General features: G+C 43.3%; 2 protein-coding genes and 1 pseudogene across 8 annotated transcripts; 1 reads left to right on the forward strand and 2 right to left on the reverse strand.

Moving 5' to 3' along the window:
- Positions 1 to 3,156: 3,156 nt before the first annotated feature.
- Positions 3,157 to 55,615, reverse strand: stxbp5b (syntaxin binding protein 5b (tomosyn)). 6 transcript variants are annotated; one of them, XM_021585327.2, is made up of 29 exons: positions 54,906 to 55,615; positions 54,060 to 54,157; positions 40,970 to 41,051; positions 40,256 to 40,356; positions 39,770 to 39,904; positions 38,299 to 38,362; positions 38,073 to 38,156; positions 31,435 to 31,558; positions 31,143 to 31,221; positions 30,888 to 31,042; positions 29,908 to 29,980; positions 29,547 to 29,694; positions 29,360 to 29,427; positions 27,741 to 27,781; positions 27,146 to 27,372; positions 25,854 to 26,041; positions 25,461 to 25,586; positions 17,191 to 17,342; positions 12,280 to 12,369; positions 11,665 to 11,730; positions 11,439 to 11,498; positions 11,269 to 11,316; positions 9,980 to 10,030; positions 8,615 to 8,854; positions 7,769 to 8,120; positions 7,394 to 7,559; positions 4,235 to 4,346; positions 3,766 to 3,986; positions 3,157 to 3,516 (listed from the first exon to the last, which is right to left on the reverse strand). In XM_021585327.2, the coding sequence occupies exons 1-29, from the start codon at positions 55,041 to 55,043 to the stop codon at positions 3,475 to 3,477; spliced, it is 3,531 nt and encodes a 1,176-aa protein (XP_021441002.2). In that variant the 5' UTR covers positions 55,044 to 55,615; the 3' UTR covers positions 3,157 to 3,474. The 6 variants fall into 6 exon arrangements, with proteins under 6 accessions (XP_021441002.2, XP_021441003.2, XP_021441004.2 ...); XM_021585328.2 differs by lacking the exon at positions 12,280 to 12,369 and having other exon boundaries at positions 54,906 to 55,614; XM_021585329.2 differs by lacking the exons at positions 11,269 to 11,316; positions 11,439 to 11,498 and having other exon boundaries at positions 54,906 to 55,614.
- On the forward strand, positions 14,622 to 16,352 carry LOC118944353. Of its 2 annotated transcripts, none has more exons than XM_036962988.1 (3): positions 14,622 to 15,585; positions 15,660 to 15,753; positions 15,828 to 16,352. In XM_036962988.1, the coding sequence occupies exons 1-3, from the start codon at positions 14,627 to 14,629 to the stop codon at positions 15,870 to 15,872; spliced, it is 1,098 nt and encodes a 365-aa protein (XP_036818883.1). In that variant the 5' UTR covers positions 14,622 to 14,626; the 3' UTR covers positions 15,873 to 16,352. The 2 variants fall into 2 exon arrangements, with proteins under 2 accessions (XP_036818883.1, XP_036818884.1); XM_036962989.1 differs by having other exon boundaries at positions 14,622 to 15,249; positions 15,381 to 15,585; positions 15,660 to 16,352.
- A 13,206-nt stretch (positions 55,616 to 68,821) lies between the features above and the next one.
- On the reverse strand, positions 68,822 to 70,549 carry LOC110504239 (annotated as a pseudogene).
- Positions 70,550 to 72,089: the final 1,540 nt, after the last annotated feature.

Raw genomic sequence — 72,089 nt, forward strand, 5'->3', positions numbered from 1 at the left:
CTGTTCAAACTGACCATATGAATGATATGTGATAATAGTGTCTAGCCAGGCCTACTGTTCAAACTGACCATATGAATGATATGTGATAGTGTCTAGCCAGGCCTACTGTTCAAACTGACCGTATGAATGATATGTGATAATAGTGTATAGCCAGGCCTACTGTTCAAACTGACCGTATGAATGATATGTGATAATAGTGTATAGCCAGGCCTACTGTTCAAACTGACCGTATGAATGATATGTGATAATAGTGTCTAGCCAGGCCTACTGTTCAAACTGACCGTATGAATGATATGTGATAATAGTGTCTAGCCAGGCCTACTGTTCAAACTGACCATATGAATGATACGTGATAATAGTGTATAGCCAGGCCTACTATTCAAACTGACCATATGAATGATATGTGATAATAGTGTATAGCCAGGCCTACTGTTCAAACTGACCGTATGGATATGTGATAGTGTATAGCCAGGCCTACTGTTCAAACTGACCGTATGAATGATATGTGATAATAGTGTCTAGCCAGGCCTACTGTTCAAACTGACTGTATGAATGATATGTGATAATAGTGTATAGCCAGGCCTACTATTCAAACTGACCATATGAATGATATGTGATAATAGTGTCTAGCCAGGCCTACTGTTCAAACTGACCGTATGAATGATATGTGATAATAGTGTCTAGCCAGGCCTACTATTCAAACTGACCGTATGAATGATATGTGATAATAGTGTCTAGCCAGGCCTACTGTTCAAACTGACCGTATGAATGATATGTGATACGTGTATAGCCAGGCCTACTGTTCAAACTGACCGTATGAATGATATGTGATAATAGTGTATAGCCAGGCCTACTGTTCAAACGGACCATATGAATGATATGTGATAGTGTATAGCCAGGCCTACTGTTCAAACTGACCGTATGAATGATGTGATAATAGTGTATAGCCAGGCCTACTATTCAAACTGACCGTATGAATGATATGTGATAATAGTGTCTAGCCAGGCCTACTGTTCAAACTGACTGTATGAATGATATGTGATAATAGTGTCTAGCCAGGCCTACTGTTCAAACTGACCATATGAATGATATGTGATAATAGTGTATAGCCAGGCCTACTGTTCAAACTGACCGTATGAATGATATGTGATAATAGTGTCTAGCCAGGCCTACTGTTCAAACTGACTGTATGAATGATATGTGATAATAGTGTCTAGCCAGGCCTACTGTTCAAACTGACCGTATGAATGATATGTGATAATAGTGTATAGCCAGGCCTACTGTTCAAACTGACCGTATGAATGATATGTGATAATAGTGTCTAGCCAGGCCTACTGTTCAAACTGACCATATGAATGATATGTAATAGTGTCTAGCCAGGCCTACTATTCAAACTGACCGTATGAATGATATGTGATAATAGTATCTAGCCAGGCCTACAGTAGCAGTAGTAAAAAATATGGAAAAAAGTTATCACACCATCAATGACTCATCAATAAACTTATGTTTAATTAATTAAGTGCTTGGATGGAATTTCTTGAAAAACAAAAAACAGCAAATAAAGATGACAAATATAGATGTAAATCAAACATAAGAAAGAAAGAAATGGAGAAACCAGAGATAAAACACAGAGGGGATGAATCAATCGTTGATACATTATAACCATTGCTATAGATATTAGGACTTCAGGAGCAGAGATGGTTCCACTGGCTGGTTTACATGGAGTTTTCCTCCACACACAGGAGACTCCCCTTAGAGATCCATTGTGATTGGTTGACACTGTGAAGAGCAGACAACCCCTCACCTGGCCCCTGCACAGGTAACCTCACAGGTAACCTCCAACAGTACTCATTGTGTATAGTTATCTTACCTCTTGGAGAACCAAACAGCTGAACAGATAAGAGCATGACTGATGAAACACAGGATCAGTCCCCTTAACCCAGAGGAGAGGGACTAAGGGAATGAGCATCATCTCCTCAGCTGACATAGAAAGAAAGATCCAGAATAACTCTTCCTCCTCCTCCGTCCGAGTCGGCCTGTCTGTCAGTCAATTTGTTTGTCAATCTGTCAGTGTCAGTCGGTCGGTCGGTCTGTGTCAGTCGGTCGGTCGGTCTGTGTCAGTCGGTCGGTCGGTCTGTGTCAGTCGGTCGGTCTGTGTCAGTCGGTCGGTCTGTGTCAGTCGGTCGGTCGGTCTGTGTCAGTCGGTCGGTCGGTCTGTGTCAGTCGGTCGGTCGGTCTGTGTCAGTCGGTCGGTCGGTCTGTGTCAGTCGGTCGGTCGGTCTGTGTCAGTCGGTCGGTCGGTCTGTGTCAGTCGGTCGGTCGGTCTGTGTCAGTCGGTCGGTCGGTCTGTGTCAGTCGGTCGGTCGGTCTGTGTCAGTCGGTCGGTCGGTCTGTGTCAGTCGGTCGGTCGGTCGGTGTCAGTCGGTCTGTGTCAGTCAGTCTGTGTCAGTCAGTCTGTGTCAGTCAGTCGGTCGGTCTGTGTCAGTCAGTCGGTCAGTCAGTCGGTCGGTCTGTGTCAGTCAGTCGGTCTCAGTCAGTCGGTCTGTCTCAGTCAGTCGGTCTGTGTCAGTCAGTCAGTCGGTCTGTGTCAGTCAGTCAGTCAGTCTGTGTCAGTCAGTCGGTCGGTCTGTGTCAGTCAGTCGGTCGGTCTGTGTCAGTCAGTCGGTCTCAGTCAGTCGGTCTGTCTCAGTCAGTCGGTCTGTGTCAGTCAGTCAGTCGGTCTGTGTCAGTCAGTCAGTCGGTCTGTGTCAGTCGGTCTGTGTCAGTCAGTCAGTCGGTCTGTGTCAGTCGGTCGGTTTGTGTCAGTCAGTCGGTCTGTGTCAGTCAGTCGGTCCTTATCAGTCAGTCGGTCCTTATCAGTCAGTCGGTCTGTGTCAGTCAGTCGGTCTGTATCAGTCAGTCGGTCTGTGTCAGTCAGTCGGTCTGTGTCAGTCAGTCGGTCTGTGTCAGTCAGTCGGTCTGTGTCAGTCAGTCGGTCTGTGTCAGTCAGTCGGTCTGTGTCAGTCAGTCGGTCTGTGTCAGTCAGTCGGTCTGTGTCAGTCAGTCGGTCTGTGTCAGTCAGTCGGTCTGTGTCAGTCAGTCGGTCTGTGTCAGTCAGTCGGTCTGTGTCAGTCAGTCGGTCTGTGTCAGTCAGTCTGTGTCAGTCAGTCCTTATCAGTCAGTCCTTATCAGTCAGTCCGTCTGTGTCAGTCAGTCCTTATCAGTCAGTCAGTCCTTACCAGTCATGCAGTCAGTCTGCTTCAGTTAGTCAGTCAGTCCGCTTCAGTCAGTCAGTGGTAACCAGGTGACTGAGGTAATGCAGTGTTGTATTGTGCTGCTAGGAAGAAAGCCTCTCAGTCTGTCATACAACACCTCTTCCTCCTGCAGAGAGATGGAGAGGAGGAGGAGGAGGAGGAAGAGGAGGAGCTGCATCTTCTGTAGATAATGAAGTGGTGCAACAAAACAACTGCGTCCCACTGTCTCCCCTCGCTGCCATCAGAGCTGGTACCACTTCTTATCTTTGTACTTCAGCATCATCTGAGAAAGGGAAGGAAGTGAGAGAAGAGGATGAGACAGTACACGACTCATAGACAACACCTGGGTTCAGGTACTATTCATTTTCTTTCAAATACTTGAGTCGTGCTCGATTTAGCCCAAAAGTGCAAACCCTGTCCATCATGCACTCGAGGCAGGCTCAATCAAACAATGAAAGTATTTGGGGGAAACGAATACTAGTTGAACCCAGGTTTGCACCTCACAGATGACCTGGTAGAGCATTGGCCTTACATCATGAGCGTGTTTAGAGAAGGAGTCAGCGCTGGCCATCATGGCTGCGGTTCTGTCCTCCAGCTCACCCAGTTTCTGCCCCCTCTCATCCAGGGCTATCCTGGCACGGGCCAGGTCCCCCACCACCCCAGAGGCTGCTCCCTTCATACCCTCCATGCCCTGGGGCCCGGGGATGTGCTGCGCCAGGCTACGAGATGCCTTACCCGCCGCAGTCTCACCAACTATAGAGGACAGAGGGAGAGAAACCAAGATGTGCCACAAAAACAGGTTTTATAACTGCAACGCCATTATCGCTGTGTCCAATAACACTGCGTCATTAGCAATCATATGCCAAGCATATTGTACGGCATTATCTATGTCCAAATAAATCAGATGTGTCCTCAAAATGCACTAGAATGTCAGTCACAGTTAAATAGAACACGGTTCTATAGCTACTGAAGGAGAGGTGTATTGTGGGAATGATACTCACACAGGTCTTCTCTATCCAGCGACTGAGCTCCTCCCCCAAACAGGCCCTTGAAGAAGCCTCTATTAGGAGCTTCAGGTGTCTCTAACGGTGTAAACAGCTCTCCCATCATCTCCTAAAGATTCAGATGTAGCACCATATGTCAAAAATAACTTCAGTATTTATCATACCCACAAACACAAAATGTGATATCTCTCTCTCTCACACATACACGGGCTGGGCGATATGGCCAAGATACCATATCACAATATTTGTTCCTTTTAAAAAAAAAAATTGTACAGTAACACTACTGTATTTGACTGTATTTTATTATTTTTAATAATACAAGCTTTATGAATAGTGTGTGACTAAGGTGGCAACATACATTCGAAGTGATTTCAATGGGTCTTTCTCTATTTTGATTGTTTTTTATACTGTTCAATTCAACTTCAACCCAAAATCATTTTCTGCATTTTCATCAATTTCTGCACTCATTTGTTATCATTTCTACACTGTGCTACATAGGGCAGCATGATTATGGAAAAAAAATAATAATCTAGGCTCAATTGCGATTTCTTTTTGACCAAATATTGCGATTGGGCTTGAGATCAAAACACTTGGAATCATGGAAATACAGACATGCTCAAATGTGTTGGTACACTTCCTGAAAAGAGATGACATTAAAAGCTATTTTATCATGTATACTTGCATGCCTTTGGTTTGTCATAGAATAAAGCAAAGAAGCTGTGAAAATAGATATTCTAAAATGGCCTGGAAACATTTCTTGGTACCCCTATAATAAATACTATAATAAATACTATAATAAATACCTATAATAAATACTTGGATTATAGTGATATTTCAAACTAATAGTTTATTGAATTAGTATCACACGTCTCTAATCTTGTAATTAGTCATTCAGCCTATTTAAATGGAGAAAAGTAGTCACTGAGCTGTTTGGTATCATTGTGTGCACCACCCTGAACATGGACCAGAGAAATCAAAGGAGAGATTTGTCTGAGGAGATCAGAAAGACAATAACAGACAAGCATGGTAAAGGTCAAGGCTACAAGACCATCTCCAAGCAGCTCGATGTTCCTGTGACAACAGTTGTAAATATTATTAAGAAGTTTAAGGTCCATGGAACTGTAGCCAACCTCCCTGGGCGCAGCCGCAACAGGAAAATCAACCCCAGATTGAACAGAAGGAGAGTGTGAATGGTAGAAAAAGAACACAGGATTCAAGCTGAACTCCAAGGTGAAGGTACGCCAGTTTCTGATCGCACCATCCATCGCTTTTTGAGCGGAAGTGGGCTCCATGGAAGAGGACCCAGGAGGACTTCACTTTTGAAAACATAAAAAAGCCAGACTGGAATTTGCTAAAATGCATATTGACAAGACACAATCTTTCTGGGGAATGTCCTTTGGACAGATGAGTCAAAACTGGAGCTTTTTGGCATGAGCTCTATGTCCACAGATGAAATCCCTGCGAGGACGGGGGATTCAAAATAAAAATAAATCAAATATAGCACAAAACACACATCACGACAAGAGAGACAACACGACATAAAGAGAGGCCTAAGACAACAACATAGCAAGGCAGCAACACATGACAACGCTCCATGGTAGCAACACAACATGACAGCAGCACAAAACATGGTACAAACTTTATCGGGCACAGACAACAGCACAAAGGGCAAGAAGGTAGAGACAACAATACATCACGCAGAGCAGCCACAACTGTCAGTAAGAGTCCACCCACACAGACAGCGTGGTGAAGAAGGCGCAGCAGCGCCTCTTCAACCTCAGGAGGCTGAAGAAACTCGGCTTGTCACCAAAAACACTCAAACTTTTACAGATGCACAATCGAGAGCATCCTGTCGGGCTGTATCACCGCCTGGTACGGCAACTGCACCGCCCACAACCGTAAGGCTCTCCAGAGGGTAGTGAGGTCTACACAACGCATCACCGGAGGCAAACTACCTGCCCTCCAGGACACCTACACCACCCGATGTTAGAGGAAGGCCATAAAGATCATCAAGGACAACAACCACCCGAGCCACTGCCTGTTCACCCCGCTATCATCCAGAAGGTGAGGTCTGTACAGGTGCATCAAAGCTGGGACCGAGAGACTGAAAAACAGCTTCTATCTCAAGGCCATCAGACTGTTAAAACAGCCATCACTAACATTGAGTGGCTGCTGCCAACATACTGACTCAAATCTCTAGCCACTTTAATAATTCAATATTGGATGTAATAAATGTATCACTAGCCACTTTAAACAATGCCACTTTATATAATGTTTACATACCCTACATTAATCATCTCATATGTATATACTGTACCATCTACTGCATCTTGCCTATGCCGTTCGGCCATTGCTCATCCATATATTCATATGTACATATTCTTATTCATTCCTTTACACTTGTGTGTATAAGGTAGTTGTTGTGAAATTGTTAGATGACTTGTTAGAAATTACTGCATGGTCGGAACTAGAAGCACAAGCATTTCGCTACACTCGCATTAACATCTGCTAACCATGTGTATGTGACAAATACAATTTGATTTGAGTGTCCATGATTGAGTCTTTGAATGAAGAGATTGAGATAAAACTGTCCAGTTTGAGTGTTTGTCGCAGCTCGTTCCAGTCGCTACTGAAAAGACGAGCGACCCAAGGATGTGTGTGCTTTGGGGACCTTTAACAGAATGTGACTGGCAGAACGGGTGTTGTATGTGGAGGATGAGGGCTGCAGAAAATATCTCAGATAGGGGGGAGTGAGGACTAAGAGGGTTTAGCTAGCGAGCCAGCTAACTAGCGATTAGCATTAACACGTTTTATTTTAGCCACAACTTGCTAAGACACGGTCAGCAAACAGCTACTGTAAGATACAAACTAATATTGTAACTATAGAACGCTTGTGGATTTATATTAAGAAGCAAAGTGGCATCGTTGTCACCAACATGTAGACAGAGTGAACAGCAAGTGTTCGTGACTCCGGAGGCGGAGGGAGGAAAATGACTAGCAAGTAGCAAAAAATAGATGTTACATGTGGCGGAGTGGCGTATCACATGTAACAAACCATACATTGAAATACCGTTATAGAAGTTCAAGTTTAAAAAACTAAGTGGTATATAGTAAAATACAGTATACCGCCCAGCCCTAACAGAGACACGCGCACACCTGCAGATTGTCGCAGGTCTCCTGGCTGTATGTGATCCTCTGTATCTCGGTGGGGGAGGTGAGGTACATGGCCTGGCCCAGGTTGGAGAAGCAGAAGGTCCGGGCTATCCTCATGTCTGTCAGGGGAAGGTAGTTCACATCCAGGAGTGGTCTGAGACTGGGTAGACTGGGAGAGGGGAGAGAGACACAAACAGTATGAATGAAGTAGGCACTGTGTAGTATTTCAGACTGGGCCTTTCAGAGTATCTCAGAGTAACTACAGTACCACAGACTGGACCTTTCAGAGTATCTCAGCATATCTACAGTACCACAGACTGGACCTTTCAGAGTATCTCAGCGTATCTACAGTACCACAGACTGGACCTTTCAGAGTACCTCAGAGTCATGATGTGTCCATTAGCACAGAAGCAGGCGAGGCAGAGTCCAGCGGCCATCTGCACCACGTCAGCTCTCAGCACGAAGGAGCTCTCTGTGATGTTGTGTTTGAAGAAGCAGGACTGGGAGGGCAGACCCACCACCTTGGCCTGTTTCTCTGAGCACACCACAGCGTACTGGCTGTCCTGACCCTCCTGGGTGGGGGGTGGGGAGGCCGGCCTGCGCCTCCTCGTCTTCTCCTCGTCTGGAGCGTTGGGCTCGGACCACGGCTCGTAGGAAGGGGGTAGGACCGCCCCAAGGGAGTCCAGGAAGGCCATAGTCAGGATACCTCCTTTTAGTCTGACCAGAGTACCTGGAGGACATAGAAAGAGACATGTTAGACCTCTTGCGTCATTATAAACACATTTATAAGGCCTTATACTGGATCTCTCTCTCTCTCTCTCTGATTAATAATATATAGGTTTGCTGACAACCTTCAGTAAACATGCAGACGACTAGTGCTACCCGAACCACAGTTTGGGAACCACTGCTTTAATGCAAAGAAACTAATACATATTTGGAACATTTGTGAGATTATATGTCGTCGCAAACTATTCCTTTCAGTTCCATCCAGATTCAGCCACCACAGTCAAGGTGGTTGTAATGCTTCTGCTGTCACAGAGATGGGTCAGTGAACCGGCTAACCTTGTCCGAGACCTGAAATGTTGAATGGGCTCCACTGTGTCATTTATTGTTATTAAGGTTACCATGGCTGCCCTACGGGCCCTGGTCAAAAGTAGTACACTACATAAGGAATAGGGTTCAGTTTGGGACGCAAACCTAACTCATATCAGCAATCACACTTACCACAGGAAGAGACTCCGACAGGTTGCTGCAGCCTCTGGTCCCCTGTAGGTGGCAGGCTGAGGGAGAGGACCAGGACAGTGCCCTGGGTAGTACCCAACCACAGGCTGGGGCTGGGGCTGCTGTCCGTCTTCCTGGGGAAACTCTCACTGAAGTGGAAGGAGGAGATTGCTTCGCGGGACTCCCGCTCTATACTGGTCACACTGGAACTCCTCGAGCGGCTAAACGAACTGTCCTTGGCATCTGGATGGTATGGAGAGAGGACAAATAGAGAGAGAGGAGAAGTGAGGGATAATATGAAAGTGGATGCTTTGATATAGTTGGAATAGGAAAGGAAAATAGGATTGGTTAATAACCCAACGGAAGGTTAGACCCTGTGTAATGTCATGTAGACACTCTAAAATTCAGGAGAAGTCCTGCATCGTCTCATGAGCAAGTTAGTTATGCAGAGGTATATCCAAGCTAGAGAAAAAAGCATCACATTTCTTCACAATGCACACAAGGAGCAGCACATGACACACCCATCTTAAGTACCACAGTAGCACCAAATAAAGGTAATTCCAGAAGAACCACACAGTGTTTCATCATTGAGAGATCACATGAGATCTAGTGTTAATTTTGTTTTCAAAACGACAAATAAGTTTAGCACCTAATTCACCTACAGTAGGACCATGGGCATTTGGCCAAAGATGAAGGTGTGTTCTCAATGTGAAACATCTAGAAAAAGCCATACCTTCCTTATGCAGTATAACTTAAGGAGACAGGAGGGGGCAATACTTTACCACATGTTTAGCAGTTTGAATAGCATGGTAAACAAAACAAGGGAAAGGGAGATATCTAGTCAGTTGTACAACTGAATGCATTCAACTGAAATGTGTCTTCCGCATTTAACCCAACCCCTCTGAAACAGAGAGGTGCAGAGGCTGGAACCAACAAGTCTGTCAGTCAGTCAGTGTCAAAAGTCAAAGGTCAAAGTTCTGGACTCCTTGCCCTCCTTCATACAACAAAAGCACCTCTTATATGGGAGAGAGCGCTGCTGTCGCACCCTCTCCTCTGCTTATGGAGAGGACGAGGCCAAACAGAGAGTACATGTGTCTCAGTTTACAAGATAACAGAATTTGAATTTCACACATTCAGTGACACGTCTTTCTTACAGGTGGAACCAGCCTGATCGTGAGATAGCACACAATTCTGATGCACAATGGAGAACGCAGCTATTAGGCTGGTACCACCAGGCTAGGGCTACACTCTCACAAACAAACATTGAAACTGTAAGGAAAGTTAGGTTTATTTAGGAAGTGGGAACAGCACCTGAAAGGTAAAAGGGCTACTATGGAATGTAATCAACACAAAGTTATAAGGGCTTACCCAGGCCTGTCTTTTGCTCTGTAGGTGAGCTAATTTTCTTTGACATCTTGGCTGCAAGGAAAATAAATACAAATAAATAAATTAAATAAAACATGCCCTCTTTACAAATTAATACTTTGAAATCAAGCAAAATGAATGTCAAATACAATGATCTCCATTAAAACACTACTTGTTTTGATCACTTTCAGCAATTTGTGTCATCCATCATTCATTGGCAAAAAGTTTGAGGAGACTGTAGAATTAGAATGTAGAATTAGACTGTAGAATTAGAATGTAGAATTAGCATTAGAATGTAGAATTAGCATTAGAATGTAGAATTAGCATTGAGACTCAGAGGCAGCCGGTCATTGAGTGCATCACGCACGCACAAAGCAAGAGGTAGACAAGAAAAAGACATTGATTATTGGTTATTTTTTCAAAAAATTACTGGGGAGGAATGGGAGGGAAAATCATTAAAGTGAATAATCAAGGATCAAAGCTCTGTAATAAAAATGACTTTTTTTAGTTGGTCAAACCAAATCTTGCGTTATTCTACTGATGAACATTCCCAATACCTCAATTAGTTAAGAGATTAATGGTCAGAGTTAGTATACCTTTGAACCAGTGAAAACATACACCACTTTTAGATGAGTGATAAAATGTTTTTAGTGTCTTTATTTGACATTATATTCCCTCTAGAGAGAACAGGTACAACAATGATTTTACTTTAGTGCAAAAAAACATAATACATTTGGTCCTAAGAGATACAAGTGGATACCCCTCTATCAATCATGCATTTGACAAAGTGCAGAGGATCACTTTAATAGACATCAGCAACCTTGTGATTGACAAAAACAACCCACAGATTGAGTACGTTTCTTCTCCATCACCTTCATTAGCACATGATGCATAGGCTGCCATGTTGGATTGGGGCACAACCTCTTGTTTAGAAACCCAGTGAGGTCGGCCATCTTGGATTAGGGCATAGCCTTGGATAGAAGCCCAGTGAAGTCGGTAAGAGACCATGTTGGATTAGGGCACAGCCTTGTTTAGAAACCCAGTGAGGTCGGCCATGTTGGATTAGGGCATAGCCTTGGTTAGAAGCCCAGTGAGGTTGGCCATGTTGGATTAGGGCATAGCCTTGGTTAGAAGCCCAGCGAGATCGGCCATGTTGGATTAGGGCACAGCCTGGTTTAGAAACCCAGTGAGGTCAGCCATGTTGGATTAGGGCATAGCCTTGGTTTGAAGCCCAGTGAAGTCGGTGAGAGAAAGAAAGCAGTAGAGTTTATAACACAGGGATCATACACTACCAAAGTCATTGGCAACCGTCTTGGAAAAGCGCCTGCTTTTGGACTTCACTGCAAATGTGTTTTAAAAAGACAAAGGCAAATGTAAAATTGCATTGCATTTCCGACAGCCAGAACGTTTGGGAAGAATGAAGCTCTGTAGATGTTGTTGATTTATCAGTGTTATACAGTACCCATTTCTATAAACCTTTTCTGTTTGTGTTCATCGTCTGAATTGGTGGGTGTCGTAGAGCCTGGTAACAAGAACACTTCAGTGGACATCAACTCATTCAACACTCCTTGATACTGAAAAGCAGCTAAATGGATAAACATGTATATCGAACATGTCCTTTTCGTACTTTCTCAAGAAAAAGGTAGATTGCGTTTTGTATTATGCCGTAATGGAGAATTAAATGTTACCTGACGTTGGTGATTTGCTGCTTTTCTCCTCTGAAATGTTGTTTCCATCGCTGTTATCACTGAGAGCTGTGGAGAACAGACATGTCTTAGACCAATGTGATATTATCACAGAGCTGTGAAGGACAGACATGTCTTAGACCAATGTGATATTATCACAGAGATGTGGAGAACAGAAATGTCTTAGACCAATGTGATATTATCACAGAGCTGTGAAGGACAGACATGTCTTAGACCAATGTGATATTATCACAGAGCTGTGGAGAACAGAAATGTCTTAGACCAATGTGATATTATCACAGAGCTGTGAAGGACAGACATGTCTTAGACCAATGTGATATTATCACAGAGATGTGGAGAACAGACATGTCTTAGACCAATGTGATATTATCACAGAGATGTGGAGAACAGACATGTCTTAGACCAATGTGATATTATCACAGAGATGTGGAGAACAGACATGTCTTAGACCAATGTGATATTATCACAGAGATGTGGAGAACAGGCACGAAATAGACAGTGAGAGGAATCTGCCTTGACAGAAAAGGCAGATTGAAGAGAAAGGTGGAGAGAGAAAGAGAAGACAACAAAGATTGTGATAAACATGAGATGACTTACGGGAGTTAGAAGAATGATAGGTCTTTTTCATAGACGTATAAAATATAGAAAGGCGGGACATGCAAGATGTCACAGGCGGAATGTCTTTGTCTTTACAAGGCCATAGAGAGAGATCAACAGAGGAAAATAGGTGAGACAAAACAATGATAGTGAATCAGAACAGAAAAACAGCTAACTCACAGAGGCTAGCAACTGCATTCACTCCAACAGTACTGCAGATCAGTATGTATGGGTTTAAAAACAATACCACCGTTTTTTAAACTAATTACTTAAATATAAATTAACTCTCATACATTTTTACGGTAAATCAAATTATGACAAGATGACTCGATTTGTGAGTGAATTGAAATTGTAGGCTTAGTTATCCACATTTGAGTCAAGGCATGACTGAAGAGCACTATTGAACCCAGTCCTGCTGAGCCCCTGGAGGCTCACTAAGCCAAGGATGACATGACCACAATGAGAAACATGAGTGGTAGGATGACAAGATAAAGAAAGAGCATAAGAGGAAGTATGGCAAGACAGAGAGAGATAGCATGTATTGGTGACAGAAATGATACGGCAGTCAGAAGCAACAACAAGCGTGAAGCCCTACTCTAATGTGTTTGTGTACAGTGCTCCAAAATGTACATTTACTTTCGACCAGCGGAAGCAAAAAGCAGGCCACTCCCAACACGGCACAGACAGAGTCCAGTCATGATGAGCATGTTTCTCTGTGGCTTCTATAGTGTCACTGAACAGATGGACAGTCCACCAGGGATGCCTCCTGTTGAGAGACAAATGCTACTGCAGGGGGTGGCGCACTCAGGGGTGTGAAGCCAAACTGGCTGCCAAGTGTGTGAGGTAGGCTTGGGTGGTATACTGTATATAGAGTACACCGGGGGAATTTTGAAAAAACGTTTTTCAATAAGTTTGAATATTTGTAGCTACTTTTTAAGTTAATACGGGCAGTCAACTTGTGCAATACCTTAGGAGATAAAGCAGATTGTGTTCTTCATTACACCTAGGAAATTATTTTGCATTATGAAGTTTACTGTAGTTCCCCAGAACAGTTGAGCCAGTCACGTGTATGTTTATAAATTGCCCAATGGAGAAAGCAGAAGCTGCTGAGTCCATAGCATTCTATATCTATGAGCGACTCTGTTGTGTGGTCATGAAGTTACACTTGTATGCAAATCACTACTAAATGATTGCTATCAAATATCTTATAATGGCTTACCGTTGGAAGTCAAAGAGCTCTGAATGAGATCTGTACAGCTGCCATTTTTTCCCTGTGCTTCCTACTGTCCCTTTTCTTCCTTCTCTATTCTTCTCCCCTATGCTCTGTGTACACATGCTGCTCTTCCTTCTCCCCTATGCTCTGTGTACACATGCTGCTCTTCCTTCTCTATTCTTCTCCCCTATGCTCCATGTACACATGCTGCTCTTCCTTCTCCCCTATGCTCTGTGTACACATGCTGCTCTTCCTTCTCCCCTATGCTCTGTGTACACATGCTGCTCTTCCTTCTCTATTCTTCTCCCCTATGCTCCATGTACACATGCTGCTCTTCCTTCTCCCCTATGCTCCGTGTACACATGCTGCTCTTCCTTCTCTATTCTTCTCCCCTATGCTGTGTACACATGCTGCTCTTCCTTCTCTATTCTTCTCCCCTATGCTCCGTGTACACATGCTGCTCTTCCTTCTCCCCTATGCTCCGTGTACACATGCTGCTCTTCCTTCTCTATTCTTCTCCCCTATGCTCTGTGTACACATGCTGCTCTTCCTTCTCTATTCTTCTCCCCTATGCTCCGTGTACACATGCTGCTCTTCCTTCTCTATTCTTCTCCCCTATGCTCCGTGTACACATGCTGCTCTTCCTTCTCTATTCTTCTCCCCTATGCTGTGTACACATGCTGCTCTTCCTTCTCTATTCTTCTCCCCTATGCTCCGTGTACACATGCTGCTCTTCCTTCTCTATTCTTCTCCCCTATGCTCCATGTACACATGCTGCTCTTCCTTCTCCCCTATGCTCCGTGTAGACATGCTGCTCTTCCTTCTCTATTCTTCTCCCCTATGCTCTGTGTACACATGCTGCTCTTCCTTCTCCCCTATGCTCCGTGTACACATGCTGCTCTTCCTTCTCTATTCTTCTCCCCTATGCTCCGTGTACACATGCTGCTCTTCCTTCTCTATTCTTCTCCCCTATGCTCTGTGTACACATGCTGCTCTTCCTTCTCCCCTATGCTCTGTGTACACATGCTGCTCTTCCTTCTCCCCTATGCTCCATGTACACATGCTGCTCTTCCTTCTCCCCTATGCTCCGTGTACACATGCTGCTCTTCCTTCTCCCCTATGCTCCATGTACACATGCTGCTCTTCCTTCTCCCCTATGCTCCGTGTACACATGCTGCTCTTCCTTCTCCCCTATGCTCTGTGTACACATGCTGCTCTTCCTTCTCTATTCTTCTCCCCTATGCTCTGTGTACACATGCTGCTCTTCCTTCTCCCCTATGCTCTGTGTACACATGCTGCTCTTCCTTCTCTATTCTTCTCCCCTATGCTCCGTGTACACATGCTGCTCTTCCTTCTCCCCTATGCTCCGTGTACACATGCTGCTCTTCCTTCTCCCCTATGCTCCGTGTACACATGCTGCTCTTCCTTCTCCCCTATGCTCCGTGTACACATGCTGCTCTTCCTTCTCCCCTATGCTCCGTGTACACATGCTGCTCTTCCTTCTCTATTCTTCTCCCCTATGCTCCGTGTACACATGCTGCTCTTCCTTCTCTATTCTTCTCCCCTATGCTGTGTACACATGCTGCTCTTCCTTCTCTATTCTTCTCCCCTATGCTCCGTGTACACATGCTGCTCTTCCTTCTCTATTCTTCTCCCCTATGCTCCGTGTACACATGCTGCTCTTCCTTCTCTATTCTTCTCCCCTATGCTCCGTGTAGACATGCTGCTCTTCCTTCTCCCCTATGCTCCGTGTACACATGCTGCTCTTCCTTCTCTATTCTTCTCCCCTATGCTCTGTGTACACATGCTGCTCTTCCTTCTCTATTCTTCTCCCCTATGCTCCGTGTACACATGCTGCTCTTCCTTCTCCCCTATGCTCCATGTACACATGCTGCTCTTCCTTCTCCCCTATGCTCCGTGTACACATGCTGCTCTTCCTTCTCCCCTATGCTCTGTGTACACATGCTGCTCTTCCTTCTCTATTCTTCTCCCCTATGCTCTGTGTACACATGCTGCTCTTCCTTCTCCCCTATGCTCTGTGTACACATGCTGCTCTTCCTTCTCTATTCTTCTCCCCTATGCTCCGTGTACACATGCTGATCTTCCTTCTCCCCTATGCTCTGTGTACACATGCTGCTCTTCCTTCTCCCCTATGCTCTGTGTACACATGCTGCTCTTCCTTCTCTATTCTTCTCCCCTATGCTCCGTGTACACATGCTGCTCTTCCTTCTCTATTCTTCTCCCCTATGCTCCGTGTACACATGCTGCTCTTCCTTCTCCCCTATGCTCCGTGTACACATGCTGCTCTTCCTTCTCCCCTATGCTCTGTGTACACATGCTGCTCTTCCTTCTCTATTCTTCTCCCCTATGCTCCGTGTAGACATGCTGCTCTTCCTTCTCTATTCTTCTCCCCTATGCTCCGTGTACACATGCTGCTCTTCCTTCTCTATTCTTCTCCCCTATGCTCTGTGTACACATGCTGCTCTTCCTTCTCCCCTATGCTCCGTGTACACATGCTGCTCTTCCTTCTCTATTCTTCTCCCCTATGCTCCATGTACACATGCTGCTCTTCCTTCTCCCCTATGCTCTGTGTACACATGCTGCTCTTCCTTCTCCCCTATGCTCCGTGTACACATGCTGCTCTTCCTTCTCTATTCTTCTCCCCTATGCTCCATGTACACATGCTGCTCTTCCTTCTCCCCTATGCTCTGTGTACACATGCTGCTCTTCCTTCTCCCCTATGCTCCGTGTACACATGCTGCTCTTCCTTCTCTATTCTTCTCCCCTATGCTCCATGTACACATGCTGCTCTTCCTTCTCTATTCTTCTCCCCTATGCTCCATGTACACATGCTGCTCTTCCTTCTCTATTCTTCTCCCCTATGCTCCGTGTACACATGCTGCTCTTCCTTCTCTATTCTTCTCCCCTATGCTCCGTGTAGACATGCTGATCTTCCTTCAACAAAGTATGCATCACATCTTCGTTCATTTGCACCGTTTATCTCGTTCACTTTCGCTTGTAAATGTCAACAGTCAATGAAAATGACATTTGGTAGTGCTACTAGCTATGCTTGTATAACTTTATGAGCTGAATTTGCCTGTCTTTAAAATTAGTTTGCTTGTTTTCGTTAGCATTTATGCGATTTCTCTATTAGTTTGTGCTAATTTTGTCAGCATTCTGGTAATAGAGGACCAATGGGCTTTTCTTGCGTTTTTATCACCCCCTTGTGTGTGCTATGTTGGTAATATTGTAAATCCCGGGATGAGAGAAGGACTGTATGACGAAATGAAAATCTGGTTACCACCCAAGCCTAGTGTGAGGCCTGCTCCTCTAGCTAGCTTACTGGCTTTAATAGGTCAGGCATATACTGGACCACAGAGATCTCCGTTATATACAGTAGTTGTGTTCTCATTCTATACTCTGGACTATCAATACCTTTCAGTCCAAACTACAACTCACTTGACAACACACTACTATACTAATCACTTTCATGACACTATCAGGTAGGGGTTCTAGAGAACATACTTAAGTTGTTTTCCCCTGGGGGGGGGGGACATTTAAAAAAACACAAGGAAGATATTGTAGTCTTTTTGACATGACATTCTGTGTGAACATACTTCCTTTAATTTCTGTGAACATAGCTACATGCCGTAGCCTACTCATCTGAACATTAAGATGTGAACGCATGCTCCCTTCACCTCCAGATGGCTGGCGTGTCTTGCGAGGCGACCGAGGCTGTCTCTGGTAGGGGTCTGAGGGACTGTACAGCTCTGACGTGCTCATGTTCAGGAGGAGGCTCTTCTGAAGGTAGTCCACGACAGCCAGACCGCTGCTGTTGCCAAACACCACACTGTGGGAGGAAAATAAAAGGTTCATCATTTTTACTGAACTCGGGTCACCTGCAGTTTTAGAAACAACACAAACTGTTAAGCCCAACATACAACCAATAAAGCATTCGATTCAGTTACAGCAGGGCCTAAAATTAACACCCGCCACCTGCAGGTAGATTTAGGCAATTTGTGGGTAAGATGTCTATTTCACCAGACATGTTACCTTGTGGTCAGGGCTCCACAGTGCGAGCATTTCACTCACATTTGTTAATAGAAAATAAAAAAAATAGTCAAGTACGATCACATTTATAGTAAAATAAATGCTGCAGTAGCTGTTGTCAAATGATTTCTGCCGTTTTGTTTCATAGCTGGTAAATTAATCGCACAAAGTCAAATAACTACAAATGCTATATAGCCTAATTCCACCTCTCCCTGCAACACTGCCTGGCTGGGGGAAGTGTATGGAGCGAGATCTCTCCCTGCAACACTGCCTGGCTGGGGGAAGTGTATGGAGCGAGATCTCTCCCTGCAACACTGCCTGGCTGGGGGAAGTGTATGGAGCGAGATCTCTCCCTGCAACACTGCCTGGCTGGGGGAAGTGTATGGAGCGAGATCTCTCCCTGCAACACTGCCTGGCTGGGGTAAGTGTATGGAGCGAGATCTCTCCCTGCAACACTGCCTGGCTGGGTGAAGTGTATGGAGCAAGATCTCTCCCTGCAACACTGCCTGGCTGGGTGAAGTGTATGGAGCGAGATCTCTCCCTGCAACACTGCCTGGCTGGGTGAAGTGTATGGAGCAAGATCTCTCCCTGCAACACTGCCTGGCTGGGTGAAGTGTATGGAGCAAGATCTCTCCCTGCAACACTGCCTGGCTGGGTGAAGTGTATGGAGCGAGATCTCTCCCTGCAACACTGCCTGGCTGGGTGAAGTGTATGGAGCAAGATCTCTCCCTGCAACACTGCCTGGCTGGGGGAAGTGTATGGAGCGACATCGCTGACAAAAGGTTGAACGTACGCTTCGTTAGGATCGTAAAAAAAGTAAATTGTTAGGATTGTAAGAAAAGCCATGCGTGAAACACTAAACGTAAACGTTGAATTAGATTTGTAAACACCCTTTACTTCTCCCTTCACTTGGTTACAGATCTTTTTTATACGTACAAACTTTTGTCAGTGATGTGGCATCTGCAACGGACATAAACCGAGCGTTGCTAGTCTATCGAGCAACTCTAACCCAGACGTTAGTGTTGCTATGCAGCTTCAGGTTGCATTTCCAAAATAAAAGTCTAGAGCTTGTTTTAGAACTGCATTCAATAACGACATTACACAAGTACATGGCGTAGTATAGGCTTGGGCCTTCAGCAAATGACTTGTGTGAGAATGGTAAATTCACAGAAGAGCCTTGTCTAGAATAACTGCCTGCGCTGCAAAATATGGTTTAGGCTGGGCCTATTCCACGATCTAAATATACCATGCTGTTGTGTGTTATTTAATGGCCATATCATTTCAGAATTAATTTTTATAGCCGCGTGCGGCTACTGTTGTGATCATGTAACCTAATGAATCACACTTTTCCCAGTATTTGGGAGCACGGACTGTAGGCCTTATACTAGGCCTTTTGACTGTTGTATTCGTGAATTCCACTCTGTATGGAGGCTTGTTATAGCCATTTACGTTGCACAACCCCATCACGTAGAGGCTATATCCATATCAATAAATGAGCCAAAACGACATATTGGTTCAGTCTTGGCTGTAACCTGGCCTGAGCGAACTAGCCAAGGGGTCCCAATGGTCAAGACTATCTATAGCCTATTCAAGGAGTGGCAGGTAGCCTAGTGGTTAGAGCGGCAGGTAGCCTAGTGGTTAGAGCGGCAGGTAGCCTAGTGGTTAGAGCGGCAGGTAGCCTAGTGGTTAGAGTGGCAGGTAGCCTAGTAGTTAGAGCGGCAGGTAGCCTAGTGGTTAGAGTGGCAGGTAGCCTAGTGGTTAGAGTGGCAGGTAGCCTAGTGGTTAGAGCGGCAGGTAGCCTAGTGGTTAGAGCGGCAGGTAGCCTAGTGGTTAGAGCGGCAGGTAGCCTAGTGGTTAGAGTGGCAGGTAGCCTAGTGGTTAGAGCGGCAGGTAGCCTAGTGGTTAGAGTGGCAGGTAGCCTAGTGGTTAGAGCGGCAGGTAGCCTAGTGGTTAGAGCGGCAGGTAGCCTAGTGGTTAGAGTGGCAGGTAGCCTAGTGGTTAGAGTGGCAGGTAGCCTAGTGGTTAGAGTGGCAGGTAGCCTAGTGGTTAGAGTGGCAGGTAGCCTAGTGGTTAGAGTGGCAGGTAGCCTAGTAGTTAGAGTGGCAGGTAGCCTAGTGGTTAGAGCGGCAGGTAGCCTAGTGGTTAGAGCGGCAGGTAGCCTAGTGGTTAGAGCGTTGGACTAGAAACCGTAAAGGTTGCAAGATCGAATCCCCGAGCTGACAAGGTAAAAACCTGTTGTTCTGCCCCTGAACAAGGCAGTTAACCCAAGGCAGTTAACCCCCAAAAATGTAAGGCCTATTTTGTATTTGGATAGGCCTAAATTAAACATTGAATTATGAAAGAACTTTGGAGAATTTAGATACATTTTGAATACACACACTGGTTTCAATAAACAAAAGAATAAGACTGTTCTGTTCTCTTTGATTTAGTTCTTATTGCAACTCAGACAAATGACTGAATGGATGACATACTGAAGAGTGAATGAAATGTTCAAATATGTTGGAATGACGAGTTGCACGCATCAAGCATGCTAGGCACTATTTTATTTGGCTAGTCGGCAAATAGGCCTGGAGACTACCTAAGACCACTGCAACAGAGTTATTGTAAAGTGTAAAGTGTGGGAGGAAGCTTATGCTAGACTTAGCCGACGTTTAACCTCTTGTTCATTTCAAAGTCCATTGGTTCATGACCCTGTTCATAGAAATCATGTCAAATTGTTTTACATTCATATTTACCTCTCCTACAGAATATGAAAGATTGAGTGATTAAATAAATATCAAAATATTCTATAAAAAATATGTTGAGTGGCGAGGACTCCAGTGGTCATACATAATTAACAGATTCACCAAACAGCTATTACTATGATTCATTATTCCTGTTAGATACTACTGGTTATGATTCATTATTCCTGTTAGATACTACTGGTTATGATTCAATATTCCTGTTAGATACTACTGGTTATGATTCATTATTCCTGTTAGATACTACTGGTTATGATTCATTATTCCTGTTAGATTCTACTGGTTATGATTCATTATTCCTGTTAGATACTACTGGTTATGATTCATTATTCCTGTTAGATACTACTGGTTATGATTCATTATTCCTGTTAGATACTACTGGTTATGATTCATTATTCCTGTTAGATACTACTGGTTATGATTCATTATTCCTGTTAGATACTATTACTATGATTCATTATTCCCGGTAGATACTACTGGTTATGATTCATTATTCCTGTTAGATACTACTGGTTATGATTAAATATTCCTGTTAGATTCTACTGGTTATGATTCATTATTCCTGTTAGATTCTACTGGTTATGATTCATTATTCCTGTTAGATACTACTGGTTATGATTCATTATTCCTGTTAGATACTACTGGTTATGATTCATTATTCCTGTTAGATACTACTGGTTATGATTCATTATTCCTGTTAGATACTACTGGTTATCATTAAATATTCCTGTTAGATACTACTGGTTATGATTCATTATTCCTGTTAGATACTATTACTATGATTCATTATTCCTGTTAGATACTACTGGTTATGATTAAATATTCCTGTTAGATACTACTGGTTATGATTCATTATTCCTGTTAGATACTACTGGTTATCATTAAATATTCCTGTTAGATACTACTGGTTATGATTCATTATTCCTGTTAGATACTATTACTATGATTCATTATTCCTGTTAGATACTACTGGTTATCATTAAATATTCCTGTTAGATACTACTGGTTATGATTCATTATTCCTGTTAGATACTATTACTATGATTCATTATTCCTGTTAGATACTACTGGTTATGATTAAATATTCCTGTTAGATACTACTGGTTATGATTCATTATTCCTGTTAGATACTACTGGTTATGATTAAATATTCCTGTTAGATACTACTGGTTATGATTAAATATTCCTGTTAGATACTACTGGTTATGATTAAATATTCCTGTTAGATTCTACTGGTTATGATTCATTATTCCTGTTAGATACTACTGGTTATGATTAAATATTCCTGTTAGATACTACTGGTTATGATTCATTATTCCTGTTAGATACTACTGGTTATGATTCATTATTCCTGTTAGATACTACTGGTTATGATTCATTATTCCTGTTAGATTCTACTGGTTATGATTCATTATTCCTGTTAGATACTACTACTATGATTCATTATTCCTGTTAGATACTACTGGTTATGATTCATTATTCCTGTTAGATACTACTGGTTATAATTCATTATTCCTGTTAGATACTACTGGTTATGATTCATTATTCCCGGTAGATACTACTGGTTATGATTCAATATTCCTGTTAGATTCTACTGGTTATGATTAAATATTCCTGTTAGATTCTACTGGTTATGATTCATTATTCCTGGTAGATACTACTGGTTATGATTCATTATTCCTGTTAGATTCTACTGGTTATGATTCATTATTCCTGTTAGATTCTACTGGTTATGATTCATTATTCCTGTTAGATTCTACTGGTTATGATTCATTATTCCTGTTAGATACTACTGGTTATGATTCAATATTCCTGTTAGATTCTACTGGTTATGATTCATTATTCCTGTTAGATTCTACTGGTTATGATTCATTATTCCTGTTAGATACTACTACTATGATTCATTATTCCTGTTAGATACTACTGGTTATCATTAAATATTCCTGTTAGATACTACTGGTTATGATTCATTATTCCTGTTAGATACTATTACTATGATTCATTATTCCCGGTAGATACTACTGGTTATGATTAAATATTCCTGTTAGATACTACTGGTTATCATTCATTATTCCTGTTAGATACTACTGGTTATGATTCATTATTCCCGGTAGATACTACTGGTTATGATTCATTATTCCTGTTAGATACTATTACTATGATTCATTATTCCTGTTAGATACTACTGGTTATCATTAAATATTCCTGTTAGATACTACTGGTTATGATTCATTATTCCTGTTAGATACTACTGGTTATGATTCATTATTCCTGTTAGATTCTACTGGTTATGATTCATTATTCCTGTTAGATACTACTGGTTATGATTCATTATTCCTGTTAGATACTACTGGTTATGATTCATTATTCCTGTTAGATTCTACTGGTTATGATTCATTATTCCCGGTAGATACTACTGGTTATGATTCATTATTCCTGTTAGATACTACTGGTTATGATTCATTATTCCTGTTAGATTCTACTGGTTATGATTCATTATTCCTGTTAGATTCTACTGGTTATGATTCATTATTCCCGGTAGATACTACTGGTTATGATTCATTATTCCTGTTAGATACTACTGGTTATGATTCATTATTCCTGTTAGATTCTACTGGTTATGATTCATTATTCCTGTTAGATTCTACTGGTTATGATTCATTATTCCTGTTAGATACTACTGGTTATGATTCATTATTCCTGTTAGATACTACTGGTTATGATTCATTATTCCTGTTAGATACTACTGGTTATGATTCATTATTCCTGTTAGATACTACTGGTTATGATTCATTATTCCTGTTAGATACTACTGGTTATGATTCATTATTCCTGTTAGATACTACTGGTTATGATTCATTATTCCTGTTAGATACTACTGGTTATGATTCATTATTCCTGTTAGATACTATTACTATGATTCATTATTCCCGGTAGATTCTACTGGTTATGATTCATTATTCCTGTTAGATACTACTGGTTATGATTCATTATTCCTGTTAGATACTATTACTATGATTCATTATTCCTGTTAGATTCTACTGGTTATGATTCATTATTCCTGTTAGATACTACTGGTTATGATTCATTATTCCTGTTAGATACTACTGGTTATGATTCATTATTCCTGTTAGATACTATTACTATGATTCATTATTCCCGGTAGATTCTACTGGTTATGATTCATTATTCCTGTTAGATACTACTGGTTATGATTCATTATTCCTGTTAGATACTACTGGTTATGATTCAATATTCCTGTTAGATACTACTGGTTATGATTCATTATTCCTGTTAGATTCTACTGGTTATGATTCAATATTCCTGTTAGATTCTACTGGTTATGATTCATTATTCCTGTTAGATTCTACTGGTTATGATTCATTATTCCTGTTAGATTCTACTGGTTATGATTCATTATTCCTGTTAGATACTACTGGTTATGATTCATTATTCCTGTTAGATTCTACTGGTTATGATTGCAGACAGACCCCAGAGAATGGGATGGTGCGATACTGAGTAATATTTTGATAAGGTGCATGAGGATGTCCACGTCACCCAGAGATATGTCCATGCTGTAGCGATACAACTAGCAGACTGAAACTTAACGGTAGGCATAATACAGCTAGTGCTATCTAGACTTGCGCTGGTAAACAAATCCATTACATTAGCAACCTAAATGTGAAGTTAACTCAACTGAAGAGTACAAGAGAACGGAGACTCTTAACTTGAAAACGTGCAAGATGCCTCTTTCCGGTTCCCATTACTTCTACACAGGCCGTTTGTGTACATTTTTTGGGGTTGGTGAGATGAAACTGCCAAAACTCTGAAAGGTATTATTGTACGTCAGAATTGCAACACTAGATTTGTTCAAGTCTAAAATGTTCTTCCGTAATCGTAACATGGTGTTTGTATGTTCACAGATTCAATTTCATGTTTACGTTTCACACATGGCTTTTCTTACGATCCTAACAATTTCCGTATGGATTTTCTTACTATCCTACCCCAACCTTTTGGCAGGTATCTCGCTCCATAGCTGTGCGCAAGTGAAGAGCTGAGTGAAAGATTCATTTAGAAGTGCTAGCGCAGGCATAAAAGTTGGTCTAATTTACTTGAAACCAAAGTCTACTGAAGTGAGACTTTGTCCTTGTGTTTCTTGGCTAGTTTCATTGTTCTGTTCACAAGCTAGGTCGTATTTCTATGTTTGAGTTTCAACTGCTTGGGGAAGAGAAGACAACGCCTCTGTTAGTCAGACTCAATCTCACAGGCACAAACATGACTGAAGTCGCGCTACCGCGGTAAACTCACGCCCTTAAAAGGGGCAGGTGAACATTTTTGTCTCACATTATATTTTGGTTAATAAAAATGTAATTAAACAATATATCACATTACTTCTTACTAGTAATACATGTATTGCGCCAGCAGCATACCAGCCACTGCTGGCTTGCTTCTGAAGCTAAGCAGGGTTGGTCCTGGTCAGTCCCTGGATGGGAGACCAGATGCTGCTGGAAGTGGTGTTGGAGGGCCAGTAGGGGGCATTCTTTCCGCTGGTCTAAAAAAAATATCCCAATGCCCCAGGGCAGTGATTGGGGACACTGCCCTGTGTAGGGTGTCGTCTTTCGAATGGGACGTTAAACGGGTGTCCTGACTCTCCAAGGTCATTAAAGATCCCACGGCACTTAACGTAAGAGTAGGGGTGTTAACCCCAGTGTCCTGGCTAAATTCCCAATCTGGCCCTCAAACCATCACGGTCACCTAATAATCCCCAGGTTACAATTGGCTCATTCATCCCCCTCCTCTCCCCTGTAACTATTTCTTAGGTCGTTGCTGTAAATGAGAATGTGTTCTCAGTCAACTTACCTGATAGAATAATGAATAAAAAAAGTATTATGTTTTAGAAACATTACAAAGCATGCTCATCCTTTTGTGTGTGTTTTGTTGGTGTAATTTTAGCAGGAAAAAAATATTTGGGCTGGTAAAACATCTGAGCAGCTGGTAGATTTTTTTACCTGATTGACCAAAAAGTAAATGATATGCCCTGAGTTCCAGTATATTCCATTTGTCTGTGATCTCTGCTCACTGCATGAATACAGCTGTAGGTGATGTGTCTCATGTACACCTTAACCATCAAGAGAGCAGAGGTTCATGCTGACAGATGGACGGACAGGCGGACTTACAGTCCGTCTGACGAGCTGACGGCCAGGCTGGTGATCTGCTGCGGCGGCTCCCCACTAACCCAGACCAGTTGAATGACCAGCTCCACCTGGTAACCAGGAGACTGCTTCAGAGGGGCGCTCCAGACCCTACAGACACGACACACCAGACAACATGCAGTGAACAGTCTTTACTGTACCTAGATTCAATGCTACACCATCACCTATTGTTCACGGTTTATAATGCATTTGTACGTGCATTAATCTTACATACAAATAGCCTACTTATCACAATCTTGTCTTTTCTTCATGGATGACACTTCTTGTAATAAAACAGAATACTGGAGTTTTGAAGTCTACAATAGAAAATGTCAATGCCTGGCAGGAGAAGAACATGCACTGTCTGGTGGTCCATACTTAAGGCCTGGTCCGTTATCCCTGGGCCGGTCATCAGAGGTGAAGGGCTGGGCCTCAGGGGGCTCTCCCTCCTGGGTAGGGCTGGAGGAGGAGGGGGGTACTGGGGTAGATGGGGTGGGAGGATGGTCTCCTGCTGGGTCTGGAGAATCCACATCGTTCAGCTCACCCTGCATACGCACCTCCAACAGCTGAGGAGAGAGAGTAATAATACCTAGAAACAGAAAGACTAATAGCTGGGAAACATCTGGAAAACGATAATAAAAGGCATATCAAATAAATTAGGAATTTATTTTTTAAATTATTTATAAATTTATCAATGCCAGAAAATAAGGAATTCCTGATTAGTCAGGTAAAAAACACATTACTGGTATATACCCTCACATTGCTGGTACAGTATACAGCCTCACATTGCTGCTATACAATACACTGAGTGTACAAAACATCAGGAACACCTTGCTAATATTGAGTTGCGCACCCCATACCCCCCACCCCCCTTTGCCCTCAAAACAGCCTCGATTAATTGGGACATGGTCTCTACAAGGTGTTGAAAGTGTTCCACAGGGATGTTGGCCCATGTTGACTCCAATGCTTCCCACAGTTGTGTCAAGTTGGCTGGATGTCCTTCGGGTGGTGGACCCTTCTTGATACACACAGGAAACTGTTGAGCGTGAAAAACCCAGCAGCGTTGCAGTTCTTGACACAAACCGGTGCGCCTGGCACTTACTACCATACCCCGTTCAAAGACACATCTTCACCCTCTGAATGACACACACACAATCCATGGCTCAATTGTCTCAAGGCTTAAATATCGTTCTTTAACCTGTCTCCTCCCCTTCATCTACACTGATTGAAGTGCATTTAACAAGTGACATCAATAAGGGATCATAGCTTTCACCTGGTCAGTCTATGTCATGGAAAGAGCAGGTGTTCTTAATGTTTTGTACACTCAGTGTATAGTCAAAACACTGCATGGATACAACATCGAGAAATATCCTAGTGTACAGTACATATACTCAAAACACTGCATGGATACAACATCGGTAAACATCCTGGTGTGCAGTACCTATACTCAAAACACTGCATGGATACAACATCGGGAAACATCCTGGTGTGCAGTACCTATACTCAAAACACTGCATGGATACAACATCGGGAAACATCCTGGTGTGCAGTACCTATACTCAAAACACTGCATTGATATAATATTGAGAAACTGTTTTCATTAGAATACGGTACAGATATTATACAAAACACTGCATAAACAGAATATTGAAACTGGTTGCTATGGTTACCTGCACCACCTCTGTGGTCATTTCCTGTTTGCTGAACCTATAGATGATGACGTGGGCGGAGACTCCGGCCACACACAGCATTCTGCTCGCTGGGCACCACGACAAAGTCTGGATGGCAAAGGGATCCTCATCCACTATCTCTGTGCTCGGCTTCTCCTCCTTACTGCCCTTTGGAGCCTTCTCAAACACCTTGGCAGTCTTCAGCTTGTACAGTACTTGGAGCATTACTAGGACAGAGGAACGGAGACAATGGGGGTGGCAGTTAGTCTAGTGTGGTGTGGTTAAAGTAACTGAAAGGGTCGCTGTTTCAAATCCCAGAGCAAACTATGTGAAAAATCTGTCCATGTGCCCTTGAGCAATGCACTTAACCTTAATTGTTCCTGTAAGTCGCTCTGGATAAGAGCATCTGCCTAATTAATAAAATGTCATGTTAACATATATTATAATGAACTATGAGCATTGATCTACAGGTATCATTGGCTCTACATACTGTATACAAATGAAGTACATTTCTTCACAAAAGGGACGAACCGTTGTGGTATTCTTATTTCATCCAATTATATATGGAAGGAATCAAATTAAAAAGCATACTCACTTGCAGAAGCATCCCAAAACTTGATTGATCCGTCAGCATGTCTGTTCATTGCAAAGAAGGAAAATGGATCAGCTGTGTTGGTAAACTCCTATGGTAAATACAGTGCCTTCGGGAACCATTGGCAGCGTTGCTGCACAGCTACTTTCAGGTCTCTCCAGAGATGTTCGATCGGGTTCAAGTCTGGGCTATGGCTGGGCCACTCAAGGACATTTAGCCACTCCTGTGTTGTCTTGGCTGTGTGCTTAGGGTTGTTGTCCTGTTGTGGACCTTTGCCCCAGTCTGTGGTCCTGAGTGCTCTGGATCAGGTTTTCATCAAAGATCTCTCTGTACTTTGCTCCATTCACCTTTGCATCGATCCTGACCAGTCTCCCAGTCCCTGCCGCTTCATCATAGGGATGGTGCCAGGTTTCCTCCAGATGTGATGCTTGGCATTCAGGCCAAAGTATTCAACCTTGGTTTCATCAGACCAGAGAATCTTGTTTCTCATGGTCTGAGAGTCTATAGGTGCCTTTTGGCAAACTCCAAGCGGGCTGTCATGTGCCTTTTGCAGAGGATTGGCTTCCATCTGGCCACTTTACAATTGTTTACATTTATTTTACCTTTATTTAACCAGGCAAGTCAGTTAAGAACAAATTCTTATTTTCAATGACAGCCTAGGAACAGTGGGTTAACTGCCTGTTCAGGGGCAGAATGACAGATTTGTACCTTGTCAGCTCGGGGGTTTGAACTTGCAACCTTCTGGTTACTAGTCCAACGCTCTAACCACTAGGCCACCCTGCCGCCCCGCCCCCAATAAAGGCCTGATTGGTGGCGTGCTGCAGAGATGGTTGTCCTTCTGGATAGTGGAACTCTAGAGCTCTGTCAGAATGACCATCAGGTTCTTGGTCACCTCCCTGACCAAGGCTCTTCTCCTCAGATTGATCAGTTTGCCAGGGTAGTCAGTTCTAGGAAGATAATTGGTAGTTCCAAACTTCTTCCATTTAAGAATGATGGAGGCCACAGTGTTCTAGGGGGCCTTCAATGTTGCAGAAATGTTTTTGTACCCTTCCCCAGATCTGTGCCTTGACAATCCCGTCTTGGAGCTCTACGGACAATTCCGTCGACCTCATGGCTTGGTTTTTGTTCTGACATGCACGGTCAACTGTCAACAACCTTATATAGACAGGGGCATGCTTTCCAAATCCTATCTAATCAATTGAATGTAACACAGGTGGACTCCAATCAAGTTGTAGGATGATCAATGGAAACAGGATGCACCTGAGCCTAATTTTAAGTCTCATAGCAAAGGGTCTACTTATGGAAATAAGGTATCTGTTCTTTAATTTTAATATATTTGCTAAAATCTCTAAAAACCTGTTTTTGATTTGCCAGTATGGGGTATTGTGTGTAGATTGATGAGGATTTCTTTTTTGTTTAATCCATTTTAGAATAAGGCTGTAACGTAGCAAAATGTGGAAAAAGTCAAGGGGTCTGAATACATTCCGAAGGCACTGTACACAATTGTAATACAGTTTGTTAGGTAAATGTTGTGCACACTTCGAAACACTTTTACGTATAGAAGTGCATTATACAATCTCTATAGTTGTGTTTCAGCCCTCAGGTGTTCGGTAGGTACTCACCCAGTGACGATGATCTCGGGGTAGCTCAGTGTGCCTTGGCCCCAGTTACCACCACTTATAGGCCATTCCTGGAAATACAAAAAAATGCCTTTACTACACAACAATAACCATGTGACCATATAGATACAACCAAAATATAGAACTACTTACTCTAGAACAGTTTTTTTTTTTAAGTGGGACACATTACCTTCTTACTGTAACCCTGTCTCTTTTGCCGGGAGCCCACAGAGTAAAGTGCAGGTATGAGTTCAGGAGGGCAGTCAGCAAAGTACTCCACGCACGTCACTGGAGACTCGTGGATCGACAGAGGGTACGGGTTCTCAAATATTGGGTACCTGTCAATCAAAAAGGGGAAAAAGCTGTGGTTGTAAGACCCAGATTCAGAAGACGACTTTATTGTCTAACGTACGCGGATGCCCAATAGAAACTTGTGCTTTTATTCCAACCCCTCTACCCTACTACTGAAGTTAGCTAACAGCAGGACATTGTTCCATGTATTGTGCCAGCATTAGTAAGCATAATGTAGCATTTGTCACTACAAGACTCACCCAATTTGTTCAAGGTCGATGACAACTAAATCCTTTTCCAAGAGGACAACTACAGCATAAGGCTCCTGGAAATCTGTGATGAAGCAGAAAAAAACAACAACATTCAACTGTCTTGATAAAAAAAATGTAAAATCCTTATGACAGTGTTCGATATGGAAGCATAAACTGCCAAAATGTATCACTATCCAATTTGTATTTCAAACTTAATTTCCCATTAGGATATGGTGCTTCCGTAACAGTGCTATACTACTGTAACTTCCCATTAGGATATGGTGCTTCCGTAACAGTGCTATAATACTGTAACTTCCCATTAGGATATGGTGCTTCCGTAACAGTGCTATAATACTGTAACTTACCATTAGGATATGGTGCTTCCGTAACAGTGCTATAATACTGTAACTTACCATTAGGATATGGTGCTTCCGTAACAGTGCTATAATACTGTAACTTACCATTAGGATATGGTGCTTCCGTAACAGTGCTATAATACTGTAACTTATCATTAGGATATGGTGCTTCCGTAACAGTGCTATACTACTGTAACTTACCATTAGGATATGGTGTTTCCGTAACAGTGCTATACTACTGTAACTTACCATTAGGATATGGTGTTTCCGTAACAGTGCTATACTACTGTAACTTACCATTAGGATATGGTGCTTCCGTAACAGTGCTATAATACTGTAACTTACCATTAGGATATGGTGCTTCCGTAACAGTGCTATACTACTGTAACTTACCATTAGGATATGGTGCTTCCGTAACAGTGCTATAATACTGTAACTTACCATTAGGATATGGTGCTTCCGTAACAGTGCTATAATACTGTAACTTACCATTAGGATATGGTGCTTCCGTAACAGTGCTATACTACTGTAACTTACCATTAGGATATGGTGTTTCCGTAACAGTGCTATACTACTGTAACTTACCATTAGGATATGGTGCTTCCGTAACAATGCTATAATACTGTAACTTACCATTAGGATATGGTGTTTCACAGAGCGTGAGGAAGTCTACGATGGGATAGTCCATCTCCAGGACAGCAGTACTCTTCCCATGCATCACCGTCAGACAGGACCTCCTGCACCCCGTGTCATAGGACAGGCCTCCAGACATGACCACGAAGGCGTCCCTGGATATGAAATAAAGACATTCATTCAATAAATGACCTAGACAGATCACATGGTCAAGCCTTTATGGATGATTGTTTACTAGGACAAACAATCACTCACCCAGCTCTAGTCGTTTTATACTCCACTTTGAGGATAGGTTTACATGGTTCTGGCTTCTTTCCATCCTTGGGCTGCTTACCTGGGAGGGAATTTTGCAGAGAAAAAAAACTCAATTTTCTGTACACTGATAAATACAACTGTACTAAGCACATGCGATTAAAAGCACACCTTAACATATTGTACCCATAGCCTATTATCTGACTGATTTGGGCATGCTTTCGTATGTTGTGCTGTTTCCATCCATCTTTGTCTTCCTGAGGCCATTGTTGTCTGCGTGTGCATCAGAACCTACCGTGTGGTGTGATGGTGATTGTAGGCTTGGCGGGGACACGTACATTCCATGTGGTCAGAGTTCCATCTGAGTGGCTGCAGGTGAACTGTTTTCCCTCATGGTGCCAGGCTACTGAGTGGATGGCCTGGAGGAGGGGAGGATACTAAGGGTTGACACGGGTCTTCTGGCAGGAATGGGAGTGAAGTTCTAGAGTCAAGTGCAGAACAGAACGGGACAGGATCGACAGTCCACAGGAATGGGCAGCAGTACACAAATAATTCTGAACTGAGTATTTGGGGGGGGGGGGGGGGGGGGGGGTAGAAATGTGTAATGTGTGTAGGATTTCATAAAAATAAAATACTGTGTGTAGGCCTATTATAGTTCATTAAAATCTATTTGAAAAAATATGGTCATTCCTCCCCTTCCGTTGGCTCACTCTCGCTCCAGTTGTAGCCAGTCACTACTTTACAGATGCCAACGTACGTCAGTGAATGATGATTCCTTCAAGAGAGGAATTGCAACGTCTTGTTACAGCCAAGGACCCATCAATAACATTAAAGCCAATAAAAAGAAAGAGCAATGTTGTAACAAAATGTATTAGAGTTGTCTTTGGCATGAAGGAACTGGGTACGCGGCAACGGTTTAATCAAATAACAACCGGAGATCGGGACACGCGCCCTGAAGCGGCATAGCTAGCTGTTCTACAACAAACAACGTTACCGTTTAGGCCTAGATGTTCCTTCAAAATGCACTCGAAGACAGTACCAGTTAAAAGTTTGAACACACCTACTCACGGGGGTTTTTCTTTATTTTTACTATTTTCTACATTGTAGAATAACAGTAGTAACACATATGGAATCACGTAGTAACCAAAAAAGTGTTAAATCAAAATATATTTTAGAATTTAGATTCTTCACCCTTTGCCTCGATGACAGCTTTGCACACTCTTGGCATTCTCTCAACCAGCTTCATGAGGTAGTCACCTGGAATGCATTTCAATTAACAGGTGTGCCTTGTTAAAAGTTAATTTGTGGAATTTCTTTCCTTCTTAATGCATTTGGGCCAATCAGTTGTGTTGTGACAAGGTAGGGGTGGTGTACGGAAGATAGCCCTATTTGGTAAAAGACCAAGTCCATATTATGGCAAGAACAGCTCAAGAGAAATGACAGTCCATCATTACTATAAGACATGAAGTTCAGTCAATCCGGAAAATTCTAAGAACTTTGAAAGTTTCTTCAAGTGCAGATTAGCAAAGAGAAACGACAGTCCATCATTACTTTAAGACATGAAGGTCAGTCAATCTGGAAAACTTGTGCAGTCTCAAAAACCATCAAACGCTATGATCAAACTGGCTCTCATGAAGACCGCCACAGGAAAGGAAGACCCAGAGTCACCTTTGCTGCAGAGGACAAGTTCGTTAGAGTTAACAATCTCAGAAATTGCAGCCAAAATAAATGCTTCAGAGTTCAAGTAACAAACACATCTCAACATCAACTGTTCAGAGGAGACTGCGTGAATCAGGCCTTCATGGTTGATTTACTGCAAAGAAACCACACTAATAAGAAGAAGAGACTTGCTTGGGCCAAGAAACATGAGCAATGGACATTAGACTGGTGGAAATCTGTTCTTTAGTCTGATGAGTCCAAATTTGAGATTTTTGGATCCAACCGCTGTGTCTTTGTGAGACGCAGAGTAGGTGAACGAATGATCTCCACATGTGTGGTTCCCACCGTGAAGCATGGAGGATGAGGTGTGATGGTGCTTTGCTGGTGGCACTGCACACTTAACCAGAATGGCTACAACAGCATTCTGCAGCAATCCGCCATCCCATCTGGTTTGCGCTTAGTGGGACTATCATTTGTTTTTCAACAAGACACCTCCAGGCTGTGTAAGGGCTATTTGACCAAGGAGAGTGATGGAGTGCTGCATCAGATGACCTGGACTCCACAATCACCTGACCTCAGAGTGAAGGAAAAGTGAAGGACCGCAGAGCGAAGAAAAAGCAGCCAACAAGTGCTCAGCATATCTGGGAACTCCTTCAATAATGTTGGAAAACCATTCCAGGTGAAGCTAGTTGAGAAAATACCAAGCATGTGCAAAGCTGTCATCAAGTCAAAGGGTGGCTACTTCGAAGAATCTCAAATATATTTTGATTTGTTTAACACTGTTTTGGTTACTACATGATTCCATGTGTTATTTCATAGTTTTGTCTTCTATTATTCTAGAAATCTAGAAAATAGTAAAAAATAAAGAAAAACCCTTGAATGAGTAGGTGTGTCCAAACATTTGACTGGTACTGTACACAATGACACATGTCCATATCATGAGTTCATCTGCCTCTGAGTAAGTAGAAGAGGCCTGCCTTCATTGCCAAAATCTGGTAATGTTGTTGTTATCAGCTGTGTGTTCGGGGCAGGCTACTGTCTGGTGATTAGTGAGCAGCAGCCAAACAGAGCAGTTGCTATGGTTACTCACATGCAGAGCGGGGGACAGAGACGAGCAGCTAACGGAATAAGTTATTTCTGCACGTAAAAATCAGCACAGGAGGGGAGTGATTTTTATTGGGACAGGACAGGAAAGTTCCGGGGTTATAGAACTGTTGCGGGATCAGGACAGTACGGGAAAAATGCTGACAGGACAAGACCGATTTGAATTTTCATTCCCGTGTCAACCTGTAGTCCTTTAGCGGATACACAGAGAGAAGAAAAAACACAGTGTGTACTGAGTGGATAGCCTGGAACATAAAGATACACAGAGCAGAGAGAAGAAGAAACACAGTGTGTACTGAGTGGATAGCCTGGAGGATAAAGATACACAGAGCAGAGAGAAGAATAAACACAGTGTGTACTGAGTGGATAGCCTGGAGGATAAAGATACACAGAGCAGAGAGAAGAAGAAACACAGTGTGTACTGAGTGGATAGCCTGGAGGATAAAGATACACAGAGCAGAGAGAAGAAGAAACACAGTGTGTACTGAGTGGATAGCCTGGAGGATAAAGATACACAGAGAGAAGAAGAAACACAGTGTGTACTGAGTGGATAGCCTGGAGGATAAAGATACACAAAGAGAAGAAGAAACACAGTGTGTACTGAGTGGATAGCCTGGAGGATAAAGATACACAAAGAGAAGAAGAAACACAGTGTGTACTGAGTGGATAGCCTGGAGGGTAAAGATACACAGAGAGAAGAAGAAACACAGTGTGTACTGAGTGGATAGCCTGGAGGATAAAGATACACAGAGCAGAGAGAAGAAGAAACACAGTGTGTACTGAGTGGATAGCCTGGAGGATAAAGATACACAGAGAGAAGAAGAAACACAGTGTGTACTGAGTGGATAGCCTGGAGGATAAAGATACACAGAGCAGAGAGAAGAAGAAACACAGTGTGTACTGATTGGATAGCCTGGAGGATAAAGATACACAGAGCAGAGAGAAGAAGAAACACAGTGTGTATTGAGTGGATAGCCTGGAGGGTAAAGATACACAGAGAGAAGAAGAAACAGTGTGTACTGAGTGGATAGCCTGGAGGATAAAGATACACAGAGCAGAGAGAAGAAGAAACACAGTGTGTACTGAGTGGATAGCCTGGAGGATAAAGATACACAAAGAGAAGAAGAAACACAGTGTGTACTGAGTGGATAGCCTGGAGGATAAAGATACACAGAGAGAAGAAGAAACACAGTGTGTACTGAGTGGATAGCCTGGAGGATAAAGATACACAGAGAGAAGAAGAAACACAGTGTGTACTGAGTGGATAGCCTGGAGGATAAAGATACACAGAGCAGAGAGAAGAAGAAACACAGTGTGTACTGAGTGGATAGCCTGGAGGATAAAGATACACAGAGCAGAGAGAAGAAGAAACACAGTGTGTAGTGAGTGGATAGCCTGGAGGATAAAGATACACAGAGAGAAGAAGAAACAGTGTGTAGTGAGTGGATAGCCTGGAGGATAAAGATACACAAAGAGAAGAAGAAACACAGTGTGTAGTGAGTGGATAGCCTGGAGGATAAAGATACACAGAGCAGAGAGAAGAAGAAACACAGTGTGTACTGAGTGGATAGCCTGGAGGATAAAGATACACAAAGAGAAGAAGAAACACAGTGTGTAGTGAGTGGATAGCCTGGAGGATAAAGATACACAAAGAGAATAAGAAACACAGTGTGTAGTGAGTGGATAGCCTGGAGGATAAAGATACACAGAGCAGAGAGAAGAAGAAACACAGTGTGTACTGAGTGGATAGCCTGGAGGATAAAGATACACAGAGCAGAGAGAAGAAGAAACACAGTGTGTACTGAGTGGATAGCCTGGAGGATAAAGATACACAAAGAGAAGAAGAAACACAGTGTGTAGTGAGTGGATAGCCTGGAGGATAAAGATACACAGAGCAGAGAGAAGAAGAAACACAGTGTGTACTGAGTGGATAGCCTGGAGGATAAAGATACACAGAGAGAAGAAGAAACACAGTGTGTAGTGAGTGGATAGCCTGGAGGATAAAGATACACAAAGAGAAGAAGAAACACAGTGTGTACTGAGTGGATAGCCTGGAGGATAAAGATACACAGAGCAGAGAGAAGAAGAAACACAGTGTGTACTGAGTGGATAGCCTGGAGGATAAAGATACACAGAGAGAAGAAGAAACACAGTGTGTAGTGAGTGGATAGCCTGGAGGATAAAGATACACAAAGAGAAGAAGAAACACAGTGTGTAGTGAGTGGATAGCCTGGAGGATAAAGATACACAAAGAGAAGAAGAAACACAGTGTGTACTGAGTGGATAGCCTGGAGGATAAAGATACACAGAGCAGAGAGAAGAAGAAACACAGTGTGTACTGAGTGGATAGCCTGGAGGATAAAGATACACAGAGCAGAGAGAAGAAGAAACACAGTGTGTACTGAGTGGATAGCCTGGAGGATAAAGATACACAGAGCAGAGAGAAGAAGAAACACAGTGTGTACTGAGTGGATAGCCTGGAGGATAAAGATACACAGAGAGAAGAAGAAACACAGTGTGTACTGAGTGGATAGCCTGGAGGATAAATACACAGAGCAGAGAGAAGAAGAAACACAGTGTGTACTGAGTGGATAGCCTGGAGGATAAAGATACACAGAGAGAAGAAGAAACACAGTGTGTACTGAGTGGATAGCCTGGAGGATAAAGATACACAGAGCAGAGAGAAGAAGAAACACAGTGTGTACTGAGTGGATAGCCTGGAGGATAAAGATACACAGAGAGAAGAAGAAACACAGTGTGTACTGAGTGGATAGCCTGGAGGATAAAGATACACAGAGCAGAGAGAAGAAGAAACACAGTGTGTACTGAGTGGATAGCCTGGAGGATAAAGATACACAAAGAGAAGAAGAAACACAGTGTGTACTGAGTGGATAGCCTGGAGGATAAAGATACACAGAGCAGAGAGAAGAAGAAACACAGTGTGTACTGAGTGGATAGCCTGGAGGATAAAGATACACAGAGAGAAGAAGAAACACAGTGTGTACTGAGTGGATAGCCTAGAGGATAAAGATACACAGAGCAGAGAGAAGAATAAACACAGTGTGCACTGAGTGGATAGCCTGGAGGATAAAGATACACAAAGAGAAGAAGAAACACAGTGTGTACTGAGTGGATAGCCTGGAGGATAAAGATACACAAAGAGAAGAAGAAACACAGTGTGTAGTGAGTGGATAGCCTGGAGGATAAAGATACACAAAGAGAAGAAGAAACACAGTGTGTACTGAGTGGATAGCCTGGAGGATAAAGATACACAAAGAGAAGAAGAAACACAGTGTGTACTGAGTGGATAGCCTGGAGGATAAAGATACACAGAGCAGAGAGAAGAAGAAACACAGTGTGTACTGAGTGGATAGCCTGGAGGATAAAGATACACAGAGCAGAGAGAAGAAGAAACACAGTGTGTACTGAGTGGATAGCCTGGAGGATAAAGATACACAGAGCAGAGAGAAGAAGAAACACAGTGTGTACTGAGTGGATAGCCTGGAGGATAAAGATACACAGAGCAGAGAGAAGAAGAAACACAGTGTGTACTGAGTGGATAGCCTGGAGGATAAAGATACACAAAGAGAAGAAGAAACACAGTGTGTAGTGAGTGGATAGCCTGGAGGATAAAGATACACAGAGAGAAGAAGAAACACAGTGTGTACTGAGTGGATAGCCTGGAGGATAAAGATACACAGAGAGAAGAAGAAACACAGTGTGTACTGAGTGGATAGCCTGGAGGATAAAGATACACAAAGAAGAAGAAACACAGTGTGCACTGAGTGGATAGCCTGGAGGATAAAGATACACAGAGAGAAGAAGAAACAGTGTGTAGTGTTGGCTGCTTCATAGTGGATCAGGAAACTCATAACAGCAAGTTGTGATGTGGATCTGAAGACTTTCAGACAAGGAGATCTCTTAACACATTATTTTTCCAACAGAGTGTTACATAATCAGTCTGAATCCACAATAATATCCATTGCTTACAAATGCATTGATACATTTCCAATGTATATGCTGAATTGCAATGTTTTGCAGTGAAGATTGATAGAGTCGTATGTCAAATCAGGAACATAATTGTTCACCGTGTATTTCATTTCTAAATGCAAGTCCCCCTCTCCCCAGTCAGTCCCCACAGGAACCAACAGCCACAGAAAGATGCCTTACCTCATCATGATTGTAGCGGTAGTCAGCTTTTTTGCATTTCAGATCCCACAACACCACGGTCCCACATTCAAATCCAATCAAAATCTGCCACAATAACAAGCAACATGATTATTTTCCTTTTTGAGAATTGGATTTTTAGAAGCAGGTTGTAAATAATCAGCAATGTTCTGAAGCTCTGGAATGAATGAATCATTGATTGATTGATGGTTCTTTGGAAAGTTCCTACCTTTCCCTCATCCATGGGGTTATCACTGATGTGGACCACAGGCCCAGGGTGTGACTTGGAGGACCTGAGGGGGAACGGGGAGATGGAGGAAACAGCCTCACTCTTAGCTTCTACCGTCTGTGTGAATCAAACAATGCAATATTCTTATGTTCTTAACTTCTTCTTCCTGGTTTCTATACCAACTTCCCACGGGCATAGCACACGGGCATAGCACACGGGCATAGCACACGGGCATAGCACACGGGCATAGCACACGGGCATAGCACAAGGGCATAGCACACGGGCATAGCACAAGGGCATAGCACACGGGCATAGCACACGGGCATAGCACACGGGCATAGCACACGGGCATAGCACAAGGGCATAGCACAAGGGCATAGCACAGCAGAATAATAAACACCATCTTTGACAGACTTCTAACTAAGACATTGTACATTTTAGTCATTTAGCAGACGCTCTAATCCAGAGACACTTACAGTAGTGAGTCATTTAGCAGACGCTCTTATCCAGAGACACTTACAGTAGTGAGTCATTTAGCAGACTCTCTAATCCAGAGACACTTACAGTAGTGAGTCAGAGACTTATAGTAAGTAGTGAGTCATTTAGCAGACGCTCTAATCCAGAGTCACTTACAGTAGTGAGTCAGAGACTTACAGTAGTGAGCCATTTAGCAGACGCTCTAATCCAGAGTCACTTACAGTAGTGAGTCAGAGACTTACAGTAGTGAGCCATTTAGCAGACGCTCTAATCCAGAGACACTTACCGTAGTGAGTCAGAGACTTATAGTAAGTAGTGAGTCATTTAGCAGACACTCTTATCGGGAGACTTATAGTAAGTAGTGAGTCATTTAGCAGACGCTCTTATCGGGAGACTTATAGTAAGTAGTGAGTCATTTAGCAGACACTCGTATCAAGAGACTTATAGTAAGTAGTGAGTCATTTAGCAGACGCTCTAATCCAGAGACACTTACAGTAGTGAGTCATTTAGCAGAAGCTCTAATCCAGAGACACTTACAGTAGTGAGTCAGAGACTTACAGTAAGTAGTGAGTCATTTAGCAGACGCTCTAATCCAGAGACACTTACAGTAGTGAGTCATTTAGCAGACGCTCTAATCCAGAGACACTTACAGTAGTGAGTCAGAGACTTACAGTAGTGAGCCATTTAGCAGACGCTCTAATCCAGAGACACTTACAGTAGTGAGTCATTTAGCAGACGCTCTAATCCAGAGTCACTTACAGTAGTGAGTCAGAGACTTACAGTAGTGAGCCAGAGACTTACAGTAGTGAGTCATTTAGCAGACGCTCTAATCCAGAGACACTTACAGTAGTGAGTCATTTAGCAGACGCTCTAATCCAGAGTCACTTACAGTAGTGAGTCAGAGACTTACAGTAGGAACAGTAAAGGGGTATTATTTGGGATGTACACATACTGTAGAAACCCAAGCAGATATAAGGCAGACAGGCAGACTCACAGTTCGATGGCTTTGTTCCACATAATGACGTAGCCTGACAGTGTGAAGGACTCCACGTTGACGATGTGGATGTTTCCTTTCTCTGTGCCGATGTACAGCCATTTACTCTGGAAGGGCAGGTGACAAAACGTGATCCTGTAGGGGCAAATACAGAGATGAATCAATCAAGAGGTGCCTCTCAAATGACACCCTATTGTGTATATAGTGCATTACTTTTGACCAGGGACCATAAGGCTCTAGTCAAAATGTAGTGCACTACATTGGGAATAGGGTGCCATTTTGGATGATCTGATGGTTATTTATTTGAACTTTTTCTCTCAAGTAGCCCTATTGAGACAGGGGCTCATTCCCCAATGGTGACCAGAGTTCAACCATTTTCTCACAAAAAGGAAAACATTCACATTACAAATAAAAACAAGAATAAAAAATAAGCACGAAGCACAATCTCAACACCACAATGAACCTGTTTACATTATCCCTACGTACCTCTCCCGATTGAATTTGAGAGTGTGCAGGATAGCTGGCTGCTTCTGCCTCAGGTTCCACAGGTGAACGCTGTCATCAGCTAAGGCACTCACCAGCGCCCCCTGTTGACGGGGGTTATAATAGGGTTATAAGACCTCGACACATGTAATACTATAAGAAACAGCAGTAAACATGGTAACAGGACAGGTCAGAGATGGGGTGGATTAAGAGATAATCAGGTCCATAAAATAAAGAACCACATACAGAGAGTCTTGCTTCCACAAAGCCTACATTAGTGTTTAATCAATGTGTTCACTAAAAGCACATTTCAAACAGATGGTTAACATAATGTCTGACTGTAGTGCATGCTGGTGAGACAATAAGACAGACCTATACGGAGAGGAACCTCGCTGAGGGATGGACAACTAAGGTTGAAGCGACAAGGCAATGATACAATCCAGGACTTTCTCAATAGTATTTCCTCGACTCCATAATGTCTGGCTTTCTCCTCTATTACTTCTCAAAATGCAGAAGAATCCTCCCCTCTGACGTTCTTCTTGAATGCGTTTTGAGAAGGAGCCGAGAACAAAGAGAGGACACAAGGAATCAAGTAAAGACTGTTGAGACACAGGGGAGTGCGGGAGTGCTTACTGGGGAGGGGGACCATAGAGTTGGATATAGGGTGAACAAAAATGCAAAGATGTGCACTCTATCAACTTTACCAGTGGGACTCACCTCGTTGACCAGAAACTGAAGCTGGATTACAGCTGCACCACTGTCATGCTGACAGTAACACTCCACACCCGCACGGCCAAAACTAAACAGTTCAGTCAAGGAAGAGACCATGGACAGTATACAGAGATGTATACAGTATACAGAGATGGACAGTATGTACATTTATCATCAGACTTTGATTTGAATAGGCTAAACTGTATCAATCACACAAGGGCACATTGGATTTGTCACCAGCAAGACACATACAGCATTGCACCAGGCCAGCAATAATGTAAATATACCAAATATACAATCCTATCTGGCAGAGGCCCAAGTAAACCATGAGATCAATGCAGATATACAGTGATTGACGTGAGGCATGGTAGGACTGTATCTGACTTGGCACATGGGGCAGGGATCCTCCTATGCTTACTGTCCATGTTGCTTTTAACTTCAGCAATGAGTCTGTATGATCTCTTTTCCCTGAGCCCAATAAAGAGAGACATTGGTAGAGCCGCACCCACCAACTTATCAAATGATCCCATCTACAGAATTTAGAAAGGCATTCAAAACAAGGCATTCACTTGTCTCCCGCCCTCAGATTTCAAAACAGTGACCGACTCTGCTCCACACAACTAAATCTATTCATACAGTCCAGTCAGCCTTCACCACAGTTGCGGTCCAGTCAGCCTTCACCACAGTTGCGGTCCAGTCGGCCTTCACCACAGTTGCGGTCCAGTCGGCCTTCACCACAGTTGCGGTCCAGTCGGCCTTCACCACAGTTGCGGTCCAGTCGGCCTTCACCACAGTTGCGGTCCAGTCAGCTTTAACCAGTTACGGTCCAGTCAGCATTAACCAGTTACGGTCCAGTCAGCTTTAACCAGTTACGGTCCAGTCAGCTTTAACCAGTTACGGTCCAGTCAGCTTTAATTACGGTCCAGTCAGCTTTAACCAGTTACGGTCCAGTCGACCTTCACCACAGTTACGGTCCAGTCAGCTTTAACCAGTTACGGTCCAGTCAGCTTTAACCAGTTACGGTCCAGTCGACCTTCACCACAATTGGCACAACGTTTGAGTTGGGGAGTTATAAATAAAAACCAGTGGACAATGACTGTTATTTATTCATAACCATGCACCAGTCAGCATGGAAGCCAGGCAGGCAGGAAGCCAGGCAGGAAGCCAGGAATCTCTCCGTCCTCTTGACATTCTGTAGATGGGATCATTTAATAAGGTGGTGGGTGCTGCTCTACCAATGTCTCTTTTTGCAGGCAGGCAGCAGAGAGCTACTGTGGAGTCACCGCTCTTTCTCTGGCAGAATCCAAAATGGACCCCTTTTCACTAGAAAGAAAGATGAATAGAAAGCTGATTTCACAGAACAGAATAATGATACCGTTCCAATGAAAGGAGGAGCAGGTGCCGTGTGACATGTGTGAAGTGGACAGTGGAATGAGGAAATGAGTGGAAGTAACATTACCTGGGTACACAGTTGTTTCCGGAAGTAAACCTAAATACTCTGGAGTCACCAGAGGATAACATGTCTATACAACGAACACAGAAGAACAAGACCCGGGACAACACCTTGACTACTCTTCTGTCAACTGTTTTTGATCCTGTATTAGTCTATAAGGTTGTTAACTTAAAGATAATGAGCCAAATTATTTTATAGTCCGAATTAGTTCATTCTGAATATGTATACAACTCAACCTTATTTCAAGATGGAGTTTCACTGCACCCAAAGAGAATTTGGACAAAGAGTAAGGCAACCTAAAAAGAAACATTAAAATCAGACAGAGAGCCAGTCAAAAAGATGACAGCTGGCCCAACAGGCAGACCAGTAGGAACACAAAAGCACCCTGACTGCCAGCCTCAGCCTTACTGTACCTGGCAGTGAATATGATAAGCAAATGGAAAGCAGCAGATGGCAGACACGCTCAGAGATGAGGCCTTCTATGCATGCTAGTGCTACAGTATGCAGTTAGCTTGGATCTGACAGGCACACCGAAATAAGATCTGTACGTCTGAACAGGATTAACAAAGCTGTTATCAAACAACCTCAATGCCTTGAACAAACTAGGGTGGGGTTACATTACAGCCCAACATACTTCCATTAACCTGGCTCAACTGTGTGTGGGCATCACAATATTGTTTAATCAGAGGGCCATAACGTCACTTCATCAAATTGGCCGTGCTTATATTTGTCCTGTTTCACACAAGTACCTGTTCAAGTGTGTGGTGTGAAATGGAAATGTGTTTTTTTTTTTTTTTTTGCATATCCCACTCCCCCTGAGACACCCTCGGAGAGTTGGGTCTATTAAGGTTAAGTGCCTTGCTCAAGAGAAGATTGACAGATTTTACCCAATCGGCTCAGGATTAGAGCTCTAACAGTAAGCTATCTGCCGCCGTGATGACCAGTGGAGGAAAAAGTACCCAATCGTCATACTTGAGTAAAAATGTAAAAAGATACCTTCATAGAAAGGTATCGCAGCCGGCCGCGACCGGAAGACCCATGGGACGGCGCACAATAGGCCCAGCATCTTCCGCGTTAGGGGAGGGTTTGGCCGGCAGGGATGTCCTTGTCCCATCGCGCACTAGTGACTCCTGTGGCGGGCCGGGCGCAGTGCACGCTGACACGGTAGCCAGGTGTACGGTGCTGACTCCGACACATTGGTGTGGCTGGCTTCCGGGTTAAGTGGGCATTGTGTCAAGAAGCAGTGCAGCTTGGTTGGGTTGTGTTTCGGAGGACGCACGGCTCTCGAACTTCGCCTCTCCTGAGTCCGTACGGAAGTTGCAACGATGAGACAAGACTAACTACCAATTGGATACCACGAAATTGGGGAGAAAACGGGGTCAAAATAAAATTATAAAAATGTAAAGTATAAATAATTTCAAATGGCTTATAATAAGAAGATCAGCCGACAATTTTCTTCAATTGTTTTATTTATTTATTTACGAATAGTCAGGGGCACACTACCACACGCAGACATAATTTACAAACAAAGCATTTGTTTAATGACTAGTCCATATCAGAGGCAGTAGAGATGACCAGGGATGTTTTCTTGACAAGTGAGTGAATTGGACCACATTCCTTGCTGCTAAGCATTGAAAATTACTTTCGGGTGTCCGGGACAATGCATGGAGTAAAAGTACATAATTTTATTTAGGAATGTAGTGAAGTAAAAGTACTAAAAAAAATATGAATAGTAAAGTACAGATACCTAAACAAACTACTTAAGTACTTTAGTACTTGAATGTATTTTTACTTAGGTCCTTTACACCACCACAAACAAAACTGTGGAAATTCCTCATTGCTATTTTATGCAGTTATAAAGGGATGTCATCTCTATTCTCTACACACAATACTTGTCATCAAGTGAGTGGTGTTAATTCTTCCAAGTCCAAAAGCACTTCATGTTGATTGTCTAGGCCCTAGTAGGCTAAACACTAAAGCTGGATGGACACTACACAACTTTCAAAAACATCATTGAGCCTCTCACATTAGAACAACCATCTTTCCTGACATTTTTGTGTGTGTGCGTTGCCAACGTAGTGGTGCGCACACTAAACGATGTGGCACAGAATGTAGTCACACACACTACAAGATTCTTCACCTGGTCGTAGGATCCTCATTACCATTTTGTCTTGCGAAAACCATGATGTGATTAGATTGTTACGTGGCTACGAGCTGTGGCTCAAAGCAGCCTCATAAAAGGTTCAGTCAGACATTCACGCTTGCCATACAGAGTTGAAATACCTAGCCAACATACTACAATAACATTGCTTGTGAACTTCATAGCTGTAACGATGACATGTTGCCTTCGGTTAAAGGCAAGTACAAACGCATACTAGTATTTCATCGAGTCAACACATTCTGGGTGATTCTGGCTAAAAGAAAAAGCTCCAATTGGCTATTGCTGATCACCCTTCTCAAAACTTGTCGTTGTCCGTTTCACACTACAAGAGCATTGCAGGTTGAGTGCCGGATTTCGGGACGATTGGGCCTGCTCAAAGACGAGATCGGTAGCCCTCAGATTCTGTCTTTGACCCGCTCACATTAAACGAGCGTCGGTGACGGCCGCGCGCCCCGAGTAGTCAACGACTTGGGAATTGTGTCTCCGATATCAAAAACTTGTCTGGGACGGCTAAATTGCAGCCAAAATCATGTAGTGTACACCCTGTTTATGAAGACTCCAGCTAACATAGCTGCTGCTTGTGCTGCTGACAAGAATATGTACTATTCATCACCACGCAATCAACTTATCCAATTAGTTCGTGTGCTCCACTTCTCATGAAACCAAAAACACATTCTTGTAGCATGACATGGCACAGGATGCTGAGTCACACGTAGCACCCTGGTCCCCATGATAGCATCAGCAGCACTTAAGTATTCTTAGTAGACAGACCTGGGTTCAAATACTATTTGATAAAATTTAAAATATGCAATGATTGAGTTTGCCTGGCTTAATTGGACGAATAGAATAGTCCCAAAACTGTAAACCCCACACATCTGGCACTCCAGGCAGGCTAGAGCCAACGCTAAAAGTTTTTGAAAGATTTCAACCAGTATTTGAACCCAGGTCTGCTCAGTGAAACAGCACTACAGAGAGAGAGAAGGATGCTGACTGATAGACACTTCCTCATCGGTAAACCACAGCAGTTGGACCAGCAACATTTCATAACAGCAAGAGGGTTCATATCAGATGACAGTCATAATTTGGTATTTATTAGGATCCCCATTAGAAGCTGCAAAAGCATCAGCTACTCTTCTTGGGGTCCACATGAAACATGACACACTGCATACTACAAAACATTATTAGTCAAGGACTGAAATACTTACATGTTAAACATCACACGTAGCCTACAATATCTAGGTCTAATACACACGCAGTGCAAATTACAATAATGTCTGTGTCTCCTCACAGTCCCCTTTGTCAGTAAGGTGTCCTTTTATCTGGGCTTTTTTTAACTGGTTTTGTTGCTAGCTTGAGTTACCTGGGGTGGCAGAGAGTTCCATGTAGTCATGGCGATATTTAATAGTGTGCAGTTCCCAGCCTCTGTTCTGCGGACTGTGAAGAGACCTCTGGTTGCACCGATAAGTGTCCGAGCTGTGTGCCAACTGCTTGGACAGTTTGGTACCTTCAACACATCAATACCTCGCACAAAGACCAACAGTGATGCAGTCAATCTCTCCTCAACTTTGAGCCAGGAGACTGACATGCATGTTACTGACACTTTCCCTCTGTGTACATCTACGTGCTGCTTGGTTCTGAACCAATTGAAATTTACCCATGTCCTTCTTTGCCACACAGCTGGGCATTAGTCCAGGTGTGACAAAACTAGAGCCTGTAGGTCTGTCTGCTCGACATATGTCAAGAAGGCATAACAACGCCCTATCGTGGCCAGACCTCTTCCCATTTTAGCAACCATTGAGTCTATATGTTCTAACCATGAAAGCTTGCTATCTAGAGTTACACCCAGCAATTCAGTCCCCTCAACTTGCTCAATAACCACATTATTCAATAATAAATCTAAACAAGGTATAGTATTGAGCGAGTGATTAGTCCCAAAAATAATGCTTTTAGTTTTTAGAGATATTTAGCACCAGCCTATTGCTAGTTACCCATTCTAAAACTGACTGCAGTGAATAAAGCCTGTATAAGGTCATTTGTAAAAACAGAAAAACAATGGCCCTACCCGGCTACCCTGAGGTACACCACACTCAACTGAATTTGCATTTGAGAGGCTTCCATTAACTAAAACCCTCTGTCCCAATCATATGAACATGTCTCAAATATGTGTTCTGTTGACAAACAATAATGTGCTTCAAAATAAAAACAGACCGCTTACAATATAAACACAACAGAGAACTCGCTCTTCTGCCTTTTGATATTTGTGCAAGAATATCTAATGATTATTCACTCAATCCATCACCTCAGTTATAGGCCTGAACACCAAGTACTTATTAGCATTGAGTACTGGAGAGGATCAGAGATTTAAAAATAAAAAACAGCAATTAACAGAGAGAAACCAGTGATTGGACTGATTTTTAAAGAATGTACTGCAAAAATATAGATTTTGTTAGACAATAGGTTAAATGAGCTTCCTCCAAACGACTGTATTAGTCAACCACTACTAAAGTTTTCCTATAATGGCCAAGAGCCATAGGAATACATGGATTAGATTAGTGGAAAAATCCATGAAATAAAGATAAAAACACTGTAGTAGTAGAGACAGATCTTGTAAAAGTAGACATTTATAGTTTGTAGACATTGAAATGCAGCTGTGGCTGCATTTCACAAATCTGGGGCCATTGAGGGGGATCGATACTGCCGCTCTCATGAAAAACGGACCAATTGCCTTCAACGGCAGTATCCCCATTAGGTCGGCCATTATTAGGACATGGAGGTGTGTGTGTGTGTTAGTGATGCACGGGTTGACTCATAACCCGCAGTCCCCGCGGTTTTTCTGCGTGGCAAGGGTTTAGAGTAATGAAATAAATAAAAAATAAAAAAACATTATTCTTTTGCAATTCATATACACCGAGTATACCAAACATTAGGAACGCCTTCCTAATAATGAGATGCACCCCCCTCTTTTGCTCTCAGAACAGCCTCAATTTTTCAGGGCATGGACTCTACAAGGAGTCTAAAGTGTTCCACAGAGATGCTGGCCCATGTTCACTCCAATGCTTCCCTCAGTTGTGTCAAGTTGGCTGGATGTCATTTGGGTGGTGGACCCTTCCTGATACACACGGGTAACTTGAGTGTGGAAAAACCCAACAACGTTGCCGTTCTCGACACAAATCGTGCGCCAGCGGCCTGACACCTACTACCATACCCCGTTCACAGGCACCTACTACCATACCCCGTTCACAGGCACCTACTACCATACCCCGTTCACAGGCACCTACTACCATACCCCGTTCACAGGCACCTACTACCAGACCCCATTCACAGGCACATACTACCATACCCCATTCACAGGCACCTACTACCATACCCCATTCACAGGCACCTACTACCATACCCCATTCACAGGCACCTACTACCATACCCCATTCACAGGCACCTACTACCATACCCCATTCACAGGCACCTACTACCATACCCCATTCACAGGCACCTACTACCATACCCCATTCACAGGCACCTACTACCATACCCCATTCACAGGCACCTACTACCATACCCCGTTCACAGGCACCTACTACCAGACCCCGTTCACAGGCACCTACTACTATACCCCGTTCACAGGCACCTACTACCATACCACATTCACAGGCACCTACTACCAGACCCCGTTCACAGGCACCTACTACCAGACCCCGTTCACAGGCACCTACTACTATACCCCGTTCACAGGCACCTACTACCAGACCCCGTTCACAGGCACCTACATCTTTTGTCTTGCCTATTCACCCTCTGAATGGCACACATACACAATCCATATGTCATTAGTGCGTAGCATAAGCCGAAGCTTTAGGGCCTAACTGTATGCTCGCCAATTATTCGCCAATTGCCGAATGCTTTTGTGAACTTGGGCAGAAAAAGTTCAAGTCAATCGACTGAGACAAAAAGGACAATGTCAGAGTTGAATTCAATAAGAGAAAGTTGCGAGTTGAAAATAAACAAAAGGGAGGGTCAGAACAGTAGCCTAAAGTTTAGGAGAGATTTGGTGAAGTGGTAAAAGAGGATGGTAGCAGTGCCGTCTATATTATCTGTGATGATTGTGAGGTGCTATACAAATTCAACAGTCACAAGACGGGGACTTTAACATGGCACGTCAAAGGAACTATAGGCTAGGACTACTGCTTAGATGGGTTAAATGGAATAGTAGCCGAACTGAAATCTGGAAACTGACTGTAGGTTTATAACCGCTCACATAATTTAATAATAATTAAGCAGTTCTTGCCGTAAAATAATACACCAAATGTACATTTTGACTTGGGAACAGGAGTGGAGAAATATGATTTATTTATTTCAGCATCTTGAGAGAATGAATGCGTGGGTAGGGACCGTCTGAAAAGGTGCCATCTTTATCAGCTTAATAAAAGCTGATAGTATCTCAACCACGTAAAATATACATCCAAGCCGAACAAAAATCTTATCAGAAACATGGGTCGTTTTAACAGCTTTAAAATGTCCTTAAAACCAGTCAAACTGATGTAATCAGTTTTGTGTCGTTCTGCAGCACATCTTCATTTGCAGGTGCAGGCCTTAGATTTTTAGGCAGTGGGCGGGTGAAAAAACAGCTGACCCGCACATTATTATTTTATATAACTAGGCAAGTCAGTTAAGAACAAATTCTTATTTACAATGACAGCCTACCGGGGAATAGTGCCTTGAACAACAGATCTTTACCTTGTCAGCTTGGGGATTCGATCCAGCAACCTTTTGTTTACTGGCCCAAAGCTCTAACCACTAGGCTACCTACCGCCCCATTATTAATGTGTGTGTGTGGGTGTTCTTTAGGAAGTATAAAAGAAATAGAGCCCACACACTCATAAGCTCCACCATGTACCTTTATTAATAAACATACAGTGTTTATATACTGCAAGGATCTTGGGCAGGTCAACTTCTTTAGGAGTTGGCTTATAACCAAACAATAACGTCCTTAAAGGACTAGGATATGATTAGGAAAGCTTAAACCAAGTTCATTCACCCATTGGGTCATACGGCTTCCTCACTAAACCACATCTCTCCACCCTTATCAGTGCCTGCCAACATGTGATCATCCTTCCTTCACTCAGTACATTCCAAGCTTAATTACCTCCACCATATACATTCCTCCTACAGATAACCATTATTTTTAAACACACAAAAAACAGCAATACCTTATTGACATAAGTATGCAGACCCTTTTGATGTGAGAATTTAAATTGAGGTCAGGTGCATCCTGTTTCCATTGATCAACCTTGAGATGTGGGGATCAGATCTGGGGAAGATTACCTAAACATTTCTGCAGCATTGAAAGTCCCCAAGAACACAGTGGTCTCAATCATTCTTAAATGGAAGTAGTTTGGAACCACCAAGACTCTTCCTAAAGCTAGCCCCCTAGACAAACTGAGCAATCGGGGGAGAAGGGCCTTGGTCAGGGAGGTGACCAAGAACCCAATGGTCACTCTGACAAAGCTCCAGAGTTCCTCTGTGGCGATGGGAGAAACTTTCAGGACAACCATCCTTGTAGCACTCCACCAATCAGGCCTCTATAGTAGAGAGGCCAGACGGATGCCACTCCTCAGTAAAATGCACATGAAAGCCAGCTTGGAGTTCTCTGGTCTGATGAAACCAAGATTGAACTCTTTGTTCTGAATGCCAAGTGTCACATCTATTGGAAACCTGGCACCATCCCTACAGTGAAGCATGGTGGAGGCAGCATCATGCTGTGGAGATGTTTTTCAGCGGCAGGGACTGGGAGACTAGTCAGAATCAAGGGAAAGATGAAAGGAGCAAAGTAGAGAGAGATCCTTGATGAAAACCTGCTCCAGAGCACTCAGGACCTCAGACTGGGGCGAAGGTTCAGCTTCCAACAGGACAACAACCCTATGCACACAGCAAAGACCACACAGGAGTGGCTTCGGAACAAGTCTCTGAACGTCCCTGAGTGGCCCAGCCAGAGCCCGGACTTGAACCCGACCGAACATCTCTGGAGAGACCTGAAAATAGCTGTGCAGCAACACTCTCCATCCAACCTGACAGAGCTTAAGATGATCTGCAGAGAAGAATGGGAGAATCTCCCCAAATACAGGTGTGCCAAGCTTGGACTGTCATACCCAAGAAGACAAGGCTGTAATCGCTGCCAAAGGTGCTTCAACAAAGTACTGCGTAAAGGGTCTGAATATTTATGTAAATGTGATATTAGGGTTTTTTTTGCAATAAATTTGCAAGCATTTCTAAAAACTTGTTTTTGCTTTGTCATTATGGGGTTTGTGTTTAGATTGATGGGGAAAAAAAACAATTTAATCAATTTTAGAATAAGGCTGTAACGTAACAATGTTGAAAAAGTTAAGGGGCCTGAATACAATGTATATCACCCATCCCTATAGATCACTGATATATGGTAGATCACCCATCCCTATAGATCACTGCTATATGCTAGATCACCCATCCCTATTGATCACTGCTATATGCTAGATCACCCATCCCTATAGATCACTGCTATATGCTAGATCACCCATCCCTATAGATCACTGCTATATGCTAGATCACCCACCCCTATAGATCACTGATATATGGTAGATCACCCACCCCTATAGATCACTGCTATATGCTAGATCACCCATCCCTATAGATCACTGATATTATTATCATATTATTTAAGTAGGTAAGTTAATTGGAGACATATTTTACAATAATCACCAGACCAAGAAGGAACACTGAAAAACACCTAAATTACAGAGAACGACATGATGCAAAAACAATACTCTCTGTTCTGGGAACGATATAAACTGGTGCCATGCGTTTGCATGACCTTCAAAGTCATAAGTTTACCCAAGCTGAGTTTAAAGGTCAACTGCCACTTAGGGCTGGATTACAATTACCTCAACAATTCATGCCCCCTTTTGCCTATCAACACGTGGTGGCGCTGTGTTTTCTGGGAAAAGACTGGGCGAGTTCTCTTTGCATGTCTTGGTGCCCCAGGCAGGCGGAGACATTTCCTTAGGAGGACCAATGGAACGGTCAAAAATGTGCAAACCCAGTCCACCCGGCGCACTGTGCAATGCAAAACGATCCCCAGACAACACGATGTCTTTGGCAGTAGCTTGATGTGCAATGCTCAAATGGATCGGGAACTTAAATAGCTACTCACGTGAAAATGGCCTTCCGTAAAGTTGTTCAACAATCTGATGGCCAGGATATTGATTACATCCAACACTACCTACAAATTCTATGAGCTGTCAAACTTGAGACTGTGCCTGGTGCGGTTGGTGACGGTGAGTTGGTTACACTAGCTAGCAAGCTATATTATTTGATACCGCAAACAAGTAGGAAGGTGTTGTCAAACAAGTGTCTCATTAAACACATTCCAGACACTGGTTCTTGCTACCTTGGCATAACTGTGATTTGACAGAGAAATATCAGCTAGCTATTAGATAGCTTGGGGGATAGCTATCTGCAGCCTATGCTAACCAGCTGCAGATAGCTATCGCCCTCAAGCTATGCTAACTACCAGCTTAAAGCTTGGCTAAACACAAGGTCAGCGCTGGTCAACTTACCAGGATTCAAATGTAGCTTATATACAGTGCCTTGCGAAAGTATTCAGCCCCCTTGAACTTTGCGACCTTTTGCCACATTTCAGGCTTCAAACATAAAGATATAAAACTGTATTTGTTTGTGAAAAATCAACAGCAAGTGGGACACAATCATGAAGTGGAACGACATTTATTGGATATTTCAAACTTTTTTAACAAATCAAAAACTGAAAAATTGGCCGTGCAAAATTATTCAGCCCCTTTACTTTCAGTGCAGCAAACTCTCTCCAGAAGTTCAGTGAGGATCTCTGAATGATCCAATGTTGACCTAAATGACTAATGATGATAAATACAATCCACCTGTGTGTAATCAAGTCTCCGTATAAATGCACCTGCACTGTGATAATCTCAGAGGTCCGTTAAAAGCGCAGAGAGCATCATGAAGAACAGGGAAAACACCAGGCAGGTCCGAGATACTGTTGTGAAGAAGTTTAAAGCCGGATTTGGATACAAAAAGATTTCCCAAGATTTAAACATCCCAAGGAGCACTGTGCAAGCGATAATATTGAAATGGAAGGAGTATCAGACCACTGCAAATCTACCAAGACCTGATGGAGTCTGCAAAAGACCTGAGACTGGGACGGAGATTTGTCTTCCAACAAGACAATGATCCAAAACATAAAGCAAAATCTACAATGGAATGGTTCAAAAATAAACATATCCAGGTGTTAGAATGGCCAAGTCAAATTCCAGACCTGAATCCAATCGAGAATCTGTGGAAAGAACTGAAAACTGCTGTTCACAAATGCTCTCCATCCAACCTCACTGAGCTCGAGCTGTTTTGCAAGGAGGAATGGGAAAAATGTTCAGTCTCTCGATGTGCAAAACTGATAGAGACATACCCCAAGCGACTTACAGCTGTAATCGCAGCAAAAGGTGGTGCTACAAAGTATTAACTTAAGGGGGCTGAATAATTTTGCACGCCCAATTTTTCAGTTTTTGATTTGTTAAAAAAAGTTTGAAATATCCAATAAATGTCGTTCCACTTCATGATTGTGTCCCACTTGTTGTTGATTCTTCACAAAAAAAATACAGTTTTATATCTTTATGTTTGAAGCCTGAAATGTGGCAAAAGGTCGCAAAGTTCAAGGGGGCCGAATACTTTCGCAAGGCACTGTACACACTGTGTACAAAACATTTGGAAAACCTTGCTAAATGTTGAGTTGCACCCCCTTTTGCCCTCAGAACTGCCTCAATGTGTCAAGGCATGGACTCTACAAGGTATTGAAAGTGTTCCACAGGGATCCTGGCCAATGTTGACTCCAATGCTTCCCACAGTTGTGTCAAGTTAGCTGGATGTCCTTTGGGTGGTGGACCATTATTGATACACACAGGAAACTGTTGAGCATGAAACACTCAGCAGCGTTGCAGTTCTTGACACAATCATACCGGTGCTTCTGGCACATACTACCATACCCCATTCAAATGCCCTACCAAATGAGCTATACAACCTGCTAATATATAGCTATACAACTGAGCTATATATTTGTATTTGATAACAAACTTGCTTCACCACGGCTCTGGTCAAAAGTAATGCACTATATAGGGAATAGGGTGCCATTTGGGACACAACCCGACTCTGCTGCTCAGACATACAGATAGTAATAGTGTGTGATCCTCTATAACCACAGTTTCCTCCATTAACTGTATATGATGATCTTCATAGAAGCCAATATAAGGTCATATCAACTTTACCAACATAGAATCTCCATTGAGCATGCTTTTAAGTCAAGGACTAAACCAAGACTTACGCCATTGTCTGGGAAATTGGTCCTAAATCAAATCTGCATTGTTTCGGGCACTGCACTGGGACTGTCAATATTGGTAGTTTTGTTTCCTTCCTATTAAAATAAAAAAGGATACAGTCTCACAGCTCCGCTCTGAGTCCCGATGGCCAGAATTTTTTGCACAGGGTCAAAGGCCATGGAGGAGGGCTGGTAGGGAAAGCCATGGCGCACAGTCTGGAGGAGAGAAGAAGAACACAATCTGCATTAGCTAGCTGCTAGATTACATCCAGATGCACTATTTTACAGACAGTTAAGTACAGTTATGTCATCTCATGTTTTATATAACCAGGAAACTGTCCAACATTGAGAGGCATTAATCTTCACCTAAATACCAACGATTTATGCTCAGTTTAAATCAATCTAGCTGAGTGTGTCGCTTTTTCTCAGAACCAAAAAAGCAAAAGATTTCTAGTAAGGTAGCTATCTTGACAACAAGCTATGTTCTTTCACTGTCAGATCACTGGACAGCTGCTGTAGTTTGTTAGCTAGCTAGCCAATGTCTGGATGACCTAGCTATCTATTTATAATCCAGAGAAACGGGATTATTCAGATTTAATTTATGGCTGGCTGTTGTGGACACTAATAGTCACTAGCCTGGCGTCATTTAGCTAACTAGTTAGGCAGCTATGAAGCTATGGCAATATCAGAAACGGGGACCGTGGGAGGCAGTCAGTTGATTAGCAATACATTCCTCTGCAGGTTTGACAACTAGCAACACTAGTAGCTAACTAGATGGCTACCCCCCTAGCTACAAGATCCACACCAATGCAATATCAGCATAGGCACAAATAACAAAAATACAAACTACTATTGCCACACAGAAAACTGACTAGCCGACGTCGACGTTTTAGAAATCACGAGCTGTTATCTTCAATGATTCCCAGCAAAACAATCGTCGCCGGCTTAGTTGATCGTAGCCCACCTTGCAGAGCTGAAAATGCTCCGATTGTAGCGTCTCTTGGATCACATCGTTTTGATTAGTTCCTGGTTGTGGAGATGCAGTGCCAGAGGAAGAAGCAGTCAAGCCGTCCAGCACTTTTCTGATATTGAACTTCTTCATTTTCCACCAATACAGACGAGGACAAAACACAAAAAATTGATCAACGAAGCCACCATAAATGTTATATAGCGGTAACAGTTACCTAGATAACGTAAACTGCTCTTAAGACGCACACTTGGCTAATATCGCATGTTACGGACGGTGTAGTCACCGCACTTTCCATAGCATCATTCACAAGAACACAGTTTATGAACATTAATGCATTGTCGAAAATATTTGTTTTATCCATCGATACAATATCCAGTCGGAGTCGATCGTAGGCTCTCCTGACGACAGCCACTATCAGCTAGCCAGCCCAGCTAACACGGAAACGCAGTGAACCGCAGTGACGAGTCTGCGCGGTAGAGGCAGCAACACGGATGTAAGCTAAACATTGGAGCCAATAAAGTACAAATCTAAATAAATCTGTATTTTTGGAAACCTATGTTGGAAAACAAATTATGAATCACTGAATAAGATAGTAACATTCGTCAATTGTGTTATCCATCGAGCTTACTAGACAAAGTCACAAACCAAGCGCTCATTCACAGACAGTACAGTATAAAGATAGGCTAAAACTGAAATCCACGATCACACTTATAGGCGCTGTCATGGCGACGTTGGATAAGTAGGCTCATGCGTACAAACACGTCATCGGGTCTAACGGTCGTCTCGCGCCGATCTGCGCATGTGTTGGCCGTCAAATCAAAGGCACACCTTCGATATAAAGTTGTTTTTGACGAAAATTGGTTGGTCACCTTTAGGAGTTTGGAGTAATAACATGTTCAACTACTTGACATTGTTTCGAATCTAGATTGAGCCTTTAGGTTTCGAGAAAACAACTACAGAAGAATGTTTCATTTCTCTCAAACCCCAAACAACGGCCATGTCTGTTTGGTCTGTTTCGCGTTCCCGGAAGTCTTGCAATGTTGCAACTCTGGGTTTAGAAACTCTGTGGCTCATCATTAAAAATATCACAAAATCGCATATGTATACCATTGGCGTACCACGGACCAGTTATACCATAAGTAAAATGACAAATTCAGACAGGTTTTCTCGTCATGGTCCTTAGTTTATGAGCATAATTTTCTCCACACAGATATTATATATGGAAAAGTCGGGCCATTGTAAATTCAGAGGGTCTTTTAGTTAATTTTAAGGAATTCTTATCACTTTACAAGGTCCCTGTAACACCTAAAGATTTTGCAATTGTTTTAGATGCCATTCCCTCAGGTGTTTCTTCATTATTCAGGAACGTGTCAAGACCTGACCCTCAGAACATACCGACGATTACCCCTGTTGACTCATCAGTAGGAAAGATTTGTTTTTCTTTTAGTCCATTCAACAACAGTAGGGCTCTACAAGCCTTGTTTCAACAGGATGTCATGCCTTATTGAAATGGTTTTATTGATAATATGTGTTGGGAAAAAGTTTGGATGTACCTACATTCCCACTTATTAACAAAATGAAGGAGGTTTCTTTTAAAATTATTCATAAATATTATCCTACCAACCACTATACGAAGAAGTAAAAGAAAAACATACATTCAAATTGTACCTTTTGTAATGAACACCCAGAAACAGTGTTGCATCTTTTTTTTAGCTTTGTATTCATGGAAGGAATCTGTGACAAGACATCAGTAGATATATAATTGAACACATTTATGAAGATTTTACATTATTATGGAGAGATGTGCTGCTTGGATTCTTTACCTACAATAGAAATAAGTGGAAACAATTTTATGATGTTCATTTCATCATTCTTTTGGCCAAATTTCATATTCACAAATGTAAATTTACAAACAAAACACCACATTTAATTACCTTACAAAAAGAAATTGAACTACATTTTAAGACAATTAAATACTCTACTAACAAAAAAGCTGTTAGAATGATAAATGTCTGTATGTCCCTTAAGGTCCTTGTGTAATGTGATATTGTACCCCCTAGCCCCGCCCCTAGTCCAGCCCCGCCCCTAGCCCAATTGTCCTTGGTATATTCTTTATATATCCTTGTTTCCCCAGGTACTTTTTGTATTGATTTGTTGTTAATAAAAAACAATTGAAAGGGGAAGGGAAAAAAAGGATAAAAGTGACAAATTCCTACCACCTTGCTTGTGTCTGCATCTCATGACCAGAGGACCGTTTTACTGATGTTCAGAGACATGCAGTGGAAGAAAAAATATATGTTGTTGTTTCATTGTTATCGGCGTTGTTTTTTTTATAAGTATGAAACACTATTTAACATTAAAACAGACAATTACTCATGAGAGAATTCATTATATATTTATTTCATTGGTCAAATATTGCTACTGGAGGTGGCTAATTGCTATTACCTATGAGTTCAGAGTGTGAAAAAGATAGCCTGGTCCCTCTGTAGATGTTCTTGCCAACTCCATTGCTCAAGCCAATGTTTGGCATGTGAGTGACAAGGAGTTGGCACGATAGCACATACAGCCTGGTGTTCATGCTATGGAAAATGTACACTAGATGGCACAATTTACCAACATTGCTACCCAGCAGTCACTCTCACAGAGTTACCGACATGGAAGGGACAACTAGAAAACGAAGAAAAGACATTGGTGATGTCGATGGGAATTGGTAATATCTATCAGAAATATTGAACACAGGGTTTCAATCTCTCTCCACATCCTATCCCCCTCTCCTCACCATCTCCCTTTCTCCTCATCCTTACCCTCTTTCCTCAACCTGTCCTTCTCTCCTACTGAGGACCGCCAAGAGTGTTTTAGGTCTGAGTGTATAGAAATCAGCACCATGGACAGTGACACATGGACCAGTTGAGGGGTTTATTGTTATGTTTTCTATGAATATCAAAACACTGAAATCTCAATATATTATGATATTATATATATCAGTGGTAGAAAAAGTACTAAATTGTCATACTTGAGTAAAAGTAAAGATACCTTAATAGAAAATGACTGAAGTAAAAGTTAAAGTCACCCAGTAAAATACTACATGAGTAAAAGTCTAATGTATTTGGTGTTAAAAATAATTAAGTATCAAAAGTAAATGGAATTGCTGAAATGTATATAAGTATCAAAAGTAAAAGTGTAAATCATTTCACATTCCTTTTATTAAGCAAACCAGACAGCACAATTGATTTATATTTGTTATTGACGGATTGCCAGAGGCACACTCCAACACTCAGACATAATTTACAAACAAAGCATTTGTATTGAGTGAGTCTGCCAGATCAGATGCAGTAGGGATGACCATGGATGTTCTTTTGATAAGTGTGTGAATTGGACCATTTTCCTGTCAAAATGTAACAAGTACTTTTGGGTGTCAGGGAAAATGTATGGAGTAGAAAGTACATTCCTTTATTTTGGAATGTAGTGAAGTAAAAGTAGCCAAAAATATAAATAGTAAAGTACAGATACCCCCCCAAAATACTATTTTTATTTAAGTAATTTATGCCACTGATTATGGTTGCCTGGCTACACACACTCCTTGCTCTGGCCAAACGCTATGCCACACCCACATACGTTAATTTCTTCTCTGCATTGAGTCTGGATCTGAGTACTTCCCACGACTCTTCACCGAATGCGAACAGATTCGGGGCCGTGTGATTGGTCCAGAAACCGATGGGTTGGGCCAGAGCCAGAACACACGTGGGTAAAGCAGCAAAAATTCGTCATTGGTTTTGATAATCTGATTGGTTAGAGATTATTCAATCGCTGATGACGTTGTTTTGTACAACACCTCTCTTGCCCCTCGTTACCACAAACAACTTCAGTGATGTCAGTGTCAGACTAAAGTATGTAACAAACGACAGAGCAGTTTTAGTTAAAGCCCACTGGTTGGTGCACAACATGCAGTACAAGAGAAAGAAGAGCCAGATAACAGAAAGTGTGTCTGCTTTGTATTCCCAAGATAGTGCACTTCCCTATGGGCCCTGGTCAATAGTAGGGCTGGGATGATACCAGTATCGCAGACCTTCAGTGGCAATTCAATAAACAACATAAAGTAGTATCTGGTGCTAGCTACTACACATGCTTCCCAATTCAATAAACAGTTTGGCTCATCAGAATTCTTTATAACATTGTAACAGAAGAGGTAAATATAATTGATCCCTGAGAAAGAGCGAATGAAAAGAGGGGAATTGAAAAAGCATTAGAACGGGTTGAATTTGTGGTGGGGATGGCACTGCTGTGGATAGTGGCCGTTTTACGAAAAGTTGTACCATCGAGAACATCTTGACTGGCTGCATCACCCTTAGCATGGCAACTGCTTGGCATTGGACCGCAAGTCGCCATAGAGCATGGTGCATACAGCCCAGTACATCATTGGGGCCGAGCTCACTGCCATCCAGGACCTTTATAGCAGGCGGTGTAAGAGGAAGGCCTAAAAATGGTCATAGACTCCAGCCACCCAAGTCATAGACTGTTCTCTCTGCTACCGCACGGTTAGCAGTACAGATGCACCAAGTTTGGGACCAACAGGATTCTGAACAGCTTCTACCTCCAAGCCATAAGACTGCTAAATAGTTAGTGAAATAGTTAACCAAATAGTTACCCGGACTATCTGCATTGATCCTTTTTGTACTAACTCTTTTGACTCATCACATACACTGCTGCTACTGTTTATTATCTATCCTGTTGCTTAGTCACTTTATTCCTATCTATATGTCCTGTACATAATTACCTCAATTACCTTGTACCCCGTGTATAAACCTAGTTATCATTACTCATTGTGTATTTATTCTTCGTGTTATTATTTTTCTATTATTTCTCTATTTTTCTCTCTGCATTTTTGGGAAGGGCCCGTAAGTAAGCATTTCACTGTTAGTCTACACCTATTGTTTACGAAGCATGTGAAAAATACAATTTGATTTGAATAAAGGGTCTTTAATTCAAAATGTCACATTTCTGAGCATATAATCAATAATGGAAAAGTTATTCATGTGTTATTAATGAGATATTATGTGTTTGTCCAGAGTGTAACAGTATTTGGGGCAACATCTCAGCTTGATTCCTGAATCTAGGTCTCTTCCTGTATCTAGGACGTAAATCCATATTTAGAAGTTGTGTTCCTTCTTCTCAGTCACTTTCCCTCAGGCACAATTAATTACCACAGGAGGTAAACTAAAAACGCAATGGATGACCATAATCATGACTGTCGTGCTGCACCAAACCTGGCCATGGTTAATATACAGTAATATACAGTATCAGCTATTAGGGTGCTGTCAGATTCACAGTTTTCAAGATGAAGTTAATTTGAAGATATAGGGTCGGTTTCTTGGACACAGATTAAGCCCAGTCCTGGACTAAACACATGCTCGGTGGAGCATCTTCATTGAAAGGGCTTTTTAGTCCAGGAGCAGGCTTAACCTTTGTCGGGAAACCAGCCCATATGTTATAGAGACAGAAACCTGAATGTGGTTGAGTGCTACAGAGTGTAGGCAGTGTATAGCACAGCAGCCCATAGCGTATATAGAACAGATCCCTAGACGCACAATGAAGAGTCTGAGGACACAGCAAAGTAAAACTACAGCATAGCAAAGAACAGATATGTGGTACAAATAACCTGTCTCTAAATTACGACATGCCAGCAAATATAAGGGTCGAGGTTTCACTTTTAAAAATTAATATTCAATTAATAAACAACAAAATACAATGCGTGGGAAAAGAATCACTCCGAACTGGGAAATTAATTCAAGCAGACATACTGTACATAAGGCTGTGTCACAGGCGGCCGCGACCGGGAGACCCATGAGGCGGCGCACTGTTGGCCCAACGTCGTCCGGCTTAGGGAAGGGTTTGGTCGGCCGGGATGTCCTTGTGTCACGACTTCTTCCGAAGTTGGTCCCTCTCCTTGTTCGGGCGGCGTTCGGCGGTCGACGTCACCTGTCTTCTAGCCATCGCTGATCCACCTTTAATTTTCCATTGGTTTTGTCTTTGTTTTCTACACACCTGGTTTCATTCCCCAATTACATGTTCATGTATTTAACCCTCTGTTTACCCCATGTTTTTTATGCGTGTTTCTTGTTCATTCGGGACGTTATGGCTGGATTTCGACAGGTGCTGTTTTCACCCGTGCGTAATTGATTACCATTTATTGTTGGTAAAGTGTATTGTTACCTTGTGCCTTTATTTTGAGTAAAGTATGTTGCTCATTCATTCTGCTCTCCTGCGCCTGACTTCATGCACCAGCTACACTGACCTTCTGACAGAATCACGCACCCAACCATATGGAGTCAGCAGGAGCAGACACCCACATATTTGGGGTCGAGGATCGTGTCAGGCAGCATGTGGCCATGCTACAACATCTCGGCACCGCCATGGATCGCGTCCGGCAGACTATGGATCGCTGGGAGAGAAGAGGAGTTCCTCCAGCGCCTCCACCAGCACCACCAAGGGCACCGCAACTCACCCCTCCTTCACCCGGTCCCAGTGGGATTCGGCTCGCTCTTCCGAGGGAGTATGATGGGATGGCTGCGGGATGTCAGGGGTTCCTACTCCAGCTGGAGCTCTACCTGGCAACCATCCACCCGGCTCCTTCGGGCCGTGAGAGCGTGTCAGCCCTTGTCTCCTGTCTCTCAGGGAAAGCCCTGGAGTGTGCCAACGCCGTATGGGAGGAAGGAGAAGCGGTGTTGGACCAATTCAAGGATTTCACGTCTCGTCCACCTTAGGCAGGGGACGAGGAGCGCACAGGAGTTCGCTTTGGACTTTCGGACCCTGGCCGCGGGATGGAACGACAGGCCGCTGATCGATCGCTACCGTTGTAGTTTGCGCGAGGAAGTCCGGGAGTTGGCCTGCAGGGACACCACTCTTACCTGACCAGCTGGTGGACCTGTCCATCTGGTTGGATAACCTGCTAGCTACCAGAGGACGTCCAGATTGGGGTCTGTCGATTCCATCCCCAGCACCACCGCTCCTACGCCCATGGAGCTGGAAGGTGCTGCACTTAGGGAGACCGGAGGAGGAGCCGGTCCATGCACCATCTGTGGCCGCCTAGGGCACACTGCCGGTCGGTGCTGGGGAGGTTCCTTTGGGAGTCGAGGCAGCAGGCAGGGCACTCTCGTGTCACCCCAGGTGAGTCGGCACCAGGCTCACCCAGAGCCCTCTGTTGCACACATGTTTTTGTATATTAATTAGTTTTCCTGCATTCCCAGCATAAGGCGCTCGTAGATTCAGGCGCAGCTGGGAACTTTATTGACAGATAATTTGCCCATAGTTTAGGATCCCTATTGTTCCAGTGGATTTGCCCTTCCCAGTTCACGCCCTAGATAGTCGACCATTAGGGTCAGGGCTAATTAGGGAGGCCACCGCTCCACTGGGAATGGTGACGCAGGAGGGTCACAAGGAGAGAATCAGTCTGTTGCTTATTGATTCTCCTGCGTTTCCTGTGGGTGGTCATGAAAGTGCTCGGGGAGGTGTTTAGGGGTTTCCGTTGGTGCGACTACGATGGAAAGTTCAGACCAGGTCTCCACCGTGCGCATCCCCTCTGAATATGCCGATTTGGCTCTCGCCTTTTGTAAGAAGAGGGCGACTCAATTACCACCCCATCGACGGGGGGATTGTGCGATAATTCTCCTGGTAGATGCAGCACTTCCCAGGAGTCATGTGTATCCTCGGTCACAGGAGGAGACGGCGGCTATGGAAACATATGTCTCCAAATCCCTGGGGCAGGGATACATTCTGCCCTCCACTTCACCTGCCTCCTCAAGTTTCTATTGTGTGAAGAAGAAGTATGGAGTTCTGCGCCTGTGTATTGACTATCGAGGTATCAACCAGATCACTGTTAGGTACAGTTAGCCGCTACCTCTCATAGCCAGTGCTATTGAGTCAATGCACGGGGCGCGCTTCTTCACCAAATTGGATCTCAGGAGCGCTTACAGCCTGGTGCATATCCAGGAGGGAGACGAGTGGAAGACGGCGTTCAGTACCACCTCAGGGCACTATGAGTACCACGTCATGCCGTACGGGTTGATGAATGCTCCATCAGTTTTTCCAGGCCTTTGTAGACGAGATTCTCAGAGACCTGCACGGGCAGGGTGTGGTAGTGTATATCGATGATATACTGATCTATTCTGCCACACGCGCCGTGCACGTGTCTCTGGTGTGTAGGGTACATGGGTGACTGCTGGAGCATGACCTGTACATCAAGGCTGAGAAATGTGTGTTCTCCAAACATGCCGTTTCCTTCCTGGGTTATCGCATTTCCACCTCTGGGGTGGTGATGGAGTGTGACCGCATTACAGCCGTGCGTAATTGGTCGACTCCGACCACGGTAAATGACGTGCAGCTGTTTTTAGGGTTTATCCGGGGTTTTGGTCAGGTGGCTGCTCCCATTAGCTCACTGCTGAAGGGGGGCCGGCGCGCTTGCGCTGGTCAGCAGAGGCGGGCAGAGCCTTCAGTCGCCTGAAGGAGCTGTTCGCCAACGCTCCCGTGCTGGCTCATCCGGACCCCTCTTTGGCGTTCATAGTGGAGATGGATGCGTCCACCAAAGCTCCGCCCCTGAGCTTTCTTCTCGTGCCACTGATCGGTTGATTCGATGGGCCCATACACTACCCTCTTCGGTTCATCCTGGTATCGAGTGGACAGTGCGGAGTCTTAGGGAGAGGTACTGGTGGCCCACTTTGGTCAAGGACGTGAGGTTTTATGTCTCCTCCTGCTCGGTGTGCGCTCAAAGCAAGGCTCCTCGACACCTGTCTAGAGGGAAGTTACAGCCCCTCCCCGTTCCACAACGGCCATGGTCACATTTGTCGGTGAATTTTCTCACCGACCTTCCCCCGTCTCAGGGAAACACCACGATCCTGGTCGTTGTGGATCGGTTTTCTAAGTCCTGCTGTCTCCTCCCTTTGCCCGGTCTCCCTACGGCCCTACAGACTGCGGACGCCCTGTTTACACACGTCTCCCGGCACTACGGGGTGCCTGGGGACATCGTTTCTGATCGTGGTCCCCAGTTCACATCCAGAGTTTGAAGGGCGTTCATGGAACGGCTGGGGGTCTCGATCAGCCTGGTTTTCACCCCGAGAGTAATGGGCAGGTGGAGACAGTGAACCAGGATGTGGGTAGGTTTCTGCAGTCATATTGCCGGGACCAGCCTGGTGAATGGGCGAGGTACGTCCCATGGGCGGAGGCGGAGGCGGAGGTGGCTCAGAATTCCCTCCGCCACTCCTCTACTAACATGTCACCATTCCAGTGTGTGTTGGGCTACCAGCCGGTCCTGGCTCCATGGCATCAGAGCCAGACCGAATCTCCTGCGGTGGAGGAATGGGTGCAGCGATCGAAGGACACCTGGAGAGCCGTCCAGGAATCATTAAAACAAACTAGTGTACGGCAGAAGAGGAGCGCTGACCAGCACTGCAGTGAGGCCCCCGTGTTCGCACCGGGGGACTGGGTCTGGCTCTCGAGCCGAAACCTGCCCCTCCGCCTGCCCTGCCGGAAGCTGGGGCCGCAGTGTGTGGGGTCATTTAAAGTCCTGAGGAGGATAAACAAGGTGTGTTATAGGTTACAGCTTCCTCCTTACTATCGCATTAACCCCTCGTTTCATGTGTCTCTCCTCAGGCCTGTGGTAGCTGGTCCCCTGCAAGAAGGTGAGGTGCCGGAGGTCCCTCCACCCCCTCTGGACATCGAGGGGTCCCCGGTGTACACTGTACGTGCTATTCTGGACTCTAGACGCCAGGTGAGGGGCCTGCAGTACCTCGTGGACTGGGAGGGGTACGGTCCAGAGGAGAGGTGCTGGGTACCGGTGGGGGACATTTTGGACCCTTCACTACTGAGGGACTGAGGGGTACTGAGGGGTACTGTCACTACTCCCACCGATGGTGGCTCCCCTGCCTGTTTCGGCGGCGCTCGGCGGTCGTCGCCGGTCTACTAGCCGCCACCGATCCCTTTTTCCTTTTCTGTTCATTTGGTCTTATTGGTTGCACATTTTGTTGATTGATTCATGTCTATTTAAGCCTGTTAGGCCCGCCTATTTTTGTGCGGGATTGTTTTCTGTTAGTCAGGGTGTGCGTGTTTGTGTTCCTGTCTGTTTGTGCCCTGTGTTGGGTCTGACTATTTTTCTGTCTATTTATTGCCTATTGTTTAGGGCGTTCGTTTGGGAATCCAAATGAAGACGGTTTGCCCAGTTCCTCTGCCCTCTGCAATTGACTCTGCACTCACCACTCTGGGCGATTGTGACATATGGAATCATTTAGTAAACCAAAAAGTGTTAAACAAATCAAAATATAGTTTATATTTGAAATTCTTCAAAGTAGCCACCCTTTGCCTTAATGACAGCTTTGCACACTCTTGGCATTCTCTCAACCAGCTTCACCTGGAATGCTTTTTCAACCGTCTTGAAATAGTTCCCACATATGCTGAGCACTTGTTGGCTGCTTTTCCTTCACTCTGCGGTCCAACTCATCCCAAACCATCTCAATTGGGTTGAGGTCAAGTGATTGTGGAGGCCAGGTCATCTGATGCAGCACTCCATCACTCTCCTTGGTCTAATATATTTCCACCGGTCTAATGTCCATTGCTCATGTTTCTTGGCCCATGCGCCGAATACAACAAGTGTAGACCTTACTGTGAAATACTTACTTACAAGCCCTGAACCAACAGTACAGTTCAAGAAGAGTTAAGAACATATTTCCCAAATAAACACAATAACGAGGGTATATACAGGAGGTACCGGTACCGAGTCAGTGTGCAGGGGTACTGGTTAGTTGAGGTCATTTGTACATGTTTTTATTTCAATGTAACCTTTATTTAACTAGGCAAGTCAGTTAAGAACAAGTTCTTATTTTGAATGACGGCCTACCCCGGCCAAACCCGGACGACGCTGGGCCAATTGTGCGCCACCCTATGGGACCCCCAATCACAGCCGGATGTGATACAGCCTGGATTTGAACTAAGGACTGTAGTGATGCCTCTTGCACTGAGATGCAGTGCCTTCGACCACTGCGCCACTCAGGAGCCCTGAAGGTAGGGGTGAAGTGACTATACGTAGATAATAAACAGCGAGAAGCAGCATTATTACTTTTAAAATAGTGAGATACCCGTTGATTCTTGAAGAATATAACTTGTACATTCCTCATGGGCTTAGTTCAAATGTGTTATTCCAATACAACCCAAAACATAAACTTGTTTAACTCCATTATTTGTAAGAAATACACTACCGGTCAAAAGTTTTAGAACACCTACTCATTCAAGGCTTTTTCTTTATTTGTATTATTTTCTACATTGTAGGATAATAGCGAAGACATCAAAACTAAGAAATACCGCATATGGAATCATGTAGTAACCAAAAAAGATATTTTATATTTGAGATTCTTCAAATAGCCACCCTTTGCCTTGATGACAGCTTTGCACACTCTTAACATTCTCTCAACCAGCTTCATGAGGTAGTCACCTGGAATGCATTTCAATGAATAAAAGTTAATTTGTGAATTGCTGTCCTTCTTAATGCATTTGAGCCAATCAGTTGTGTTGTGACGGGGGGGGGGGGGGGGGGGGGGGGGGGTATACAGAAGATAGCCCTATTTGGTAAAAGACCAAGTCCATATTAAGACAAGAACAGCTCAAATAAGCAAAGATAAATGACAGTCCATCATTACTTTAAGACATGGTCAGTCAATACAGAACATTTCAAGAACTTTGAAAGCTTCGTCAAGCGCAGTCGCAAAAACCATAAAGCGCTATGATGAAACTGGCTCTCATGAGGACCGCCACAGGGATGGAAGGCCCAGAGATACCTCTGCTGCAGAGGATAAGTTCATTCGACTTACCAGCCTCAGAAATTGCATCCCAAATAAATGCTTCACAGAGTTCAAGTAACAGACACATCTCAACATCAAATTTTCAGAGTAGGCTATGTGAATCAGGCCTTCATGGTTGAATTCCTGCAAAGAAACCACTACTAAAGGACACCAATTATAAGAAGAGACTATCTTGGGCCAAGAAACACGAGCAATGGACATTAGACCGGTGGAAATTTGTCCTTTGGTCTGGAGTCCAAATTTGAGATTTTTGGTTCCAACCGCCATGTCTTTGTGAGACGCGGTATGGGTGAATGGATGATCTCCGCATGTGTATTTCCCACCGTAAAGCATGCAGGAGGAGGTTTTATGGTGTGGGGATGCTTTGCTGGTGACACTGTCTGATTTATTTAGAATTCAAGGCACACTTAACCAGCATGGCTACTAAAGCATTCTGCAGCGATACGTCATCCCAATCTGGATTGCGCTTAGTGGGACTATAATTTGTTTTTCAACAGGACAATGACTCAACATACCTCCAGGCTTTGTAAGGGATATTTTACCAAGAAGGAGAGTGGTGGAGTGCTGCATCAGATGACCTTGTCTCCACAATCCCCCAACCTCAACCAAATTGAGATGGTTTGGGATTAGTCGGACCAAAGAATGAAGGAAAAGCAGTCAACAAGTGCTCAGCATATGTGGGAACTCCTTTTCGACTGTTGGAAAAGCATTCCAGGTTAGGCTGGTTGAGAGAATGCCAAGGTTTTTTTTTTTTTCACTGTAATAGCTACTGTAAATTGGACAGTGCAGTTAGATTAACAATAATTTAAGCTTTCTGACAATATCAGATATGTCTATGACCTGGGAAATGTTCTTGTTACTTACAACCTCATGCTAATCGCATTAGCCTACTTTAGCTCGACCGTCCCACAGTGGACCCATTTTAAAAAAACAGGAGACACTAGGCCCTCCATGGAATGAGTTTGACACCTCTAGTGTAAAGTGAGTATCACAGCCATAGAAATATAATAACTATTCTATTCATTATATTTCTATTGTCTCAGTAAGCCCTTTCATGGTGGTGTGCTGTAGCCAGGAGACTGTACACACTTAGAAAAAAAGGAACTATCTAGAACCTAAAACGGTTCTTCAGCTGTCCCCATAGGATAATTCCTTGATGAACCCTTTTTGGTTAAAGGTAGAAGAACCTTTTTGGTTCATGGTAGAACCCTTCTGAGTTCCATGTGGAACAGTTACCACGGAGGGTTTTACATGGAACCCAAAGGGGTTCTATGTGGAACCAAAATGTGTTCTCCCCGGAACCAAAAAAGGGTTCTCCTATGGGGACAGCCGAAGAACCCTTTTGTAACCATTTTTTCTAAGAGTGTACTAGAATGTATGTCACAGTGGGATGCTGTAGCCAGCAAACTCTATAGCAGGCTGTATGTCACAGTGCGGTTCTGTAGCCAGGAGACTGTATAGCAGGCTGTATGTCACAGTGGGGTGCTGTAGCCAGTAGACTGTGTAGCAGGCTGTATGTCACAGTGTGGTGCTGCTCACAGGAGACTGTATAGCAGGCTGTATATCACAGTGGGGTGCTGTAGCCAGTAGACTGTGTAGCAGGCTGTATGTCACAGTGGGGTGCTGTAGCCAGTAGACTGTGTAGCAGACTGTATGTCACAGTGGGGTGCTGTAGCCAGTAGACTGTGTAGCAGGCTGTATGTCACAGTGGGGTGCTATAGCCAGTAGACTGTGTAGCAGGCTGTATGTCCTGCTGGTCTGTTTATTACCCTGTTGATTGGATCAGTGGATTTACCATGGATATGAGCTTAATCATCTCCACAGAGGTGTTTATTACAAACCCCACACAGACAGCCTACTGCCCCATGACCATGTACTGTTGATGGAATGTGCTGAAAGGGTCTGAAATGAGAACGATATAAACTGACATTCCTGACACCTAATCCAGTGGGGAAAATTTGTTGAAATTAAATATTTATGTACAGGTATGAGTTTTACCCAGCTGTCCCTCTCTGTTCAAGTCCCCATATAGCCCTCTTGCCCTCTGAGTCCATTGTCTCCAGGGCGGTGCTAGCAGCATTTAAATGTTGTTTCTGACTGGCCCATGTTGATGCTGTCATTTTGATTGTCTCTGCTGGACAGCCCTCTGTCTATCTGCAGCATGTGCTGTACTAGGAAAGCTCCTGCCTTGTCAACATTGACATTGGCCTGGAAGTCAGACATAAGGGAACATGGTACAAGGAAAAAATATACACTACCGTTCAAAAGTTTGGGGTCACAATTTTTTGTCCATTAAAATAACATAACATTTATCAGAAATACAGTGTAGACATTGTTAATGTTGTAAATGACTATTGTAGCTGGAAACGGCAGATTTTTTATGGAATATCTACATAGACGTACAGAGGCCCATTATCAGCAACCATCACTCCTGTGTTCCAATGGCACGTTGTGTTAGCTAATCCAAGTGTATCATTTTAAAAGGCGAATTGATCATTAGAAAACCAGTTTGAAATTATGTTAGCACAGCTGAAAACTGTTGTTCTGATTAAAGAAGCAATAAAACTGGCCTTCTTTAGACTAGTTGAGTATCTGGAGCATCAGCATTTGTGGGTTCGATTACAGACTCAAAATGGCCAGAAACAAAGACCTTTCTTCTGAAACTCGTCAGTCTATTCTTGTTCCGAGAAATGAAGGCTATTCCATGTGAGAAATTGCCAAGAAACTGAAGATCTCGTACAAGACTGTATCCTACTCCCTTTACAGAACAGCACAAACTGTCTCTAACCAGAATAGAAAGAGGAGTGAAAGGACAAGTACATTAGAGTATCCTCAAAACACCAGTCTCAACGTAAATAGTGACGAGGCGACTCCGGGATGTTGGCATTCTAGGCAGAGTTCCTCTGTCCAGTGTCTGTGTTCTTTTGCCCATCTTAATCTTTTATTTTTATTGGGCAGTCTGAGATATGTCTTTTTCTTTGCAACTCTGCCTAGAAGGCCAGCATCCTGGAGTCTGCACGCCTATGTAGATATCCCATTAAAAATCAGCCGTTTCCAGCTACAATAGTCATTTACAACATTAACAATGTCTACACTGTATTTCTGATCAATTTGATTTTATTATAATGGACAAAAAATAGGCTTTTCTTTCAAAAACAAGGACATTTCTAAGTGACCCCAAACTTTTGAACGGTATAGTATATATTTAAGAATGTTGAAACGTAACCCCTTTTAGTCAGAGTCAGTATCAGATCTGTATCAGTTTTTCATTAAATTAAAACATCCATTAGTCCCCAAACCTTTAATGAGAGTGAATTGAGCTTTTACTAACAGAGTGAGGCCAAATGGTTGTTGCGCTGACAGCCAATGCAATACATGTTTGCCTTGCACAGCTTCTTTAAACCGCAGTAAAGCACTGCTACTATAGTATGAACGTTAAAGTGAATGTGTAACACACCGTAAACCTTTATGAGTACATTGTTACCATGATAAAGTTAAACAATTAACATCAGGTGACTTCCTTCCATAACTGATATCTCCCTCACCTTTGCTGACGTGTCAAACCACCCCAGAAAGCCTTCTTCTTCACAGTAGTTGTTAGACAGGGCAGACAGCTCCTTGTTCTCCTCTTTCTGGTCACACTTGGACAGCAAGGATAGGGGCTTCCACTGTGGATAGGGGTCTCACTTTGCTATCTAGGTCATGCTTCCACTGTGTGGCAGTCTCTAATGTCTCCATCTTCGTCACGTCAAAGACTATGAACGCCCCCATGGCCTCCTTGTAGTGCACTCTGGACATGTTCCTAATCCACTCCTAACCTTCAGGAGTAGAGAAAAACACAGTGTGTCCCTATAGACCTGGTGAAAAGCAGTGCACTATCAAGAGAATAGGGTGTCTTTTGGGACACTACGATACAGGTTGTTATCTGCTTTGCTTTCTTAAATCCTTCTTAACTTTGATTGGAAAGCTGTTCCCTACATACATATTAATCTGGCTGTACAACTTGGAAAGCTGTTCCCTACATACATATTAATCTGGCTGTACAACTTGGAAAGCTGTTCCCTACATACATATTAATCTGGCTGTACAACTTGGAAAGCTGTTCCCTACATACATATTAATCTGTCTGTACAACTTGGAAAGCTGTTCCCTACATACATATTAATCTGTCTGTACAACTTGGAAAGCTGTTCCCTACATACATATTAATCTGTCTGTACAACTTGGAAAGCTGTTCCCTACATACATATTAATCTGGCTGTACAACTTGGAAAGCTGTTCCCTACATACATATTAATCTGTCTGTACAACTTGGAAAGCTGTTCCCTACATACATATTAATCTGGCTGTACAACTTGGAAAGCTGTTCCCTACATACATATTAATCTGTCTGTACAACTTGGAAAGCTTAATGTTTGTCTACAATCCATGGGGAGATAACCTAGTAAACCTGACCAGGAGAACGCAACAACACCAGAGTGTGATCCAATGTCAGGAGACAGCAGAGGGAACACGCACCTATCCACATCGATGGGACCGTAGCAGAGAACGTGAAAAGCTTCAAGTTCCTCGGCTCACTGACAATCTGAAATGACCCACCCACACAGACAAATCAAATCAAATCAAATCAAATTGTATTGGTCACATACACATGATTATCATATGTTAATGCGAGTGTAGTGAAATGCTTGTTCTTCTAGTTCCGACAGTGCAGCAATATATAATAAGTAATATAACAATTCCACAACAACTACCTTATACACACACATCTAAGTAAAGGAATAAGAATAGTAAGATTTTTTATATATATATACTTAGATGTGTAACTAGGCAAGTCAGTTAAGAACAAATTCTTATTTACAATGACGGCCTAGGAACAGTGGGTTACCGGCCTGTTCATATAAATATATGGATGAGCATTGACCGAGCTGCATAGGCAAGATGCAATAGATGGTATAAAATACAGCATATACATATGAGATGAGTAATGCAAGATATGTAAACATTATTAAAGTGACTAGTGATCCATTTATTAAAGTGGCCAATGATTTCATGTCTGTATGTAGGCAGCAGCACAAACTGCTGCAGAGAGGCTCTGTGTTAGTGACGGCTGTTTAACAGTCTGATGGTAAGGAGAAAAAGCTATTTTACAGTCTCTCGGTCCAAGCATTGATGCACCTGTACTGACGTTGCCTTCTGGATGGTAGCGGGGTGAACAGGCCGTGGCTCGGGGGGTTGTTGTCCTTAATGACCTTTCGGACTTTCTGTGACATCGGGTGCTGTAGGTGTCCTGGAGGGCAGGTAGTTTGCCTCCGGTGATGCGTTGTGTAGATCGCAC

The sequence above is a fragment of the Oncorhynchus mykiss genome, chromosome 25 (genome assembly GCF_013265735.2).
Source record: "Oncorhynchus mykiss isolate Arlee chromosome 25, USDA_OmykA_1.1, whole genome shotgun sequence".
Classification (NCBI taxonomy): Eukaryota; Metazoa; Chordata; class Actinopteri; order Salmoniformes; family Salmonidae; genus Oncorhynchus; species Oncorhynchus mykiss.

Excerpts from the sequence above, each read along its gene's own strand:
- LOC118944353 (XM_036962988.1), top strand. The coding sequence starts at position 14,627 with ATGCTGCTCTTCCTTCTCCCCTATGCTCCGTGTACACATGCTGCTCTT. Across the intron at positions 15,586-15,659 it reads CCCCTATGCTCCGTGTACAC|ATGCTGCTCTTCCTTCTCTA; the intron begins ATGCTGATCTTC and ends CTCTGTGTACAC. Across the intron at positions 15,754-15,827 it reads CCCCTATGCTCCGTGTACAC|ATGCTGCTCTTCCTTCTCTA; the intron begins ATGCTGCTCTTC and ends CTCTGTGTACAC.
- stxbp5b (XM_021585327.2), bottom strand. The coding sequence starts at position 55,043 with ATGAAGAAGTTCAATATCAGAAAAGTGCTGGACGGCTTGACTGCTTCT. Across the intron at positions 26,042-27,145 it reads TGACCACAGAGGTGGTGCAG|CTGTTGGAGGTGCGTATGCA; the intron begins GTAACCATAGCA and ends CTCTCTCCTCAG. Across the intron at positions 8,855-9,979 it reads AGAGCAAAAGACAGGCCTGG|ATGCCAAGGACAGTTCGTTT; the intron begins GTAAGCCCTTAT and ends CATACCATCCAG.